Below are 71,818 nucleotides of genomic sequence, written 5' to 3' on the forward strand. Positions count from 1 at the left end.
AACATGGCACTGAGAGCTTGCTCCCTTTTTTATCTTTACAACAGTGAATATCATGTCACTTTCCAGCAGATAATTTAGATTTTTTCACTGCTGATTAATACTTTTGGACTGTGACCTTTTAGTCTGTTTCCTGTTGCAGTTTATCTAGATTTTATTACAAAAATGCATAGCTAATGGCTGTACTAATCAAGTTAAATCAAGCCATGTTTACCTTGGGTTAGCATTGATGTGGACTAGGGATGTTGAAATGTGTTTAACTGTGTAACCACTGAAAATTCACCGGCTACACTGTTACATGTTGGGAGGCCAGATGGCTGCCCAGAGTCGGTGCGTGCAGGGAGCTGGCTTTTCAGCTGCTCCTGCCTGCCCCCCTCCTGCACTGCTGGCTCCCCATGCATACCGGGGGCTGCGTGTAACCATGATGGCTAACCGTTAAGCCCAGGCTCATCGGCTAACCGTGTACACCAGAGGTCACCAACCAGTCGATCGGGATCAGCTCTGATGGGATCCTGACTGGTTTGGCCAAGAGGCTGTCAAGTGCCAGCACTTCAGCTGCCCTTCCCCTACTGCTGCACATCTCCTGCCCTTTGCCTTGGGGCTCCCTTCCCACCATCCCGGGAAGCCTCCTGCTTGCTTGGCAGGGCAGGGCAGGGCAGGGCAGGGCAGGGAGAGGAGGGGTGCTGATGTCAAGGTGCCTTCCCTCCCTCCCTGTATCCTGTTTCCACAGAGCAGAGAGAGGGCACAGCAGGACTTGGGAGGGAGTTTGCTGGCTGCTTTAGGGAATGGTCCAGTACCAGGGAGGAGCCTGCCTTAGGGCCCATTGCACCACCACCCAGGAGCCACCTGAGGTAAACAGTGCCCAACTGGAGTCCACATCCTGAAACCCTGCCCTGTCATGAACCCCCTCTTGCACCCCAAAGCTCTGCCCCAGTCCCAAGCACCCCTGCATCCAAACGCCCTCCCAGGGACTGCACCTAGCACCCCCTCCAGCACCCCAATTGCCTGCCCCCATAGCAGCTCAGAGCCCTTCCAACACTCCAGATCCCTTAATCAAGGCTCAGAGCTTGCACCTGTCAGCCGACGGTCAGGGCAGTGAGTCCCTTATGACCGGCTGAAATTTTTTAAAATTGTGCTTGGTTCTGTTACAGCAACTGAAGGAGTCAGGTTAAAGCTTAAACAGTTACTATTTTATTGTTACAGGGTAAACTTAGTTGTTAAATGCTACTGCTGTGTTACAGATAACACAGCCACTACAAAGGACAGGACAGAAATTACACTAAGTCACTTACAGGTACCATGAAACCCTTTTGGTTCTCTGAGCTCTTATTAAATGCATGGAAAATAGACACCTAGCAGGTATATATTCTCACCCCTGCGTTCCAGACTTGGGGTGGCCAGCGTCTTTCTCTCAATCCCTCGGGAAGAAGTAGGGCGAGGTTGGGCGTCCCACAGACCTCGGGAGACAATCAATACCTGCCAGCAGGTATAGATGATTGGAGCTCAAATGGGGTGGGCTTCTAAACCCCTCTTTATACCCCTTGGGTCATGCAGGCTTCTTCCTGGTCTCAAGTGGCCAATTAGGAAAAATGGCTTTGAATGCCAAGTTTCCCAGGAAGGGTGCAAAGCCTAATTCACACCTGGGAAAATGCAGACAATGGGCACCTCTGGTATGTGATGGGTGAAGATTCCTCTTCTGGGACAGTGCAGGCGTGTCAATTACTGGTACTAGCCATCAGGGCGACGGGAGGCCCTGGGTCGTCGGCTAGCCCATTTACTGTCTGGTTTCTGTTTATGGTAGAGTCAGGGACAGGCAGCACACCTGCGTTCCCAGGGCATCAAAGGCTGACTGCCTTTCTCTTGCTCTCTGGCGGGGGGGCGGAAACCAAGATGGGGTTTGTGTCTGGCTACAGCACCCCAACCCGCTGTTCTGCCTGGTGAAAGTGAGGGGGGATGAGTGGGAGAGGGAGGATGGAGTGAGCAGGGTGGGACCTTGGAGAAGGGGCGGGAAGGAGGCAAGTCAAGGGAATTTGGGTTTGAGGTAGATCTTGGATTGCACTTCAATTCAGAAAGTGATCTCATGCTTAAAAAGATTGGGTACATGTTACACGTTCACATTCCTGATGTGGACCAAGTTACAGGGAGGGATTAATTCAAGATTTGACCCGGATGGATCAAATATGCAGCCACCCAGGATGACTTCTTGTGGGGGAGGAAAGGGCGCTACCCGAAAATAATTTCACATGCAAGACGACAGGAAGGTGCTTTCTTAAATCCAGATCGGGAGAGACCACAGGGTGCTTCACCGCATGGCATGTGTACTGGCTAAAGTAAGCACGGCCAGACTGGGTCAGACCAAAGAACCATCTAGCCCAGTGTCCTGTCTGCTGACAGTGGCCAATGCCAGATGCCCCAGAGGGAATGAACAAAACAGGTGATTCCGCCCAAGATCAAGTGATCCCTCTTGTCACCCATTCCCAGCTCCTAACAAACAGAGGCTAGAGACACCTCGCTAATAGCCATCAATGGACCTATCCTCCATGAATCTATCTAGCTTTTTTTTGAACCCTGTTAGAGTCCTGGTCTTCACAATATCCTCTGGCAAGGAGTTCCACTGGTTGACTGTGCGCTATGTGAAGAAAAACTTCCTTTGGTTTGTTTTAAACCTGCTACCTATTGATTTCATTTGGTTCCCCCTAGTTCTTGTATTATGGGAACCACTGCTCTAATCTGCTACTCCCACATTCTGAAAGACACCTCTCATTCTAAGCAGGGTTGTCATTTTCTGTACTACCAGGGGCAACTTGGACACAGTGTACAGTTCTGAAAGAGAGATGGTGACCTGGTCCTTGTGTGAATATGCACCAGGCTCAGAATGGGCAAGATTTCCCTCACTTGCTTTGTATGCCCTGAGCAGCTGCAAGCCTCCTGATCTGGTATTCTGAGACCCCCGAGCACCCTATGAGGAAACAGTGTCCCCAGGGCTGGGAAGAAACAGGGCTCTCCAAGGAGCAGTTAGTGGCTACACTTCCCAAGAGCCGCTGTTGGCTTATCTCTGGGATCCATAATGCCCAAGTTCAGAGCTGACCTGTGTGTGTGTGTGTGGGAGGGGGTGTAAATAGAAATGGCACATCGCGCTCCTGCACAGCAACCCGACATTCCTGAGCACCAAGCCGGCTGGAAGCGTTGGGGGGTTTGCAGCAGTCGGGGGAGGCCGTTTGAGGGGCTGGGAGCGGCAGCTGGAAATGCCAGTGAGGCTGCAGGCTGGGAACTGTGCGGCGGATGCCGGGGCCACGCGCCGGAGCACCGGGCTGCACTAGCCGCGCTGGAGGAGGGACGGTGCCTGCACGGCCGGGCTGCTGCGCGTGCAGCCCGGGGTGAGCCTCGCCCTGCGCCTGCGCGTGGCAGGCGTCTCTCTCTCTCTCTCTCTCTCCCCCCCCCTCCGCCCGCCCGGCCGCGGTGCATTGTGGGACACAAACAAAGTGCCCGGCCAGGCAGGAGCGCGGAGCTCGAGCGCCTGGGCCCCGCGTGCCCTGCCCCCCCCCCGGACAGGCCGCGCGCGCCGCCCCCCCCGCCGCCATGGCCCCGCGCGGGCCCAGATAGGGGCTCGGCCTCCGCGCGGCCCGGGGCCGGGCCCAGCGACTGCAGGTAACAGAGCCGGGCCCCGCCCCCCGAGAGCCCCCCCCGCCCTGCGCCCCCCCCAGAGCGCCCCCCCGAGAACCCCCCCCCCGCGAGAGCGCCCCCCCCGCCCTGCGCCCCCCCGCGAGAGCGCCCCCCTGAGAGCGACCCCCCGCCCTGCGCCCCCCCCCCCCCGCGAGCGCGCCCCCCCCCCCGCGAGCGACACCCCCCGCGAGAGCGACCCCCCCATAGCCCTGTGCTCCCTAGGGTGCGACCCCCCCCCCAGCGTGCGTGCGATCCCCCTGCGATCCTCCCAGGCTGCGCGTACACACCCCGCGAGAGCAGCCCCCCTGTGCCCAGCCCTGGCATCTCCCCCCCCCCCACAGCTCTGAGGGTGTGACACCCCTCCCCCCCCCCCCCCCCGTGAGTGCAGCCCCCCCGGCACCCTACCCCCAAGAACTCCTCTAATCTCCCAGTTCGGGGCATTAGCCATCCCCAAATAACTTCTGTTCTACTGGCAGTCATCCCCAAGTGCCGCTTGCATCGCGCCCCTGTATAGCAGCCCCCCAAGTGCCACTCCTCCATGCACCCCTGAGAACACCCCTCCCATGTTCCCCCAGGTACTGGCCACCCAGTGGCTCCTTACTTTCCTAAACACTATCCCTCAGCGTCCCTCCTGGATTCTCCCCTCCCCCCCACGCACCCCAGAGCCCCCTTCTCCCCTGGGATTTTACTCCCACAGTCGACCTGATGCCTCCTATCTCTACTCTAGAGGTTATCCTCTTCTCTCTGTCTCCAGACCTTGCCTCCTTCCCATCCTGCCTGGCATTTATTACCCCCAACACACATGCTCTATAGGTGTTCTCCCCCCATCCTTCCTCTTCAGGACACGCAGCCTACTCCCCTCTCCTGAAGCATAGCACTTCTTCTTCCCCATTCATCCACACACACCCTCCCCCCACATCTACCCTTTTCCACAGTGCTTGAGACCTCCCTATTTCCTCTGTTCCAAACCCTGGTCTGGTCTCTTGTTTTCTTCCCCCTTCCCCAGCCTTCCTGTTCCCATCATCCCTTCACCTGGCATCTACCTATCCCTCTCCTCCCGTTGGTTGGTGGGGATTCGTTTCCACCCTTCCCCAAGGGTGACTGCTACTCCCATCCCAGGAGGTTGCTCCTCACAGCCAATAGGGGTTGGTAGCTGTCTCTGGCAACAGCTTTGCATTATTTGCCTGTTATGTGTCATACACACTTGTGGTGCCTCAAAATGACACATTGAGCTTAGGTGATCCCAGCATGGCAGGATGTGCACACTCACAGGATAGTCTGTTAGAGAGAGGCAGAGAGAGCCCAGCACACAGAGCTGGCCCACAGTTTTTGCACCAGCTTATATGTAGGTGCTTAGAAAGTAATATAGTTTAAAAAGTGATACAATTATATCAGTACAGGTATTTATATTGGTATAACTTGTTCTCTCATTCTGATATAAATACTGTCCATAGGGATATAACTGACCACAGTAAGGGGTTACAGCAATTTAACAATCTTCATTTCTATTCCCATATTTTAAATTGGTGGAAAAACTGCATGTAGGTAATCCCTTACTAGACGGATTTCCACTCCCATGCTGATTCTCCCCAAGTGGGAAATGCACAGAGGATACAATAGAGAGAATTTTTGTTTCTTTGGCATGTTGGTGATTTCCCTAATTTGCTTACTGAACTTGACACAGAAGTTCCGGTTTACAAAGAGAGAGAATGTCCCTTGCATGAGTTTTATAGATGCTCTATGAGAATAATCAGTTAATACTCCTCTATACTCTTGTCACACAAGATGAAAATGAAAGAATTTGTGAAAAGAGCTCCATGCATCGTGTGTTGCCACAAGAGGTTGAATCACATACTGTGGCTCGTTTTGAGGGTAATTTTGTGGCATGTGTAATGTGTGCTAAGATAAAGGTCCGGTCAGATGTTTGTTAGATGGGTCAGAAAATTTTTTGACTCACTTTCTACTATGTAGAGCATTTCACACAGCCAAATCCATTTGTGGGAATCTTGGCAATCTTCTGAATCTTCAGTATTGCCAGGGATAAAATATCTGATCCAGTATGACACATCCTGTGAATATTTTGGTTAAGGAGTTTTTTTTCCCTTTGGTATCTTCTTATGAACAGCCTTTGCTGTATGATGTCCCTATTACACAATTAATAATAGACGTTACTGCTGTGTCTGTTCTGTTAATAGATTGTGTAGTTGGTGAAAAAGAGGGCTTTGGGACTATTTCTCCTCATACTGATATTTTTGACATTGTGCTGTCCAGTAGCATCTTTGCTGTGTGTTCTTAGTAAATCAGATTAATTCTGTAACAATCCATGAGTGTTTCATTATATGCTAATTCAGCTGTTGAGAAGTCCTGGTAGTAAATAAAAAATTAAATCTATTAACCCTTTCAAATGAAAAAATAGAAAATGGGAGCAATTATAGTAAAACAGTGGTATACAAGAATTGTATGTAAACCAAAGAATTCAGTCTCGGGGTGCAAAAAGGAAGCGCTGAGAGAACTTGTATTCTGGGCTATAAAGGAAATGGCATGTTTTTAAAGACTGGTTTTGATGAGAGAACTACAGTACTGGAATCAAAGGGGGATGCTTGCAAGTCTCAGATGAGGAAGAACCAGCCTTTTAAGTAATGGTGATGGATTCAATTAATGAGCCTCAATTATAATCCATGACCTTGAATGACCAAAAATAAGCATTTTGTGAGTGTCTGTGGCTTTTTTACAAATTTTAGACCTTTCCTTTTTTCTTTTAAAGCATTGTAGCTTTTAGATTATCTTTGAAACCCATCAGGTGTGTAGCAAACCTTTTTCTGAAAAATGGCTTAGAGTATTTATTCATCACAATATATTGAGACTTATTTTTGTTAGCTTTCCTGCTATGCTAAATGGTGTATAATGTGTTTGTTAGAAATATTTGTGGTATCCCTCATCCTAGTACCTGGACTTGGAGTAAAGCAAAAAAATGTCCCTGCACAAGTAGCTAATTGCTCTACACATCCTCACACATCACAACTTCAAAAGGTCAGGCATGAAAGAAATTGACAATAGACTGATGGGGTGGTGGGATTCCAAACTAATTGTTATCGAACAGCTGTGATGCTTAATACTTTCTGAACATGACCATGAAGTGACATATTTCTGTCTTGTCCATTGCAAGAAGTTATCCTAAATAATGCAGCCTTTGCAGTCAGCCTGACTTGAAGCATTAAAGTTTTCAGAGTTTTTAAAGCGCATACAGATTTTTAAATGAAATGATGTAGTTGAACTGTGCTTTTACAGTCTACATTACTTTAAATGTTAGTGTAATTTGTATTTTAAAGGGACAGCATCTTAAAAATAACTTATTTCTCTGAATTTTTTTTATCAGTATCATGTAAAATTGGGAGGAAGACAGTGAGGTTGGCTTGCTTTCTAATGTCACTTCAGTTCTGTCAAGCATAAGTAATTCGACAATTATATTTGGAAATAACGAAATGTTTTTTTAAAAACATATACTCTTTTGAATATGAATGGAGTTGAAACCTCTGTGCATCAGAGACTTTTTTAAAGGTATTTAGGCTATGCCAAGTGTAGCCTAAATTCCATCAGTCAGGTTTTGCTAAGTGCCTGAATCACTTCTGAAAAATATTTTGGCTCCTAAATCAGTTATAGATTGTGATGCAGAGCACAGCAGTTCTTAAATACATTTAAAAATCTGGGCTTTGTTCCTGACTAAACTCCATGGGAGTCCACTCTTTAACTTCTTATTCCAAAATAATAGAATGTATGTCTACGTAGCAAGCCTTTATTTTGAAATAGTGGTGAGCTGGAGGATTTCTTTACTCCGACTCATGGTAATCATTTCACAAGGAGTAAGGGTGTTCTTCCTTCAACTTCCTGCTGTGTAGACAGCACCAGAAGCAAATTAAGCTGTTTCAACTTAAGCTACACAATTGCCATAGCTGAAGTTGTGTAGCTTAATTTGACATTAGCCCTGCTGTGTATGTTCCGTAAAATTGTTACTCATAATGAGCTCATAGAAAACAAATGCTTAGTGCTGCCAGGTCACAAGAGCATAAAAGTGGACCAGTTTTCAGTCGACCACTGAAAAGATGTACATTACATTACAAAAATGTAAATGGCTTTCATACCAGTAGAGAAAACAGCACAAAATAATTCTGAAGGTTTAACAGCATTCCTTCTTCCAGGTAATCAGAACGGAAGAGAGAGCCTCTTAAACTATATTGTGTTTACAGTCAGATTGTTTGTAATGTGTATTAGAAAGAAAAGTCTGCTTGAGCTAAATCGTGAGTTTTATTTAAATTTAAATAAATCAAATTGTGCAGATGAAAAGTTAAAATACCTATTCCATTGTTCACAGAAGACTGTTTCATTCATTTTATTCCAGAGGAATGAATAAAGGCAAGCTCTCTAAAGCACAAACATCTTACTAAATGGATTTTTTTTTCTCTGATAGCGTATCTGTATTGACAGTGTAATTACTGAGTACAATGTCTTGCATGCAGAAGTGCAACTTCCATTCATTTGTATTAAGAGCAGTTTTAGTGGAAAGTTTGTGGATATTGAAGAAGATTTCAGGCTGCTAAACTTGTCTGATGATGGCACTTATGAAGTAGATGGCATATTATCTAGCATATTATATATCTGGATATTATATATAGAAATAGCTTTACAGGAAGACTTCTTAAAATGACTGGGGCTTTTGCCAGGAGCAAGTCTTTTGGGAAACATTCTTGATAGCATTGAAGTAATGTACCTCAGGGGACTAGAGGGCTCAAAGATGGTAATGGGCTCCATACAGGCTTTTTTTTTCCCCTGCTAGGTATCGGGTTTCAGTCCAGCCCATATTAGTAACGGCAGAGAAGTTGTTGATGGCGTATGACTTTTAAGTGTTTATTATATTTACATAGTAACTTATTCTTTATAGCACTTTGCAAAGGTTTAGAAGAAAATCAGGGTCCTTTCAATGATACAGAATCCAACTTCTAATGTGTAAGTACCGATGTCACAATAAAAGCACACTAATTGGCAAGTTTAGTAGCAATGTCAGAGAAGCCTAGGACTGAATGGCCATGGGGAGACTGACTGTCATCTTATCCATTGAGAGGGTACTTCCAGGCTCAGTCACACAAGGCAGAAGTGTGGCAAACTTGGTGTTGCTTTTTCTTCTACTTTGCCTATGCTGACAAACCAGAGCACTCTTTGCTTTCCAGTGCCAAGGACAGAGTTCCTCCTAGGCATTTTGCTTTGTTCAGGTAACTGGTTCATTAAGTGAAACAAAAAGAAACTCCTACTGAAACAGAACTGTGTTCCAGTCCATGCTGTCTGGTCTGTATATTGAGCAGCTGATTCCTGTTCTCTTGTTTAGGATTTTGCATGTGTGACTTGGCCTCTCTCCTTGAGCCCTAGCACAAATATATTTTGTTTCTTATTACTGCTGATTTCTCTTTAACTTTGGTATTAATATGTCTGTGTGCATTAGTGGGTGAGAAGGATACATTTTAGGGATGTCAACATGTAGTTGACTACGTGATAGACTGATTGGCTTATTGGTTAATCTTGACAGTTAAATGCACTTCCCCCTCCCTTTGCTGCCTCTGTATCAGAGGCAGCAGGTGGGAAGCAGCGGGAGCTAATGCCCAGGAGGAGCTGGGTTTAATCAGGATCCCAACAAGCACTGGATCCACCTGTTTTCCCACTCACATGCCCCCACCTGCATTGTGGCCTCTGATAGAGACAACAGCACGGAGGGTGAGGGAGCAGGCTGGTGCTCATACGAGTGGGAAGCCAGTTTTCTAGCAGGCTCTTTGCATGTTCCACCTTTGCAGACCCTTTGCCCCTTCACCTCCCCCTCCCTTGCTGCATCCTACAGAAGCAGCGAGATGAGGCAGGCAGGAGCCAGTGCTGGGGGAAGCTGGCTTAAAAGCTGGTTTCCCCCCAGCACCAGCTCCATAGTGCTACCTATCCCCGCCTGCACTGCTGCCAATTAGAGGCAGCAGCATGGGGAGGAGCGGAGGGGCTAGGGGAGGCTGCCATGAGGCAGGCTGTGTCCACAGCGGTCCAGGCTCCCCGTGGATGGAGTCTGGTCCGCAGCAGCAGCCACTGTCTGCAGGGGGTCTGAGCTCCATTCTTCTTCAAAGTTCATTTAAAAACCCAATCATGGTAGGTCACACTTTTTCATTCAATATGGTATAACTTTTTCCCAGTAACCTGGTATGGAAGTTACAGAAGGAGAGTTATCAATTGTTATAAAAGAAAATTTGTTTATAAGTGAGCTTTGTATGAAGAAGGTATGTCAAACCAATCCTACCTATCACAATTGTTATTGTATATGTCGTATATCGCTGTAAAATTATGGGATAGATTGTCAGAGTTTTGGGTGACAGGAATGAAGTCAGAGACCGGAATGGGGGAGAATTCCGGTTCTACAGTTCTATAGTTTCAGGATCTTTAAGGAACCCGCTGAAGAAGCGAGGCTCTGTTTTCTTAGAAGTGAAGAAGGAATTGATTTTTCAAAGTGTAACTTCCACCTTTCTCTCATAGAACTTCTATTACCTTGTTTGCAAACCAAGGGGATGTGACGTGTTTTTTTTTTTTTTTTTTTTTGCAAATAGAGGTTTCAGGTTGGATTGATTTGAATAAGTGAGATTCTACTGAATTTGGTAGTTGCATATGATTTGTTTAAGTGGGACAGAACTTTTGTTCTATAAGTAGACATCTTTTAAAATTTAAACATATGCAAGCATTCACAAGGTTTTTTTTTTTTTTAATTTCTCCTCTGAGCTTAAATACTAGTGTTTGTATAAATCGTTGTGAGCAGTACTATAATTGTCTGTTGGCATGTAAATAAGCACATTAAGCCTCCCACTTTGCTTCAGTTTTCCTTTACACAAATAACTTTTTAAATTGGGGTAGAGTTTACTCAGGTACATTTGAATTTTTATACTAGTTATTCTTGTGGCGCTTCTAAAATTAGCTCTTTGAAAGTTTTTATAGCTTCAGTACGTGGTGACTTCCATGTAATAGGTGCCAGAGGTTAATATCATTACTCACAATGGCTTGTTGTACCATAAGAAGTTAAAGTATTTATTTTGTTATTTTATTTTTTGCTTCATTCTATTTGCAAATTGCTATTGCAGGACTCATTTTTAATACCATCTTCAGGTTTCAGATGGTGCTGTGAACAGTGCATTATTTGCTATAAGAGTGTAGTGGAGATAGGGAGAGTGGGTGGGCACAAAGATCAAACTTTGATCCTAATAACTCTGTTGTAATTGTTTCTGATCATGATCTAGGGATTACTTACTATTATTTGTGTTCAGATAATTGACAAGCTTATATGAGAGATAAGTTCTACATCTAGAAAAAATTGGGCAGGTTTGTTTTACATGCCAGTCTTGTGTAGTGCCCTTCAAAAGCACAATTATCAACTTAATGTGGTCCAGACATAAATGCAAGCTTTTAAATCAAACCCAAGCCCAAAGACGAACTGGCTTCACCGATTCATAAATAACAAAGAGTAAATTGTGTATTATTAGGTGATTATAGTAAATGTTTACATGTTTTTAATGGGTGCGGTCCCTTTAAGTGCTTTGAGACCAAGTGAAACAATTCTGTTTTTAATTCATATTCTGGTAGGTCAGCAACTACACTTTGCATGTTACTGTTTTTGTGCAAGAATTGCAGAGCCATGAAACTTTGCTAGTTATTTGATGGAGAGTCAACTGGTTCCCTCACGTAGCAAATTTTTAAATGCTAGTTGCAGTTTATTTTACCGCAGTTACCAAATTCATTATAAAATAAGACTTTTAATCAGTTACTGTTCAGATACTGTTAGGATCTCAAATTACACTACTTCTTTAAAAATTGCTTAGCTACTGTTCTAAATAGCAAAAGTGAGATTGCTGTCCTTATTAGGGGTATGAATGTCTTACCAGTTGCCTGGTGAAGCTTACCAGTTAAGGTTTACTGGTGGGGACTGGAGCAGCTCCCTGCCTGTTGCGGATGCCCTGGCCTGCTGCAGGCAGGGGTGGAAAAGTCTCTGGCTCTGGTGGTCCTGGATGTCCCGCAGGCAGGGGCTGTTCTGACTGGGCTGGAGGTGGGCGGGCTGTCCTAACCAGACTTGAGTGACCTTTCCTCTCACCCTCCCCTTTAATCAGTTAACCATTTAAACAGTATGTTTAACAAGTTAACCAATGAAATGGGATTTTATATCCCTAGTCCTGATTGAGTTTCCCATTGAGTTTGACAGTGAGCTACAGTTACTTATTGTGGGTCCTAAGAGGGGACGAAAAACCAACTTTGGACTTGCATCCCCATCCACAAGCGCCAGAGGGAAGACAATTGTAGATGAAAGTGTGCTGCTTTCAGCATTATGCCTCTCTTCTTGGTTGCAGCAGTTGTGAGCTGTCAATCTTTCTGATGTGGTAGAGGTGCTGCCTATCACTTTTGACATATGTTAAGTGTTCTTGGGTGTTAAGATCAACATTGCAAGACTGCAGATTGTGTTCAGTTCTGCCTATAAGATAGCCTTTGTTGTTCTGCTGTCAGACATACAGAGTACATGATCACACCATCTCATCTAAATTCTCACTCTAAAAACTTCAATGCCTGGGAAGTTGCAGCACTCAAGCATTTGATGTTTGGAAACAGATTTTGCCAGATTACTATAACTGAAAGATTAAAGGCGAAAACATGTATTCAGTTTGTTTACTCAGATTACACAGCTGTCAAATACATTTCTACTGTTCTCCTGTATATCAAAGTGCATTTTCTTTGGCCTCCTTTACACAAGGAGATACTCTGAAACAACAGAATTTAACACATTTATAAACGTGCTTGATGGTTGTGGTCAGGTATTTGGGGAGGTTAGGAAAACGGGTTAAAACATTTTTAAACAACCTATTTTCCTAGTCTAGATATCGCCTTACTGAAAAAGATTATAACAGTTGTTGATAGTGGGTCAAGTAAATTCCCCATGAAAGAAGTGCTGGGTCATAAGACCGCTTACAGGCCATACCCCAGGACCCATTCTTTATTTTGGCAATACAACTTCTGGAAGGCAACATGTTACATCTAAAGGTTGTTTTTCAAGTAGTGCTTGGTAATATTCTGCATCAGTGGTGGGAAGCCTGCGGGCCATATGCAGCCCATTGGGATTCCGTGTATGGTCTGCAAGATATTTTGTTTACTGTTACTCGCAGAGTTGCCAGATTCTACTGATTTCTGTCCGCATAGGTTTTTCCTGCTGGTATTACTTAAGTGACACTCACATAAAGCAAGGGTATATAACATCCAGTGCATGCTGACTACACACAGCATTGAGTGTAGAAGCCAGGCACTCCCTCTTCATGCATAGTGCTGCTATGGTTCAGTTGTTAACCCCACAAATTTTAGGTACGCAAACATAGTTAGCAAGACTACTATGTCCTAGAACAGTGGTCACCAACCAGCAGATTGGGATCTGCTAGTAGATCTTGGAGCCTCTGGCAGGTGATCCTGACTGGTTTGGCCAAGAGGCTATCAAGTGCAAATACTTGAGCTGCCCCTATCGCTGCACACCTTCTGCTCTATGCCTCGGAGATGCCCCTCACCCGGGGACCCTCCTACTTTCTGGGCAGGGGAGGGAGAAGAGGGGTGCTGATGTCAAGATGCCCCCTCCCACTCTGTATCCTATCTCCATAAAGCACAGAGGGGGTGCGAAACAGGACTTGGGATGGAGTTTGCTGACTGCTTTAGAGAGTGGGCCAGGGCAGGAGTGAGGCTGCATTAGCCCCACTGCATCACCAACCAGGAGCCACCTGAGGTAAGCAGTGCCCAGCTGGAGCCCACATCCTGAACTCCTACCCCACTCATGACCCCCGTCCTGCACATTAAGCCCCGAGCACCCCTGCATCCAAACAGTCCCAGAGGCTGCACCTAGAACACCACCTACATCCCAACTGCCTGTTACAAGTGCAGCTTTGCCCCTCTCACACTACGGATCCCTTAATCCAAGAGCCTGCACCCCAATCCTCTGCCCCAGTCTGGTGAAAGTGAATGAGGATGAGGGAGGGTAGAGCAAGCAGGGGTGGGGCCTCAGAAGGGGCAGGGCAAGGGTGTTTATATTTGAGGTAGATCTTGGACTGCACTTCAATTCAAAAAGCGATCTCGTGCTAAAAAAGGTTGGAGACCACTGTCCTAGAAGACAATCTTGTGGCTCATTGAAATGGAGGCCACTCATGTGTCCCGCTCACTAACCTAGGTCGCTCATTTGTTATTCTACACTCTGAAAATGCTGAGCAGATACTTGTGCCAGAATTTCAAGGAAGTTGTTGGTAGATAAATAAGTGCATGATTTACGAAGATATGAAATCAAAAATATAGGAATTTCATGGTAGATTTTTTGCATATAATTAGGAGACAGTAGTAGACTGTTAGACTTGATCAAAAAATTGGGGCTTTTGTATATTTGTCAAAAAAGATTAGTGAGAGCAGTTACATTTTATCTAATGAAGGTTTAAACAAAGTATTCGAATTTCCTCTTGGTTCACCAAGATGTGACAAGTCTACTATTTGTGCCCCAATATTTGAAATGGATTGAGGAAAATGTTGACCCTCTTTTCCACATTCTAAATGTTACACACTACTTAAATGGAAAACATAGAAATTACTGTGATTGGCTCTTATTAATTTGCAAGTGTTACTTTAGTTTTATATTAAACTATATTAACTCACAATTAAAGAAAAAACCTGCAGTATTATGTGTTGGAAATAAGTTTGCAAAGGATATAGAAATCAAAACAGTATTGTGTATCTTGTAAAACAAAGGCAAATGCTGGGTATTCAGTTGTTAGGAAAACATGCATGTCTTACATAAATCAGTAATTTACGACTGGATAATAGTTCCCACAGAATTCACCCATGCTGAAAAATGTGGTAAATAGGGAATTCTGATAGAATTGTATGTACTGCTCAACAGATGTTGCCCAGATGTTTGCATCTTCCAGTCTGGTTCTGCTGGTCAAGCCACATAATAGTATCAGCAAGGTGCAAACTCACCACCACCTGTTGAATCTCCGTGACTGAACTTCAAAGCCTAACATGGATCACTGAAGTGTTATTAGAAATGACCTTGCATAGAAGAGAAATCTGTCTTTAGTTTTTTGGAGGAGTGTTGGGAAGGAGAGAGAGGCGTGGGAGTGTTGCTTTATGATTTATAAAGAATTATTTAAAAAAAGAAACAATCTCCCTCCCACCTCCCCCCACAAAAAAAAACCCCTCTTAGAATATCAGATGGGTCTTTCAGCAAAATAAGGAAGTTAAAGGCCTAGACTACACTACACTTTACTGTAAACTAACTTCACACCTTAAATGTTGCTCCCACTGAGATAAATCACCCACTACACCAATTTAACTCCACCTCTGCAGGAGGTATAGAGCTTAGGTCAACATAATTAAGTTGGCAGTGTCAATGTAGACTTTCCTTTGCTTATATCTACTTGTTGCTGCCTTCCAGAAGCTGTTCCACAGTGTCCCCCGCTGACCATTAAATGGGCAGTTGTTCCTGGTGAGGATGTGCACTGCTGACACACAGAACGTTCATTGTATGGACATGCAAATATGATTCATTTACTTACGCTGACTTAGAGGTTAAGTTAATTTTGATAAGCAAAAGAGCTTTTTTTTCAATAAGCCTCTGAAGGGGTAGATGCATCCAAGTGCCTTTCTCCCAAAATCATTCAGTAGTTCAAATCTGATGTTAACAAATGCCCTCAGCTACAAAGAACAAATAACCCAAAACAGTGTGGCATAGTCCCATTCTCTCTGTGTGTTTCCAGATGAGTTATTTGATAGCAAACTCACTAGCAAATATTTTTGTAAATGTTAGTCTAGAGCTGGGCTACTCAACATGCGGCCCGTTTGTTTGCGGCCCGCTGTGCAGTTTGGGTTTAAGCGCGCCTCAACATGTGGCACAGGGGTGGGATCCTTTGAATCTGACCTCCACTGGGAACATGCTTCAACAGCGAGGTGAGGTGAGCATTGAAAGACTCAAGCGGACACGCTGGCTGTGCAACAGGGTGTCCGCATTTCTGGCCCCAAGGGAGGAGGTGCCAGGAGCATCCAGACTGGCAAATGTGTTGACTAATTCTAGTTAAATAGTTGTCCGTTTACTTGAGTTTTAAAAGTTCTGTTCTAGATCAGCTCTCAGTTGCTCCAGTTTCACTTTTGTTCTATAATCTCGGAAGACTTCCAACATAAACAGGGACATGGTAATGGGCTTTTTTTTTTCAGACCTTCGTGATACATCATAAAGAAGCAAAAAAGGACAAATGTAACTATTTTTCTTTTTAAAATAGCATATAGAACTAGGGATGTGATAGTGTAAACATGTACAAAGTTAACGGATGAGCCTGGGCTCATGGATTAACCTTTATAGTTACATGCACTCCCACCGCCCCCACTGTGTCTGTATCAGTATCGGCGGCAGCAGCACGAGGCAGGGAAAAGCTGGCTCCCTGTGCGCACCGACTCCCAGGGACCCATCTCCCCCACGCATGTAAGGGCACGTGTACACTGCAGGGCAAAGTTGAATTAAGATACATAACTTTAGCTACATCAATTGCGTAGCTGAAGTCAAAATAGCTTAATTTGGTGTTTGGCACTGTCTACGCAGCAGGAAGTCAAAGGAAGAGTGTTCTTCCTTCAACTTTCCTTACTTATGAAATGAGGGTTACAGGTGTTAGAGTAAGAAGTCCTCCATCTTGAAATTATTTCAAAATAATGGCTTGCTGTGCAGACACGCAATTTATTTTGAAATAACATCAGTTATTCTGAAATAATGCTGCTATGTAGATGTATCCTAAATGTGTAACTGCTGAAATTTTCAGCAGTTAAACATATTTTAACATCCCTATTCTTAACTAGAGTTAACTTGAAAATATTCCTTTACATGAATGTTAAACTGTATACTGTATATTGTAGGTCATGTATATTGTGTATGATGAAAATAAATAGGCTTATTAATCTGCATGTTTCTCAAATGAGAACAATACTATTCGCATAGTAAGAATGTTAACTTTAATTTTCCAACTAACTGTGTAACCTTAATATTTTAAATAATATGGCTTTTTGCAATTAATTAAACTGTTACTTGGTGCTGATGAGCTAAGATTTGGAGAAAGTTCGAAGTGGATTGGAAGGTTTGGGATAGTTGTGTGTTAGGTGTAATATTTTATTTATCAGTAAATGTTGGGTTTTTAAAAATACGAATGCTTACACATTAGTGCAAAGTAAATACTGTAAAGCTTTTCTTGGGCTAACTGTTATTTCAAAAAACTTGGTTTTAGATGTGTATAAATTAAATTGACTGCAGTGGAAAAAATTTCTTACTGGCTTCTGGAATTTATCAGACTACTTGCAGTTTTGTGGTTTTTCTGAGCACATGGATTCTTTCTTAATTTTGCCAAAATCCTTGCAGTTACATGTGATGTAATATTTACGTTATATCTGTTGTTTGAAAGAGCAAAAAATTGTACTATAGTTTTGAAATGATTGGGACTAAGGATGTAAGCAACTAGTCGACTACCTGATAGGGGTATGAAGGACTAGTCGACTATCCAATAAGCATTTGCTTATTGGATGGTTGACAAGCTTGTCAACTAGTTGCTTCCCCCCCCCCCCCCGCTCTGAATCAGAAAGAAGCAGAAAAAGGGAGTGGGGGGGGGAAAGAAAGGGATACTTCACAGAGCCTGGGACCAGCTGATCCTGGGTTCCATGTGGTGCTTTCACCTTTAAAGTGTAGCGACAGCCCTAGGGCTGTTTCTATACTTGAAAGGTGGAGACACCCTATCAAATAGTCAATGCAAAAAGTCGATTAGTCAATTACCCGCAATTTAACATCCCTACTATTTGATAAGCAAATGCTTATTCAGAAGTCTAGTAGGAACTCAACTAGTTGTTCCTTCCTCCCCCCACCTTGTTGCCTCTATCAGAGAGAGGCAGCGGGGGGCACTAGCCAGTGCTAGAGGGAGCCGGCTTAAAAGCCAGTTCCCCCAGCACCATCTCCATGGGGGGCAGAGGAAGCAGAGGGCAGTGGGGAAACAGCGTGAGCGGGGATTGAAACAGTCCGGCTCCTGCCAGTCCAACTGCTGCTCTTCTCCCTTTGAAATGTTTCGAAGGAAGAGGCACAGAGGAAAACCTGCGACAGCCACGGGTAGCTCTTGTACATTTCAAAGGGAGAGCAGCAGTGAGAATCCGCTCCAATCCCCAGCTCTTGTACATTTCAAATGGAGAGGCGCAGGAGGATGGCAAGCACCCCCACCTATCGATTAATCAATGGAAATTCCATCAATTGCTCATTAGCTGATTAATTGAAATTTAACATCTCTAATTCGGACTATAGTTTTTCTTATTTTGAAGGCTGAAATTCGTGCTATTAGTACCAGCAAGATTTCTGACGGAGTCTAATGAAAATGAGACAGTTGAACATTTCTGACTCTTCTCCCTTTCATCCTAGGAATTTTTACTTGAGAATAGAGATAACAGCTAGTCTTCATCAGAACAGAGTTTGAACCAAACAGATTTGGCAGCAGTGTTTGGCTGTAATTGCAACCTAGTTTAAAATTGGAGCAATTTAATGAAAGGAGAAGTGACAAAGTTGGCGTACCTAAAATGTGATCTTCCTTGAAACTTGTTTTAGATCTTTCCATAGACTAGAAGCTATAGTTGTATTTAATACCATGTGTTCCCTCTAGTAGTATTCTAGCACAACATGCTTCCAAACACAAATCACTGAAGTGTCCAGTTCACACTTGAAATTGTTCTACACATACTGGAGTTTGTGGTAGGGTTGACTATGACCATGGCCATTCATGTCTGCTCTATTGTGCAACTGTCCATGTGGATGGAGACTGATTTTGTGTTACAACTTACAAGTCAGATTATTCTTCCTTAGGCCCTTTGCACTGCAGGAGTGACCTCTTTGGCCAAGTAGCTAACTTTCATTGTTCAGGGGTCCATGAGGCGAGAAACTAGCTACTTGTTTAAATCTCCTTGACTAGTCACATACATTCCCGTTGTAGACTGATTCCACAGCAACAAACTTCTTTTGGCAACTCATCAGCAAACTGCTTCATGCTTCATCTGTAAATTAGTTACCTACCTACTGTAAAACTATAATACTTGGCATCTAGCGACCCGCAATGCTTCGAGCATGTCAATTATGGGCATTGTAATTATGGCTGTCTTCTGGGCCAAGGCACCAGCAGTGCAGGATTCTTTAAACAGACACCATAAGGCTTACAATGAGATTAAGTCGTCATGCCAAGGTGGAAATTTCCTAAGCTAGAATGAAAGCCATATCAAGGGAATGAAGGTGGCTTACAAGAAGACAAAAAGACCAAAAAAAAAAAAAAGTAAATCCAGAAGTGCTACCAATGTTTTTTCCATTTTCTCATTAAATGAATTACATTATGCAATTCTGCCTTAGTACAAGGCTGGTAAGTTACTTTTATTTATTATACTCCTTTACTTGGCTTGGGGAGGGGGGACACTCTTGAGGTTTTATGGAGGCAGCCATTATTGGCACATAAAACTCCATTTGGGCACAACATTTTCCATCCATCTCTATGGTCATGGGTTCCATCGCAATTGCAATCTGATCTCTTGGCAGGACTCTGACCACCACCTTCCCACCAACCTCCCTACCTATGGCATCTCTGGTGAGGTTCCTGGGGCACAGTTGCTGAACAACGAAAGAATGCCCTACTGTTGTTTGACTGCCTGTTGCCATGGTACAGACCGCAGGCAAAGTGGTGGATAATCAAGGGGGAAAATGAAAAGCTAACTAAACTATGATAGAGGGTTTTATTGCTTAAAAACAATGGAAAGCCTTTTGCTTTCTTACCCCATTGTATCAAAGGAACAGTGTTCTTTCATCTAGCCATCAATAAAGTATGGGTGCTGGTTGTGACATTCCACTCCTAGGCTGGGAACCCATACTGTAATACAAGCTGATTTCCAGAACACAGGAGTTGCAGGTGGCATTTTTACCCCAGTGTGACATCCCACTTCTACAAATAAGCAAACAAGTACAGATTATTCCACGGATGCATTTGGACATTCCAGAGTAGTGCTTGGACAATGCAAGTTATTTTCAAACTAGAGTTCACACTCAGGTTATCTGATTGGCTTGGATCATGTGCTAAAAGGAAATACAGGCAGTCCCCGGGTTACATGAATCCGACTTACATCAGATCCCTACTTACAAACGGGGTGAGGCAACCCCGCACTAGCTGCTTCCCCCCAGCAGACCAGGGAGACGTGGAGTGGCTTTTCTCAGCAGACACCTCAGCTTGAGAATAAAGGACTGAGGGAAGTGAGGTGTGGGAGAATAAAACTGAGCTCTGGAGAAATGTTTGGCTAGAGTTTCCCCTACAATATGTACCAGTTCCGACTTACATACAAATTCAACTTAAGAACAAACCTACAGTCCCTATCTTGTACGTAACCCGGGGACTGCCTGTATAGCAGTATGAAGTGCACTCAGAGCAGTGAGAATATAGGCTAAATTATGTTAGTAATGCAGATATTACAGACCCTCTACCTTAATCTGTTTATGGACGTAAGCAGTATCCACACTTGTGGTACAATATCAGAAACTTTCCCTTTTTTTGCAATATTCCACATTTTTCTTGAGGCCTACAGGAATGACCTGCTTCTCCTTCAACCCCACTCCTTTTCACAGCTGACGTCACCTTTCCAGGCATCCAGCAGATGTCTTCAAATGCCAAAATGGCACTGTAGTATAGCTTCTTGGCTTTTCTCTTGTTGCCTGGAAAACTTGGGGCCTTTCACATTCAGAAATCTGCAACATATTGTGTGTCAGCCTGAACTGTGAGGAAGTGATCCATATTTGTGATTTTCTGCACGTGTGACATTCTTGGACACCTCTCCTCTTTTAAAAAAGTAGATTTTCATTAAGGATCAAATTCCCATATCTTGATAGCCTTTGAGAAACTTAAAGGGAAGGCTATAGCTTATTGTGTTGGTACCCATGTCTCCTGGAGAAATTCTATACTGCAATGTAAAAGTGGAGATGCGTGTTTCCCTTTCCTGTGCTGAAAGGAATTGGTGGTATGTTGCTGTGGACACTGACAGTAGACTTTTGTCTCTTCCTACAGGCCCTCTTAATGCTGCTCATCCCAGGTTTGAATCAAGAAGACCCATGTCCTTACTGGACATGTTTTTCAGTCGTCATGCCAGGAGAACAATTCAAAGCGTGGCAGGCTGCTTGAATTTCAGAGGTGGTCATACCTCTGCTAGTATACTTCTCAGCTGGCGCTTAGAAAAGGGAGACTTCAGGTTGCCGAAAGAGGATGACAAGCAGTTTGACAACTGAATGTGTTTGTCCTCCATTCACATCTGAAAGGATGGGGAATTCCAGAGACACAAGTTTCAGGGAATTTGAGGTGCTTACAAAGAAACCCTCAAGCCATCCTGCTCTCTCGGCCTCAAGCGCTCTGCTTGCATCCTCTCTCTCACCTCCAGGTAATAATGAACTCCAGAATAGAGGACTGTTGATACTTTAAACAGCTGGAGCAAATCTCAACCATAAGCTGTGCATGCCAGTGCTGAGAAGAGGGAGTGAGAATCAGCACCCTGAAGTGATGTACTCCACTATCTCCAAGGAGTTGCAAAGAAGAGTAGCTCCAGGCTTCCTTGTTGGGAATGTGCATTTAAGGTTCCATAGGAAAACCTGTGTAGCTAATTGAGGTATAAAAAAATTCACATTTGGAAGCTAATGTTAGTCTTACCGCAAGCATTGCTTTCTTGGCAATGCCAGGTGCACTGTGTACTGTCTTTTTTCAGTTTCAGATATAGTCTTTTGTTACATTTTGGCAGCTGGTCTACCTTCTCTACTTCCAATAAAGCTATGTTTAAAGGCATGCATTTGTGTTACTTGCACTTCATATAATCCTGTTTCAAGTAATATTTTCACCACCCAAGGGGACAGCCATAACCTCGCTGCCAGGCCTCAGGATCTTCTTCCCCTCTTCCCTCCCAAATTCCTCATCCAGAGACAGCCTAGGCTTGCACTCTCCTTCCCATTTTCCCCTCACCTAGTTGGGAGGCAGCAAGGCTCTGACTGACAGCCCTGGAGTGGCAGTACAGTGCAGAAGTAAGGGTGGCAATGGTATGCTAAGACAAATGCCACTTTTCACATTGCCTTTCTTCTGTGCTACTGCTGGCATGGCAGAGACTTCACAGTTGGATGCCAGCAGATGCTGTGCTCTGCTCTGCCTTCAAAGCTGTATGGCTGTATATGTGCATCCCTGGGAGGAGGAGAGGGCGTAATGACTACAGATAAAAAGGAGAGCCGGATTAAATAAGTTTGGGAATCACTATTGATCTAATGTAATCATTCTGAGCTTGTGGCTCATACTGCTGCTTGAGTGTTCCCTCCATCTGTGAAGAAACAATGCAGCTACTCGCTGAAGTCATCTGAGACCTCTTCTTACTGGGCATTTCTCACATCAGGTAGTTAGCTAGTAATGCTAGACTACCTGCCACCACCTCAACATCTGGCATGTGACTTTGAAAATCCAGGAAAAGGACTTTTGTTTGACAGCTCTCTTCCCCCATGAGAATCCATGCCTGTAAAGAGACGGCCGCTGTGGACGCAGCTTGGAGCTCGGGTCCACCTTTCATTAGCAAGGAAATTACATAATAAGCTTTGTGGCACTGTGGGAATTATGAGAGCCTTTCTCCCCCAAAGGAATCTTATCATTTTCCAGGATAGGTGGTAGGAGCTAAGAAACTGACCCTTCTGTCTGAAGTCTCACATGCAAAACTTTCTTGTAGGCCAGCGTAGTCCTCCATGAGGCACTGCTCGGACGTGTATCTCCAGAAAGCATTGCTGCTAAAGCAGTTAAGTGTACTGCTAGTAAGGCTGCGGGGTATAACAGCAGACCTGTGTGTGTATAGACATGCTGATGTTTTGAATAGAGTCAAACTGACCACTAAGCTTCTTACAATTAAGATAGCAATGGTGTGGACATTGCTTCAGGTAAAGTTTAAAAGGTACCGCTTTGCGAGCTATATAGCGCCTACCCTCCACCCCTAAAACCCCATTTTCTCATTTTTGGTGCTGAACCCTACTGAGTCTTGTAAAGTAATTGCTGTATGGCGTCTCATTATGTAAATCAGCAAGATGATCGGTATTTTAGACCAATAAATGGTAGTTTATTGCATAAATAAATGTTCAATGTTTTTCACAAAGTAAAAACTCTTAATTAGGGATGTTTAATGTTTAACCAGTTAACTGATTAAAGGAGGGGGCAAGCAGGAGGACTGCTCTAGCCCAGTTGGGGCTCCTGCCTGGCTGGAGCACCCCTGCTTATGGTGCACCCAGCCTGGCCCTGCCAAGAGGCTTCTCTGGCCGGGCTGGAGCATCCTCCATCCACAGCAGGCCCTGCGAGGTTGGAGCTGCTCCAGCCCCCACTGGTTCACTGGAACCGGTAAGCCTGACCTGTTAGGACATGGCCTTGCCAAATGTTTTGTTTATGCTTAATTTCTCCCTTCATAGTGGTGTGAAATTCCGTTTTAAATCCAAGTTGTCCTCATAATTTGACTTGGACTTCATAAATTGTTAATGTTCCTCTCAAAACATCTGGTTATTGAACTAGATTAGTGGTGTGACTGGATCTGTAATGTTAGTCAGTGTCTGTGCTGCAGAAGGAGTAATGCTTTTCTTTGTCTGAAGTAGTTTGCAATATGAAGAGTGAAGTTAACAGGAGCAAGACAATGAGAGGGGGGAAATATGGCTCATATTTGGTAATAGAATGAGTAATGACAAATTTACCAGAAGGCTCTGACGGCCACTATTTAAGTATATTTTAAGTAGAGATGTACAAACCTATTAAAATAGTTAACCTGTTAAATGATTGAAATTGTATTGTTTAACCAGTTAACTGCTTCGGCCCCCCACGGACAGGCTGTCTAACCAGTTATTGGGTAAGCAGGCCAATAAGCTTAGTGCTTACTAGGTAACTGGTTAACCTCTTACATCCCTAATTTTAAGATTGCAAATCTGCAACCTGTTCCACGCAGGCAGCCTCCTGCATCCACTTGTACAAAACAGCTTGCAGATTTGTATGTGTGAGAGAGAGAAAGCAATTGTGTTCGCTAGAACGGAGGAGGCTATTACTCCTGTCAGCCAAACAGATATAATTCTGTCACTGATATTTAAATATGGAAAAGCACCTTATTTATTTATGCATCCAGTCTCTTCTGAACTGCATAAAACACACAACACAGAAGAAAATGGGATCTCAGCTTTAATTGGGAGCTTTGTTCATGTAAGGAGTGTATGCTCATGGCCATAAGTAACAAATAATAGTTTGTTTTCCCTTTAACAATTGAATACTTGATTGAACCTGCCTCAGTAACTAGGTCTCCTCATTTACAAACAAATTCTGTCCTCCTCTGCCATCGCAAAGGATTATGCAAGCAGCAGAAATGGTATGGTTCTCTTGCAATAGATGCAAGCAGAAGAAGCACATGGAGCATCGCTGTGCAAGGACTCTTTGCACGTCTCTATATAGGGATCACTGGACCATTGTGAATGGAGGTCATTAGGCCTCAAACAGTCAGTAGTGGCTTGCAGATGTGTCTTCTGTAGCTTAGAGGAGAGGATTCTGTTCCTTCCATGCCGCCAGGAAATTGTAAGCCTTTTAAATTGAGCAGGTTAGACACAGCCTTAATTAAAATTGCTGCCTGGCAGCATTTTAACATTGCAGTGTGGTCATGGCAGGAGTGCTGGGAGAGAGTTCTCCCAGTGCTCTAGATAACCCACCTCCGAGGTGAGTAGCTAACAGCACTGGGAGCCTGTTTATATTGGCGCTTTACAGTGCTGTAACTTGCTGCACTGGGAGATGGGTTTTCACACTGTTGAGTGAGGTTACAGTGCAGTGCCTTGCCAATGTACATTAAGGTGTTTGTCTGGGCTTGAGAAAGCCCTGGCTGGGTTGAGTTAGTTGGGACTGGTCCTGCCTTGGGCAGGGGGCTGGACTTGATGACCTTCTGAGGTCTCTTCCGGTTCTATGATTCTATGATTAGGACCAAAGAAAGGATTTGTCCCTAAAAAAATTGTTGGAAGTGGTGTTCTGTGTCTACATTGTTTTAGCAATAGATATGTAACAGAAGATGTTACGTCCCTTGTGTTTTCTTTACCTTACATGTAAAATCTGTTGTTGTATATTTGATTTAGTAAACTAGAACTGTACTTTGAGGTTTACAATGCATTTTTGTTTTGGAGGAATTTTCAACAACCTCTCATCCTAGACCAAAATCATTCACTGGAAACAGCTTTAGGCATTCACTGCCTATGCTACCAGCAGCGCGGTTTAGCTATGGTCAAAAGCTGTTCTGTTTGCGCTAGCATGAGTTCTGCCTTCTAAATATTCCTACAATGGGCTCTAAAAAGAACATTCACTGAGAAGTTTGTGGGATTCTCCAGATTTGCATCCCAGCCCAAACCAATGCCAGTCTCTTCAGTTTACAGGACCATTTCACAAAAATCCTAAAGACTCAGAACTGAGCAATAGATTAGTTAAATTTGTATTTTTGTTTTTCTTAAGAGATCATATGTTCTATCTCAGAAGTTGAGAAGTGTCTCCGTTACCAAACTCTGATCAGGGTAATTTCTTTAAGCAAATAACTGCAGAGCTGATGTTATTGGCCGAGTTCAGATAATTTGGCTTTCACATTTCATTTGCTTTATTACAAAATATGAATGGTTTAGTGCATTCTCATAGAATAAACCTAATATAATCTCTGATAACAATGACAAAAGATAATGTGTTTTTTCTGTCTTTTAGGACACGTGTGACCATTTGCATGGTAAAAGAGCATCAGCAAACGTGAAAAAATGGGCGTAAAAACCTTTACTCATAATTCCCCTGCCCACAGCCAGGAGATGCTTGGGAAGCTTAACATGCTTCGCAATGATGGACATTTCTGCGACATCACCATTCGCGTACAGGACAAAATCTTCCGGGCACACAAGGTGGTCTTGGCAGCCTGCAGCGACTTCTTCCGCTCCAAACTAGTTGGCCAAGCTGAAGATGACAGCAAGAGTGTATTAGACTTGCATCATGTGACAGTGACTGGCTTTATACCCCTTCTGGAGTATGCCTATACAGCCACACTATCTATCAACACAGAAAATATTATTGATGTCTTGGCTGCAGCCAGCTACATGCAAATGTTCAGTGTTGCCAGTACATGCTCAGAATTCATGAAGTCGAGCATTTTATGGAATACGCCCAGCAGCCAACAAGACAAGGTGCTAGATGCAGGACAAGAAAACAGTGCAAACTGCAATTTTACCTCTCGAGATGGCAGCCTTTCACCGGTTTCTTCGGAATGCAGTGTGGTGGAAAGAGCCATTCCTGTTTGTCGAGAGTCCCGAAGAAAGCGAAAAAGCTATATAGTCATGTCTCCTGAAAGTCCACTTAAGTGTAACACACAGACGAACTCCCCCCAAGTGCTTAATCCTTCAGCTTCCTACACAGAGTCCAGAAATCAGCCAGTAGACTCTTCCTTAGCTTTTCCTTGGACTTTTCCTTTTGGAATTGATCGAAGGCTTCAGTCTGAGAAGGTGAAGCAGGTGGAGAATTCTAGGACTTTAGAGTTGCCTGGTCCATCTGAGGCAACCAGAAGAATTACTGATTATGTGACATGTGAGAGCACAAAGGCCAGTTCACCTCTTGTGATTGAAGAAGATGTGCGTGTCAAAGTGGAAAGGTTAAGTGATGAGGAAGTTCATGAAGAAGTATCGCAGCCTGTTAGCGCATCCCAGAGTTCTCTCAGTGATCAGCAGACAGTCCCAGGAAGTGAACAAGTTCAGGAAGATCTCTTGATTAGCCCACAGTCTTCCTCTATAGGTACAGCCACTTCTGTTATTTTATATAGGTATTCATATGTGCACAAGTGATTTTATTTAAGAAAGTCCGCTTGATTTTTTTAATTAGATCACAAAAGATTGGTGAAACTGTGTTTTGTTATTTCTAACTAACGAATTGTTATGCAGTGATTTTAACAGTTTATTAATAATTTTTAATTGTGCCAAATGGTTTGACCACTGTACCATTTTGGAAAAACTGGTGCTTGCAGCATTGTAAAGAGACTTAAAGGTACCTGAGCCAAAATCAAGCCTTTTATTGGTGTAGGTACAATGATAGTACAGTTAACTTCTGATAATCCGGCACCTTTAGGACTCAGGGGGTGCAGGATTATCAGATATGACGGACTATCGGAAGGGGGGGGGGCTATGAGGGGTCAGGGTGGATTGGGGGGGATGCGCCCCTCGGTGCTGCGGGACCAACCCGGCAGCACCCCAGCTGCTCTGCCCCAGATTTCTCCAAGTCATCCACTGCTGAAACTGACCAGCGGCTGACTCTGGGAAGTCTGGGGCAGAGCAGCTGGGGTGCTGCTGGGTTGGTCTCGCAGCACCGAGGGGCGGCGCTAAAGGACCAACTCGGCAGCACCCCAGCTGCTCTGTCCCCGGCTTCCCCGAAACTGACCAGCGGCTGACTCAGGGAAGCCGGGGGCAGAGCTGCTCTGCCCCCGGCTTCCCCGAGTCAGCTCCTGGTCAGTTTCAGCAGCTGCTGAATTGGGGAAGCCGGGGGCAGAGCAGCTCCAATTGTCTGGCTGCCCGGAGCACTTCTGGGTTCCAGATGGTGCCGGACCATTGAATACCGGACCACTGGAGTTTTAGTGTACAATGTCATGGGATTAGATAGAAGATCCTCTCATGGACTGATAACTGGTTAGAAGATAAGAAACAAAGGGTAGGAATAAATGGTCAGATTTCAGAATAGAGGGGTAACTACTTGGGTGTCTTGCTGGGGATCTGTACGGGAGTTCTGTATTGGGACCAATCCTATTAAATGTATTCATAAATGGTCTGATGAAAGAGGTAAGCAGTGAGATGGCAAAATTTGCCAATGATACTAAACTGCTCAAGATAGTTAAAAACAAAGCAGACTGTGAAGAGATTCAAAAGGATCTCGTAAAACTAGGTGACTGGGCAACAAAACGGCAGATGAATGTTAATGTTGATGAATGCAAAGTAATGTATATTGGAAAATATCATCCCAACTATACATACAAAATGATGGGAACTAAATTGGGTATTACCACTCAAGAGAGATTGTGGAGTCTTTGTGAATAGCTCGCTGAAAACATCCACTCAATTTGCAGCAGCAGTCAAAAAAGCAAAAAGAATATTATGAAAAGGAAAGAGAGTAAAACAGAGAAAATCTTATTGCCTCTATATAAATCCATGATACACCCACATCTTGAGTAGTGCCTGCAGATGAGGTCATCTCATCTAAAAAAAGATACCTTTGGCATTTGAAAAAGTTCAGAAAAGGGTAACAAAAATGATTACGGGGTAGGCTGCAGGGGGGACCAGGAGCCAGCATGTGGCTCAGCTGGGCTGTGGGGGAAGGATTACTGTGGGGGAAGGAGGGCCAGGAAGCCCCATGGAGGGGGGTGAGGCCATTAGCAGAGGGGCCAGAGATGACTTCCCCTGGTCTGGCAAAGTCCCTCGTTCAGGACCAGTCAGGTCCCAAGGGTGCTGGACTAGGAAGGTCTAACCTATACTTGCTCCCATAACACAAGAACTAAAGGTCACCAAATTAAGTGAATAGGTAGCAGGTTTAAAGCAAACAAAAGGAAGTATTTCTTCACACAAAACAAGCCAACCTATGGAACTCCTTGCTAGAGGATGTTGTGAAGATCAGATCATTAAAAAGGGTTCAAAATAGAATTAGCTATCCTTCATGAATTTCAGTTCATCAGTGGCTGTTAGTCAGAATGGATAGGGATGGTGTCTACAGCCTCTGTTTCTCAAAAGTTGCTCATGTGATTACCTGTTCTTTTCTTTCCCTCTGGGGCACCTGACATTGGCTACTGTTGGAAGACAGGATGCTGGTTTAGATGGACGTTTGGTATGACCCAGTATGGCAGCTGTTTTGTGTTTGTTTTGCCAAATGGTGAGACTAAGATTTTTTTTCCCCAAATGACAACTTGTGGTCATTTTTGGGTTTCTCCAGCTATTATCTATTCATAGCTAATATTTAGAGCAGCGATTCTCAACCAGGGGCATGTGTATTCCTGGGAACAAATAGAAGTCTTCCAGCTGTACATCAACTTATCTAGGTATTTGTATAGTTTTACAACAGGCTGCATAAAAAGCACTATTGACTTCAGTATGAACTAAAATTTCAGACAGCTGGTCCCCGAGTTACAAACGGTCAATTTACAACCATTCGCATTTACGACCAAACCTCCTATTAAGCGGTCATAAAGGTGGTCCCCGAGTTACGAACACAACCCATGCTTACGAACAGCACGATCGCAATGTAACTCAATGGGGTCCGACCTACAAACATTTTGAGTTACAGCCAAGTGTTTGGTCCGTAACCCATTCGTAAGTTGGGGACCGGCTGTACAGTCAAAAGAAGAAAGTAAGCAATTTTTTAGTAATAGTGTGCAGTGACACTCTTGTATTTTTTGTGTCTTGATTTTGTAAGCAAGTAGTTTAAGTGAAGTGAAACACAAGTGGTACACAAGGTAAATCAGATTCCTGAAAGGGTAGAATAGTCTGGAAAGGTTGGGAAGCAGTGATTTAGAGGACATTACTATAACAATAGAGTCGTCGTCTTAAACCCTTGTACTCCAAGTGGAGCATAGGTCATTTACAAGTCTCCTCCACTTCAGTGTGTCACACAACTTCTAGCTGACTCCAGGAGTACCCCAGTTGTTGTCCTTCAGTCTCAGTAGATCTTCTCCACATTGTCCGAGATCTTCCTCTTTTGCGTTTTCCTTGTGGGTTCCATGTGAGACCTTGACGGACTATGCTGGATGATGGTTTTCTGAGTGTGTGGCCTAGCCATCCCCACTTTCTTCTCTTGATTTGAGCGTCAAGTGGTTCTTGTCCTGCTCTGTTCCAAAGCTCCTCATTTGTGACAGAGTCTTGCCATTTGATGTGAAGGATGTACCTCAGGCATCTGTTTATGAATGTCTGTAGCTTGTGATTTGAAGACTTTTTAGTATGCCAGGTCCCGCATCCATACAGGAGCACACTCTTCACGTTCGTGTTGAAGATTCTCCATTTTGTCTTCACAGATATTATTTATGACCTCCATATGGAGCGAAGAGTCTTGAATGCAGCTGTTGCTTTCCCTATCCTAACATTGATATCCTTGTCGGTTCCTCCATCTCTGCCCATAATACTCCCCAAGTAGATGAACTGCTCTGCATTTTCCAGATCATTGCCTCCCAGTGTGATGGTGGTGTTGTTGGACTGGTTCATCCTCATTGTCTTGGTCTTCCCCTTGTTAATGCTCAGTCCAGTCACTGAGGCAGTTTTGTCTAGTGTTGCAACCTTTTCTTCCATGCTTTCATGTTGGTGTGAGAGGAGGGTGACATTGTCAGCAAAATCAATGTCCTCTAGTTGTTTGAAAAGTGTCCACTGAATGCCCCGTTGATGGCCATCTGTTGTCCTGCTCATAATTCAATCCACTGTGATCAAGAACAGGAAAAGTAACAATAGGCACCCCGTCGCACTCCTGAGACTATGCTGAAGGATTCTGTCAAGACACCATTGTGAACAACTTGGCATGTTGAGGGTTCGTACGTTGAACGGATCAGGTTAATAATTTTGGATGGGATGCCATGGTGTTGCAGCAGTTTCCACAAAGTATCTCTATCAGCGCATAGAGTAGACTCATACAAATGGCCTTTCAGTAAATTTGCAGTTTGCAATATTTCCAGTTTGGTTGCCAGAATTTTGTAAAGATCAGATATTTGCCATTGTATTTACAAAGGCTATTTATTGAAGGATTATTTCAATAAAATCTGGTTTGAGTGCTGATTGGATGACTTCATTCAGCTAATATCATGCCAAATGCTTTTTTTCAAGTAATAGAATGGTAAATATAGCCTTGCACTTGAACTCTACCTCTGAGTGTTGTCTAGTGGATATAAGGGAGTGGTAGCTGATCTCTGTGACCCTTTCAAGAAGAATACCGTACCACTATAATCCTATTTCAATTGGACGGTTGCTTTGAAGAAGCAGGAACTTTGTCATATTGTTACATTTTTCAACACTGTATATTGTTGGTTTTGTATGGCTCATATGGTAGCATTCTACTTTGATAACATGTATGCCCAATCTAAACTGCTTTATTGGAATTTTACAGGCATAGTTTTTGTGAATCCTCTTTAAGTAGTAGGCACAAACATGTGAGTATACTATCAGAGTCAATACTAATAGTTGCTTTATATTTAATTCGACAAAAATCTTGTGCAGCATTTATAAAAAACAGATTAGGATTTGCATTCCATCATACTAATAATGCTGGTTCACTGAGCTGGTGCAATATGACTCAGTCCTTAACCCGTTATAGCAGTACCTTTGCAAATTCTTGACAAATTTATTTTCTATCAATTGTGAGATGTAATTAAATGAGTATATGGCTATATCAGTGAGAAACATAAACTGTAACATACCAAAAATATAATGAAAGTAAGGGTTATGGAAAGAAAAAAAAATCATATGCACTGAAAAGAGAGTTTTACTCACTATATTTATCATATTCAAGTAGCCCAAAAGAAAACTAACTATGCTGCTTTCTTTTGATCTGGATTCAGATTAATCCGTATAGAAAATGTCAGAGAAAAGGTACATTAGATAACTATTCTAAGCCACTTAAACGTTAGCAGTGTATAAAAACATGTCCACCATAAGGTAATATTTAACCATAGGAGAATGGGAGGGATAGAAATATAAGAGTAGGACCAGCATCAGATTGTAGAGAGAGCGAGAGAGACTGCAGTGCATGTCTGAATGTTCATTTTCTAAGAGAGTCCTAGAATTGAACAGATGCACTGAATGTATGCTGGTGATCAAGCCCTGGTATGTGTGTGACTGATTTTCCTTCTTTTGCCAAAGACAATCTAGCCAGAATCCTTAACTAGGAAATGACATCTACTGAGAAGCAGCTTTGGAAATGCCATCTTACAGGGCTGAAGCTTCACAACATTTTCTAGAAGGTTTAACCATGCTCTCCAGCTTTCGGGAGAGGGACAGAGAACACACATACCACAAAACAGAGGGGTTTGGGTTTGGTGCCATGCTTTTGTGTACTAGGCTAGTGACCATCATTTTGACTAAATGCTCTAAAGTTTAAAATCAAATGTTTGTAAGCTTTGAAAATGGTTTGGTGTAGCATGTTGCACCTTCATGACTGCAGATAAAAAAAATTTGGCCCAAGGTCAACATAGTAGAATCTCATTGTAAGCCACCTCTGCTTTAGCAAGAGAGTGTTTTGCTAGAGTTTAGACCAGTGTTTCCTAAACTTTTTAAGACCGAGAAACACCAAACAATAATTGTTTTTTATGGGGAACACCAAGGATTTTTGTTGAGAGAGGAAAAAAAGAACGAAAGCTTGCCATGGACCCATGACTAGAAGTGAAAGTAACCCCCTCTAAGAACTTTTCCCACCATCCTCCTACCCATAGAGGATGAGTTTGGCCCATTCCAAACCCTCTCTCCTCTGGCGCTGGTCTCTCCCCTGCAGGTGTCTGCCCTTCTGCTTCACCCCCAGAGTCCCCTGTCACCTGCACTTTCCCTCCTGGTGCTTCCTTCTTCCCTCACTGCCCCCGCCCCCTTGTCCTCTTTCTTCCTGATGCCCATACCCTCACCACCCTCTGCCCCAGTTCCTCTCATGCCCCTCTGTGCCTTCACACATGACTTGCTCCATCCCTGCCTTCCTCATGCCCCACCTCCTTTCAACCCTTCTTCCAGCACCTTCCCCTCCCCTTGCTTCCTCTTGCCCCCAATGCCCTTCTCCTCTCCTCTCCCACTACCACCCTGCACCCTCACTGACACTTCCCCTCCCGCCTCCTGCCCTCTTACTCATTGTTTCCTCTTGGCCCCCTGGCATCTGTCTCTCCTCCACCCTGTCCCTTGGTGCCTTCCCCTTTCTTCTCCTGCCCTGTGCCTCCCCTCAGCACAAGCCCCTTCCTCTCCCACCCTCCTTCCTCCTAGTTCTCTCTGAGCCCCTCCCCCACTTTTGCCTTCTAGTTTGCGGGGCTGGAGTCTGTGGTCGGGCCCCAGAAGTCCCTGCAGCTCTGGCCCCAGCTGCTTCCAATGCAGGACTGCTTGCCAGGCCTGGAGCTGGGGCGCCCGCGGTGCTAATTTTAATGCATTCCAGTTCCCGCAGCAGCTTTGGCTCCCATTAGGAGGAGCGCTTGGAGGGGGGGGGAGAAGAAACCCCCCACCCTCCCAGATTTGGCTTGCGGAGCGCAGCAGTGCAAGTGAGTCCATGCACTGCCGCTCCCCCAGCAGAGTGGGAAGGGGCCGGGGGAGAAGAGGCCGTGCACAGAGCACACCAGCAGAGCCCGAATGTACCCCGCTCTGCAGCACTCTGCAGCTGGGCTCTGCCGGGACTCTGGTGGCAGCTCCCAGGAGCAGCTCACCGGCTCCAACTAGCGCCTCTCCCTCTCCAGCAGCTGTGGGTGGAGGAGGCCAAGCTGGCAGTGCACAGCGGAGAAGGGGCCACACGGTGGGGGGAGGAGCTTGCTGGACAGTGGCGCATGCTACATAGGAGCTCAGAGCTCTGGACACTGCGCGCCACTGGCAGCAGCCCTGACTACCTGCGCAAAGCACCATGGGAGCCGCTTACGTGCTGGGTGGAGGCGGGGAATTGCTGCTGTGCTGCACTAGCGCTAGGTGTCTTTAAATCCGGGACTGTCCTGGGGGAAAAAAGGGACATATGATCACTAGATCTCCATGGCATACCTCGGACTGCCTCGCAGCACACCAGTGTGCCGCGAAACACAGTTTAAGAAACGCTGGTTTAGACTAAAGGCAAGTCTACACTATGGGGTAAATCCATGTAAGTTATGCAACTCCAGCTACGTGAACAATGTTGCTGGAGTTGACATACCTAGGTCAACTTATTGCAGTATCTACATTGTGCTGGGTCAACGAGAGAAACTCTTATCAACTTATCTTAAACTTCTCATTCCGGTGGAGTACAAGAGTTGTTGGGCGCATGTTCAGCTGTTGATTTAGTGAGTCTTGACTAGATCCACTAATTTGACCTCCAGTAAACCAATCATCACAGCATCAATCCACCATTAATGCAGACATATCCTAAGAGACAGCTCCCAGCTGCACCAGTCTGTCTGCCTCACCTGCAAACCCCCTGAAATGTTGCCAGTCTTTACCTTGCCTTGCAGTTAATATTCACTGAACTCAAGTTCCCAAGAGATATCTCCCTGCAGAGACGTAAATCCACATCCCTTTGTCTAAAGGCAGGCTTGCCTCCAGAACCTATTTCCAGCACATCATACCTCTATAGGCATTGTCATCTATGTACAGGATGTAGTGATGAGCATACCTCCAATTTTTATGATATTTTATCAATATTTTACCAAAAGAGTTTGGCTAAATGTTTCAACAACAGTATTGTGAGTGTTGCCTTTGCTGTTTGGCATAAAAGACTCTTAAGATTTGTGTTTGAATTTACATTTAGCATTGTTTGCACAGCACTATTATGCCATCATTATAGATTATATTCTTATTTTGCTGCATTCTAAAGAAGTGCACGTGCCTTGTGTTTTTGTGGGGGGTTTTGAGGGTTCACACTATACCAAATGTATGATAAAACACAGTTTTTGTGACAGTGCAGTACTGGTGGGAGCAAGGAGGTATGTTAAAATACAACATTCTCTTCCCTGAACACGTTACCCCTTTAAAATGACATGTTTATCTTAGTGCTCTATAGTGCATTCATAAAAGCTCCTCTGCCTATTTTTCTTATATTGTAAAGAGCTCTCATTCACTACTTGGGCAATGCAAGAATTGCTCATGTGCAGTTTATTGTACGTGGTATCACTTAAACAATTCATAAGAGCACTTTCTAACATTGGAGAGAGACCAGCGGGAGAGTCTTTGTACATATATTATGTCATTATTGTAGTAACACTAGTTATGTTTGAGAGGGTATTTTCATAACACTGATATCACTCCCATCAGAGAGATAAGTACACCAAATGAAAACTCTAGCAGCAAATGGATTTTTTTATACTAGATTTTATTAGTTGGCAATATTGTAAAGGATAAATCAATGTAGAATTCATTTTTTTATTTTTATAGATTGTATTACATCTTATCTTGTGTACCCAGCAATACTCAGCTTATTTTAAATCACACCAAACCACAGTTTTAAATTTGATATTCATAATGTTGTTTTCAGAAACTTATCAGAGGTGAGTCTTTCCTCAGTGACCCCAAAATGTGGGACCATGATATTTGGGATCCATACCTTTTCTTTTCATTGGGAAATATGGGCCTTCCTTGTGACTCCTTCACATCTTAATAGGGTTTTTCATTTTCCATTCTATCACTTTTTCTTTTGGATAAGCATTGTCGTCCTCATCTGTCTCCGTCTCATGGTGTCTCTCTTCTCTGTCCATTTGTATCTCCTGTTTGACAATCTCTTCTGAAACCCCAACGGCGGTGGTGTTTTTGTTTTAAGGTTGTACTTGAGACCATATTGAGAGTGGATCCTTTCCTATTGAAGTGTGTTGGAATTCATCCATTGTCTTTCCTCATTCCCTCTAAATCCTGCTACCTTCCTCAGTGAAACCCCCAGATATCTGTTCCGATATGCAGGCACTACAGAGTCTTTGTTGTACAAAGTTCAGCAAATGCAGGCTATTTTGCAAGATGGGAAGAGAAAGGGTGAATTAAAAATTCACGTGACTCCTCAGCAGCTTACTTGTATATCTGGAATATTGATCTGTCTTCACTAAGGTAGTCCAGATGCCGGTTAACTGATGACCCCGCTAAGGCAAATGCTTACCAGATAACCGGTTAACCCTTTATATCCTAATTTAAGATGTCCATGACCATACTTTTCTGCAGATCAGTTATACTTCTGAGGTTTGCACAAGATCGTGCTGGACACCAACACTGAGTGAAGCATGCTCTTACAATCAATCCAATGACATTTATTTTTGTGTTTGTCTGTAACAATAACTTTGGAGTGTCACATTCAAACAGTTCCAAAACATAGGGAACTTTTTTATATCTTTGGGCAGAACCTTATTAATTTTTGCTGGAATAGAAAAATCAAAAGGGAAAAATGTATTTTTTGGAATTAAATTCCCATGATCTTTGTGGCATGACAGATTTAAGAAGGTCTGCCCAGATGCCCTCCCATTTAGGGATAGCCGAAGAAGATATGTCTTGGAACTAAATTGACACTAAGGCCTGATCAACTTCCTTATCCAATTTGTTAGGGTGATGTCTGGTCAAACGTTGATGCTGTTGTTGAGTTTACTCAGCCCTCACTCAAGCAAAACTGTCATTGAATCCAAAGAGACTTGTCTGAACAATGATCAAATAAAGAAAGTAAGGATTTGCTGAAGTTATACTAGATCTGTTTCCAAACCTCTAGCTAAATTTCCTAAGGCATTTTGTGCCCTAATGAGCCATTATGCAAACTAGCTTCTCTTCTCATCTGCAGCAACAGGTGGTGGGTATACTACTAGTCTCCTTTGGATGGCATTTTTAATCAGCCAAGGGCACCAAGAGCCTGGAATTGGCATTCTTCTATTAAATAGGATTATGTATGGAGGATGCATAAGGCATGGGAAATAAAGATCTAAGCGATCAGCTGGAGTAAATTGGTCAGTGCAGCTTAAAATTTGGACAAATCTTGTGAAACAGTTACGTTTTACCTGAAATTAGCATTTTCTGTCTTAAAAGTGTTAAGGGGGGGGGGGGGAATCGTTTCTTGAGAACATTACTGCATTTTAACACAACTTTTTGTCTTTGAGTTTATCCTCACGCTTTGTTAACATGCTGAATATTTGAGCATATATTAAAATTGCCCCTCTCTCTGCCGAATTCTTGATATAGTAGAGAAGAATCGTGAGGTCTTACTATTGGTTTTGAAGATTCTCTGGCAGTTTTAGTGTGCCTCCAACCAGTAAGAAGTAAGAAGTATCTGCAGGCAATTCTGGAAGAGAAATTTGCATGTAGTTACCCACTTTTTGAGCACTTTTACTTGCATTAAATTGCAAATTGATGTTCCTTTTTTCTTCCCCAGGTTCAATAGATGAAGGGGTCACTGAAGGATTGCCCACACTTCAGAGTACCTCTGGCACTAATGCTCATGCAGATGATGATGATCGGTATGTACCAACATAGTGTGCAAACTGTTCTGTAGTGCTTGAGTGCTATAAATAGCTTGCCTCAGCCCTAAGCAGAGAATGGTTAGCTGCTCGTACATATACTATGTGTTGAACCAAGTACAATCAGTGCCTGAATGATCAAATACTTCAGAAGAGCAGAGATAATGAAAGTGTGTTTGCTTCCTAGTTGCACTGTTTCTTTTTGTGAAATTTCCAACTTAAATTGAAGAGGAAAGTCATTGTTATTCCTGTGTTGTGTATTTGTGTTCCTTTATATTCATACACACACTTCATTGTGAAGCAATTAAGGTTGTTACTTACATTCTATATGAGACAGAAAAGCAAGGAAATGAAAAATGAATCCATATAACAGTACATATCTTCTCCTGCACCCGGAGAAACAGACAGCTACGTTGTGCATACCACAACCGTAACTCTGTTGCCTCAATCTGTCCTCCTTAATATTACAGTCCTGTATTAAAATGCACTGTCTCATGACTATTAGTTGTAGATGTTTAACATAGTTTGCTGTGTTGGGAGCAGGTAGCTTGTTAAAGTAGATGATCAAAGGCTGGCATACCTCAGTATAGATAAGTTATGGGGACGTGGACTGAAGTGTATGGTAGTTATATTGAAAGGAAGGCATATGACTGGACGGAGTATGGGATTTGCGCAGTTGCTTAGCCTTAACTTTTTATTTCCCAATTTTTGTGGGGTTTATGTCTCAGTATGGATGGAGACACACTGTTTCACAGTGAAGCTTTTAGGGTATTAATTTCCTAGTGCTTAAATGTTCGATCAGTGGAATTGTGCAAGAGGTATGAACCCTATCTGGGACTATTCCAGGAGCTATGACACAATTCCGGTGTCTAATAGACAGGACTTCATCACTAGCAGCTGCACTTTTCTAGCACCAAATCAGGGATATAAAAATGTACAAAAATAGTAATAGTATCTCCTATACAGTTAAATATTTTACCTGGGAATGTAGCGCCCCCATGCCCAGGGCCCCAGCTACCAGTCCTGCACCATGGGCTCTGTCATTGCTGGGTCCCAGCAATACATATTTGAGGTCTTGCCCAAATACCATGTTATCAGCCAAACCATAGTAACCTAACTAAAGATTTATTAATAAAAATAAGAAAGTTATTGAAATGGTTAAGGAATCCTGTCTGTCTAAATCAGGATTCAAACTATGACGTTTTTATCTGATGACTTGCAAAAGTCTCTTTGGAATTATCTCAATAGGTAAGATGGAAGGCAGCTTAGATGTAAAGTCTGTTCCAAGGTGTTCCAAATATCAGTTTGGAAGATCTCAGGCACATCACTTGAACTTCCCTGTTTAAAGTTCAGCAAACTAGAGATACAGAAGCTTCAGAGGGGTAGCTGAGTTAGTCTGTAACTGAAAAAACGTAAACTAGAATAGTCTAGCAGCACCTTAGACACTAACATAACATGTAGATGGGATCATGAGCTTTCGTGGGCACAACCCACTTCTTACTTTGAGTTCTCTAGCAGACTGACATGCCTCCTCACAGAAATTGTCACAGCAGGGCTTTTGTCCTAGGAAGAATAGGTAATGAAGATAATTTCTGAACCTTTGCTTTAAAGTTAATCTTCTATTTCCTATGCATGCACAAGTACAAACCAGTTACACTCATTTACATAATACAATTAGACAGTTCTTCATTATACCAGCTGAAGATAATGTAGGTAATATTATGTAGGTATATATTTCCTGCAGAGTCTCATCTTTTTTATTTTAAGATTAACCAATCATAGTCACCTAGATAATGTAAGGCAATTAAGGCATGAAAACGGACTTGTAATCAAATTAGTTTTTAGGTTCTCTTGATAAACTGCTAACAGGATATAGGTAAATACAGACAAAAACACTCTAGCATCTACTCTTGATGTCTGTTAATGAATGGGTTAATGATTGCTCATAGACTTTTAAGGTCTGAAGGGACCATTATGATCATCTACTCTGACCCCCTGCACAGTGCAGGCCACAGAATCTCACCCACTCCTCTCAGAATAATCCTCTCACCTATGTCTCAGAATAATCCTCTCACCTATGTCTCAGATATTGAAGCCTTCAAATACTTGGAAGGCCCCAAGATGCAGAGAATCTCCAGCTGTGATCTGTACCCCATGCTACAGAGGAAGGCAAAAAACCTCCAGGGTCTCTGCCAATCTACCCTGGAGGAAAATTCCTTCCCGACCCCAAATATGGCAATCAGCTAAACCCTGAGCATGTGGGCAAGACTCACCAGCCAGACACCCAGAAAGTTCTCTATAGTAACTCCATTGACCTATTTCCCACTGATAATGAATGGTCAATTAGTTACCAAGATCATGTTCTCAAATCATCCCCTTATCGTAGAACTGGAAGAGACATCAGAAGGGCATCAAGTTCTAGGCAGGACCAATCCCATCTAAATCAACCCGGCCAGGGCTTTGTCAAGCTGGGACTTAAACACCTCTAGGGATGGAGACTCTACTACTTCCCTACGTAACCCATTCCAGTGCTTCACCACCCTCCTAGTGAAATAGTTTTTCCTAATATCCAACCTGGACCTCTCCCACCATAACTTGAGACCATTGCTCCTTGTTCTGTCATCTGTCACTACTGAGAACAGCCTCTCTCCATCCTCTTTGAAACCTCCCTTCAGGAAGTTGAAGGCTGCTATCAAATCTCCCCTCACTCTTCGCTTCTCCAGACTAAACAGACCCAACTCCCTCAGCCTCTCCTCATAAGTCATGTGCTCCATCCCCCTAATCATTTTGGTTGCCCTCTGCTGGACCCTCTCCAATGCGTCCACATCTTTTTTGTAGTGGGGGGCCCAGAACTGGACACAATACTCCAGATGTGGCCTCACCAATGCCGAATAAAGGGGAATAATGACATCTCTGGATCTGCTGGCAGTGCTTCTCTTAATGCAACCTAATATGCCATTAGCCTTCTTAGCTACAAGGGCACACTGTTGACTCATATCCAGCTTCTCATCCACTGTAACCCCAAGGTCCTTTTCTGCAGAACTACTACTTAACTGGTTGGTCCCCAGCTTGTAACTATGCTTGGGATTCTTCCGTCCCAAGTGCAGAACTCTACATTTGTTGAACCTCATCAGATTTCTTGTGGCCCAGTCCTCCAATTTGTCTGTGTCACTCTGGACCCTATCTCTGCCCTTAAGTGTATCTACTTCTCGCCCCAGCTTAGTGTCATCCGCAAACTTGCTGAGGGTGCAATCCATCCCCTCATCCAGATCATTAATAAAGATATTGAACAAAACCGGTCCTAGAACCGAACCTTGGGGCACTCCACTAGAAACCGACTGCCATCCTGACATCGAGCTGTTGATCACTACCCTCTGGGCCTGGCCTTCTAGCCATCTTTCTATCCATTTTACCGTCCATTTATCCAATCCACATTCCCTTAACTTGCTGGCAAGAATATTGTGGGAGACCGTATCAAAAGCCTTGCTAAAGTCAAGGTATATAACATCCACTGACTTCCCCATGTCCACCGAGCCAGTTACCTCATCATAGAAGCTAATCAGATTGGTCAGGCACGACTTGCCCTTTGTGAATCCATGCTGACTATTCCTAATCACTTTCCTCTCATCCAAGTGCCTCAAAATGGATTCCTTAAGGATCCCTTCCATGATTTTTCCAGGAACCGAGGTAAGACTGACTGGCCTATAGTTCCCTGGATCATCCTTCTTCCCTTTTTTGAAGATGGGCACTACATTTGCCTTTTTCCAATCATCCGAGATTTCTCCCGATCTCCACGACTTTTCAAAGATAATAGCCAAAGGCTCCTCAGTGACATTTGCCAACTCCCTCAGTACCCTCGGGTGCACTAAGTCCGGACCCATGGATTTATGTACGTTTAGCTTTTCTAAATCGTTCCTAACCTGTTCTTTACCCACCACGGGCTGTCCATCTTCATCCCATCTTGTGTCAGCGCAGAAGTCCAGGAGCCGACCTTGTCCGTGAATACAGAGGCAAAGAAAGCATTGAGTACTTCAGCTTTCCCCACATCATCTGTCACTAGGTTACCTCCTTCTCCATTAGGGGCCGCACAACCTCTCTGATCACCTTCTTCTTGTTAACATGCCTGTAGAAACCTTTCTTGTTATCCTTCACATCCTTAGCCAGTCACAATTCCATTTGCGCTTTCGCCTTCCTGATAATCCCCCGGCATTCTCGAGCTATACCTTTAAACTCTTCCCTGGTCATTTGTCCAAGTTTCCACTTTTTGCAAGCTTCCTTTTTGTGCTTAAGTTCACCAAGGGTTTCCCCGGTAAGCCAATCCGGTCTCCTACCATGTTTGCCTCTCTTGCTACGCGTCGGGATGGTTTCTTTCTGTGCCTTCAATAAGGCTTCTTTAAAATACTGCCAGCACTCCTAGACTCCTTTCCCCTTCATGTTAGCATCCCATGGAATTCTGCCCATCAGATCTCTGAGGGAGTCAAAATCTGCTTTTCTGAAGTCCAAGGTGTGTATTTTACTACTCTCTTTTCTTCCCTTGGTCAGGATCCTGAAATCTACCATCTCATGATGATTGCTTCCCAGGTTGTCACCCAACTCTACTTCCCCTATTAGTTCCTCCCTGTTTGTGAGCAGAAGGTCAAGCTGCGCACGGCCCCTGGTCGGATCCTTCAGCACTTGTGTCAAGAAGTTATCCCCAACCGTCTCCAAAAACTTCCTGGATTGCCTGTGTACTGCCGTATTGGTTTCCCAACAGATGTCAGGGTGATTAAAGTCCCCCATGAGAACCAGGGCCTGCGATCTGGCAGCTTCGCTCAGTTGTCCAAAGAAAACCTCATCTACCTCATCCACCTGATTTGGTGGCCTATAGCAGACACCAGCCACAACATTGCTGCTGTTTGCTCCTTTAAACTTAACCCATAGACTCTCAACAGGTTTTTCTCCCTCTTTATACTGGAGTTCAGAGCAATCGTAGTGCTCTCTTACATATAGAATCATAGAATAATAGGACTGGAAGGGACCTCAAGAGGTCATCGAGTCCAGCCCCCTGCCCTCAAGGCAGGACCAAGCTCTGTCTACACCATCCCTGACAGATGTCTATCTAACCTGTTCTTAAATATCTCCAGAGAGGGAGATTCCACCACCTCCCTTGGCAATTTATTCCAATATTTGACTACCCTGACAGTTAGGAATTTTTTCCTAATGTCCAATCTAAACCTCCCCTGCTGCACTTTAAGCCCATTACTCCTTGTCCTGTCCTCAGAAACCAAGAGGAACAAATTTTCTCCTTCCTCCTTGTGACACCCTTTTAGATATTTGAAAACCGCTATCATGTCCCCCCTTAATCTTCATTTTTCCAAACTAAACAAGCCCAGTTCATGAAGCCTGGCTTCATAGGTCATGTTCTCTAGACCTTTAATCACTCTTGTCGCTCTTCTCTGTACCCTTTCCAATTTCTCCACATCTTTCTTGAAATGTGGCGCCCAGAACTGGACACAGTACTCCAGCTGAGGCCTAACTAGTGCAGAGTAGAGCGGCAGAACGACTTCACGAGTTTTGCTTACAACACACCTGTTGATACAACCTAGAATCATATTTGCTTTTTTTGCAACAGCATCACACTGTTGACTCATATTCAACTTGTGGTCCACTATGACCCCTAGATCCCTTTCCGCCATGCTCCTTCCTAGACAGTCGCTTCCCATCTTGTATGTATGGAACTGATTGTTCCTTCCTAAGTGGAGCACTTTGCATTTCTCTTTATTAAACCTCATCCTGTTTACCACTGACCATTTCTCTAACTTGCTAAGGTCATTTTGAATTATGTCCCTATCCTCCAAAGAAGTTGCAACCCCATCCAGTTTGGTATCATCTGCAAACTTAATAAGCGTACTCTCTATCCCAATATCTACATCATTGATGAAGATATTGAACAGTACGGGTCCCAAAACAGACCCTTGCGGAACTCCACTTGTTATCCCTTTCCAGCAGGATTTAGAACCGTTAACAACAACTCTCTGACTACGGTTATCCAGCTAATTATGCACCCACCTTATCGTGGCCCTATCTAAGTTATATTTGCCTAGTTTATCAATAAGAATATCATGCGAGACCGTATCAAATGCCTTACTAAAGTCTAGGTATATGACCTCCACTGCTTCTCCCTTATCCTAAGCTCAACTCTTCCTCCTTTTCTCTCCTGCCTGTTTTTCCTGAACAGTCTATACCCTTCCATGACAGCGCTCCAGTCATGCGAGTCATCCCACCCAGTCTCTGTTATCCCAATTAAGTCATACTTCTTGGACTGGGTCAGGGCCTCCAGTTCTTCCTGTTTGTTGCTAGTCTAGTAGATCTTTGAAATTCACATATAAGTGAACTATCCTGATACAATCATAATGCCTCTTGTTAAGTTTTGGCCTTGCAGGGGTGGGCTGATCTGCTTGTGTCACAAAGGATAAGAGGGAAGGTCTTCTTTCTGATGAGTAACTGATTAGAAGTGGGCAATAATTTTTGATTGGGGGCCACTCCAAGATTTTGGTAAGTGGTCAAGGTTTCCAGCCAATAGGAGCTGAGAGATTTTGCTGGGGATGAGGGCAGCATGCAAAGCTTCATCCCCTCCCCATAGCACAGAGCCACAGGGAGCAGCCAGCCAGTTTGAGCGGCACTGCTCCATGCCACAGGGGTTGGCAGGCTGAATTAAAAGGTATGACAGGTTGAACCCAGCCTGTGGTCCATATCTTGCCCACTCCTGGATTAGAAGATAGGAAACAAAGAGAAGGAATAAATGGTAACTTTTCACAATAGAGATTGGCAACTAGCTGGGTCACCCAAGTTGCTTTACAAAGATCTCTGTATTCATCATATTCATACATGATCTGGAGAGGAGGGGTAAACAGTGAGCTTTCAAAATTTGTAGGTAGTACAGAATTATTGAATATAGTCCAGAACTGGCTGCAAAGACTTACAAAAGGGATCGCACAGCACTGGGTAACTGAGCAACAAAATGGTAAAAACAATGAGGAGTCCTAGAACACCCTAAAGATTAGATTTTAAAAGAATTATTTGGGCATAAGCTTTTGTAGTCTGGAACCCACTTTGTCAGATGCAAAGTAGTGTCCATTAGAAAACATATAATCCCTATCATTCATATATATATATATATATATATATATATATATATATATATATATATATATATATATATAAAACATAAGATTTTTATTTAGCTTTTAACATTAAAGAATTCTTGGAGTCATTGTGACTAGTGTTCTGAAAACATCCTTTCGGTGTACAGTGGCAGTCAAAACAGTGTAAAATATTAGGAACCATTAGGGGAAAGTAAGACAGAAAAATCATGATGCCTCTATATAATCCATGGTACACCCACACCTAGAATACTGTTTGCAGTTCTGGTTTTCTTATATAAAAAAAGATAATTGGAGCTAGAAAAGGCGTACAGAGAGGCAACTGAAATGACTGGGAGTTGAACAGCTTACATGTGAGGAGATTTTAAAGATTTGGTTCATCTAAGAAAAGAAGTGAGGGAGGGGGAAGGGGGTTATGATAGTCTATAAAATCATAAATGCTGTGGAGAAAATGAATAGGGAACTTGTGTTTATTCTTTCATGTAAAACAAGAACCAGGATCACTCAAAGAAACTAATAGGCAAAAGGTTTGAAACTAAATTAAGGAAATAGTACTTCACACTACATACACAGTCAGTCTGTAGAATTCACTGCCAGGGGAAGAAGCAGTGAAAACAAAATGTATAACTAGGTTCAGAAGAGAATTAGGTAAGTTCATGGAGGATGGGTCCATCAATGATTCTAAACGTCTGACTACCAAAAATCTGATTGGATGACAAGATCGATCATTCAGTAATTATTCTGTTCTGTTTCATTCATCTTATAAGTTATCTGGCGCTTACCTCTGTCAGCATGGCCAGTCTCATGTTTGTGTTTAGGTGACAGGCAGGGCTATCTGGTCCCATCCACAGTGAAGAAAACACCACACCAGAGTACCAAATTACAATGCTGTAGTCCCCTTGGATAGTTTGCAGTTAGAAAATAGGTGAGGGTATTTAGTCAGGTAATTAATTTCTTTGAAAGCTAAAATGTTTCCTTCAGCTGCTACCTCAGTGACCTTAAAATTATTACCAAGTTGAGGAAACTTTTAAACATACCAGTATGTATCCTCTCACACACCAGACTGGATCCCACAAACATCCAGTATGAACAAATAAAATGTACTTTCATGCTGCCTGCTGGGCAAGCTTGAAATTGTAAATCATGTTACTGATTAATTAGTGAACCTGACTTGCGCTGAAAATGAAAACTGTCCTGCCTCAGTTTCCTTTAAATGTCACTAACTACAAAAATAAAAAATTGGATTTGCTCACCCATCTTACTAAATTCTTGTTCCATTTGCCAGTTGTACTTTATTGTATACTTTGGAAAGAATGCACATACTCCATATATACACACATTCTCTGAAAAATGAAGCGCATCGTACTAGCGTTCAGTGACAGTGTCCAAGGAAATGGAGGTCAGAGCCTAGTGTCCTTCTTTGCTTCGGGTCCGGTATTCTTTGGACAAGCCACCTCAATATTTTGTTGCTAGCCTGCTTGTAAATTAGGTGGGTTTTTTTTTTCCAGGTTGGACAATGTTCAATATCCCTACCAACTCTACATTGCCCCTTCTACCAGCAGCACAGAGCGACCCAGCCCAAATGGCCCAGATAGACCTTTTCAGTGTCCAACCTGTGGGGTTCGATTCACCCGTATTCAGAACTTAAAACAGCATATGCTTATCCACTCAGGTAAGAAAAGTTCATTGTTTCCATGAAGAAATGGGTCATGGACCTGAATGCCTGCTGATTGTACACCGTGTTTTAGTGCTAGAACTATGGTTTTGAATGAACTCTGTATGCAAATTGACTTTTTTGCTCCAATCTTTTTCAGGGAGGGGAAGAATTTCCTAAAATTTGGGATTAACCACTACGTGTACACCTGTTTTCCTTACATACAGTCTAGCTATGTTGGTGAAAACTTAAACTTTGTATGGATGAAGACGTAGTGTAACCCAGCGGACTCACCAAGTGTGCCTCCTGCTGGCCATCCAGGAATTAGCGCCTTCAGCCCTGGAGCGCCCCCTTTTGGCCGGTGTCTTACCCACAGTTACTACATTCTCCACCTCTAGGTACTGCCCTACCACAGTGCCCTTATTCCGTAGTCCTCCCAATCTCCTTATGCCCACCTTGCTCAGTGACCCACTGCCAGTCTTCATCTAGTCCCTGCCACAGGGGCAAACTGCCGTCTGAAATGGCCACTCATCATTGGCAAAGCAGTGTGGACCTGCTGCTTCTGCCTATCCTGGCTGCCTCCCCAGAGCCCTAGTACCCTGAGGCCTTGCTTCAGGTCCTTCAGCCTGGGGGCTTGCCTGGCCAGAGCTCCCCAGCCCTGCTCTAAATCAGGAAGCTACTAGCTTCCCTAGCAGCAAGGTCCCTCCTGCTCCCCAGTCCTCTCTCATGGAGCCCTTATTTATACAGCCCACAGCTGGGCCCTGATCGGAAGCTATCTGCTGTAGCTGCTTGCTGCGTGGCTCCAGTATCTTTAGTGTTTGAGTTATGGAGGGGAGGGGGTTTAAAGGATTTACAGGCAAGCTCGCTTAATGCAGGGGACACCTCATTAAGAGCAACATTCATGACTTGTCATATCACTGTCTGGCCATTCACAAAGATGTTTCTCAAAGCCACTCTGATTTGCAGTGTCCCGTGTTGTGCTCTCCTGGCTGCTCATAATTAGTGGCTGGGTGCTCTGTCTTGACAACCTATCCTGGCGTAATATTTTCCCCTCTTACTTTCAGAGATACTATGGAGCCCACAGTAGGCTTTCGCTGGGGTCTAACCTGGTCAGTAAACTGCAGAACTGTCCCTTTAAACATCTAAAAGCACATTCTACCGCCATTCTGTGCTTGTTCAGCCTGTAGTTAATTTGTTCCTTATTGCAGTCCAGGCTGCCTGTGTATGGCTGCATGAGCCACGGGAGCATGGGATAGGCTGGATCTCCAAAGGTCACTATTAGCATTTCAATGTCTCTGATGGTAATTTTCTGGTCTGGGAAGAGAGTTCCATCTTGCAGCTTTCTGAAGAAACCTAAAGATATGCATGTCATGCACCTTTTCTGACCATCCCACGTTGATGTTGGTAAAATAGCCCTTGTGATCCACCAGGGCCTGCAACACCATCAAGAAGTACCCCTTGTGGTTTGTCCTCTTTGGCAAGGTGGTTGAATGCCAAAATAGGGATGTGCATGTCACCTTTGCCCTACCGCAGTTAAGGAACCTCTCTGCAGCAAAGCCATCCACTATGTTCTGCACGTTTCCCTGAGTCATTGCCCTTGACAGCAGACGAGTATTGATCACCTTGACTACCTGGATCACAGCAGCCCCCACTGTAGATGGGCTAAATCCAAATGACTCCCAGCTGACCGGTTGCTGTCTGGCACGGCAAGCTTCCATAGAGCTATTGCCACTCAAACTGTCAGAGCGGGTCTCATTGAGGGATGCTAAAATTCACTTACATAGGTTACCGTGTAGCCACTGAAACTCTCGTCCGCAACGTGCTGCAGAACGCACAGCAGAGCCTCCCTAGGAGCGGGGCTGCCAGCGCCTGCCGGCCTGGCTCCCAGGGAGGAGGCTTTGCTGTCGCAGAGAAGCTGCCTCCCAAGGGAAGCTTCGTCCCTGGGAGCCAGGCAGCCACCCTCTGCCGCAGGGAAGTCTCCTCCCTGGAAGTGAAGCAGGTTTTGCAGCCACTGCTGATTGTCCTATAGCGCTATAATTAGGCAGTCCCACTAGTCTGTGCTTGTCTCATGGCACCAGAACCGGCATTCCACTGTGTCAAGAGGGTTGACTGCTGCCAAAGTCTGCAATTGCTTCACTCAAGTGCTTCACACAAGCGTCTGTTTATGGCTTCCTCACATTCTTCATCACTCCGGCGGGCCCTGGCTAGGCTCTGGATGTGCTGCTCAAGATGTTTGCTATGACTGCCACAACACTTTGCTGCCAAACAGAGTCCATGCCTGCCCTGCTGTGGTGTCTGCACAGATAACTAGGGGGGAAAGGGCGTGGAAAGATGGTTTGTCATTGCTTTCAAGCGGGAGGGGTAGGAGATGAATGTATTATGGGACACTGACGACATGTATCCAGCACCATCTGCTGCATTGCTTTTGTCCCTCAGGCACTCGGAGCATAGCCCATACTGCAAAGGGGGTGCAGGAACTGCCACCTCCAGTGCATCGCTGTCAAAGTCGACGGCAGTCACCCTACTGGGGATGCACAATGTCAGACTCTTGGGCATAGAGGGGATGTTCACTTTCGACTTTACAAAATCGGGTTCTAAAAATTGACTAATAAATTTGACCTAATCTTGTAGTGTACATATAGCCTCTGTATCTTGGCCTTGGTATGCAACCCACAGAAGCCTTAGCACGGGTTTAAATTATTTAATGAAGAAGAACTCTAGAAGGATCCATTTTGACCAAGGATCTGATCATTATAAATCTTCCTTGTCATCCGAGAGAAAACAGATTTATGCTAATCATTTCTGCCATTTCAAAGATGGCTACTGTGGCTGGTCACAGCTGCTGTTCTCCTGTTCAACAGGAATTGCCAAACGTGACCTCCAGTCGCACAAAATAAATATTTTCCCGTCTTTTTCCCCACAGGCATTAAACCATTTCAGTGTGACCGTTGTGGGAAAAAGTTCACCCGAGCTTACTCGCTAAAGATGCATCGCCTGAAGCACGAAGGTAAACGCTGTTTCCGGTGCCAGATATGTAGTGCCACTTTCACTTCCTTCGGGGAATATAAACACCACATGCGGGTTTCCCGGCATATTATCCGCAAGCCTCGGATTTACGAGTGCAAAACATGTGGCGCCATGTTCACCAACTCTGGAAATTTAATCGTTCACCTGAGGAGTCTGAACCATGAAGCGTCAGAGCTAGCAAACTACTTCCAGAGCAGGTGAGGTGCACAACAAAAATCTAACAGGGGAAACTTGCTTTTTCTAAATCATCTCTTCCTACTTTCAGGGCAGCCTGCTCTTCCTCTCATCAGGTTGCCAGCTAATTGCAGTCACGTTCATTCTTGTACTACTATCTGTAATCTCTGATCTGCTTTTTAGAGTGTATAAACTGTATAATAAGGTGTTAAAGAATCCAGTAATATGCAAAGACTGCTTCTTTATGACTAGCTTACTTTCTTTTTCTGTTAGTATGTAAAAGCAGGTTAATAGTGCTAAAAATAACATTATATGCCACTGCCTGTGGGTTTTTATACATTGTGATGGCTATATCTGAAAGTCTGTTTAGGTGGGGGATAGGCTTATGACCTGTTTTTAAAAATTACCTTTCACTGAGGGAAAGATTTTATTATGAGACTGCAGTAATCAAGGTGATCACATCTTCTTCATCATTTTTAGGTTTATTTACTGGTAAATGATCAAATATTAAGATTTCCAACCTGTTAAACACACAGGCCCATTGCACATTTCCTGTTAATCAGGTAGCTAAGAATTGTCTTAAACAAAAACATTTCACTAAAAGCTCTTCGTTCTACGTATGAATCTTAAGGAGACAAAGTAGCACAATAATATTACAACACTGGTAACAGGGTAAATTGTTACAAACAAGAGCTTTTTAGAGAAAAGAATAACAAATAAAAGTGAATGGGGGGGGGGGATACTTTAGAGAAGACAACTCTTATTAAATATTGAATCTACGGAGAACAAGTTGCATTTTAAAAAATAAAACAAGTTCCTTCACTCACGATAATGCATATGTGCACATGTAAGTAGGCTGTTTGTTTTTAAAAGGATGAAGTAAACCTGTTGTAAGTTTATTTTAGCATCATAGCAACTAAAATTCCCCAGCAATGTTCTGTTAGGTGGTTTTAGATGACATTTGTCTGCCTTATGAAAGGTTTCAACATTTTGTTTGGGGGTTAGTTCAGCATCACTGGAATAGAGAATTCCAAAAGAACATATAAATCAGGAAATGGTTGCTTGTCAGCTGGTTTTCCCCAAAAATATAGTTTAAAAGTACAAAGTTCAGTACCTTTTGCTGTGTGCAGTTCTTTGAGGGCACCACTTGTGCCAGAGGTAGCACAAATACACCAAGAGATGATGTGGTTGTTGTGCTAAGCATGCTGCTTTGTTGCTGAATACATGAAAACACACTCCTTTTATCAGTTTACTGTGCCATATTTGGTTTTGAAAGTACAGATAAAGTGCACCCTCCTCTACAGAAAGAAGAGCCGTTGAATCTCGTATAGTTATTCTAGGAAACTGCACCCTTTTGAATGGGCTACATGGGAAGACCAAAGAGTGCATGTACTGGTTTTAGTTATGAATCTATCTGGTGCTGAATATTTGCCAAAAAGCTGACTTTATCATGCTCGAAGAGAGTAAATCAAGAAATACTGGTAGAGTTTGAGAGCGCTTTCCTCTGAGCATGTTCAGTCCCTGTTTCTGAGAGTAAGCTATTTAGTTATTGTGACAAGAGCCAAGACTGGGTGGCTCATGAGGAAATAAAATTCAGTCTCCTCCTCAGTACAGTGAAACCTGTCAAGAACGACCACTCGTGAGCAAAAGTGGTCTCCTGTAAGGAATGGTTTCACTTTAAAAGATTTCACATGAACTAGTGGTGGTGTTATGTGGCCTCTGCAAGACATCACTCGTGACAGGTGGTTTCTCTTCAGAAGTGGTCTCTAAGGCAGGTTTTACTGTCATAAGGTATGTGTCCTCGTCACAAAAAGCATCCCAGTTGGCATCTTTCTTAGTAGTGTAGCGGAGAGGCCAAGGAGGAGTTGAAAGTGAATTAGCGTGTCATCTCAAATAACCCTATGTCATTACTGAAGCCCCTTGATGGGGTCATGTGGGGTAAGGCTTTTGTTACTGCTTCCTGAGGTCCATCAGCTCTGTGGATAGAAAGCTGTCAGTCAGACTTCTTTACCTTGACTTGTTGGAGCAGTGGGTGTCATCTTAAGGTGTGTGCACAAGGTCCTGCATTAGTACACTTTGTTGTTATACTTTTGTCACCAGGTCTCAGCCCTGTGTCTTTTGCTTCCTTTATCCTTTTTAATTCCCTTTGACTTTGAACCACTCCCCTCTGAGAGGAATCTTGTGTGTGAATTTCTGGTAGATCCTGTACCCCCTTCAGAGGTTGAATGGATCTAAATTTACCTGCACTAAATTCAGTTTGTACTTTTAAAAAAAAGTTTCAGCACTCCTTTTTTTTTGACATGCAGGCATTCCACACCAGGAGGTCATAACATCAACTCCCATAAGAACAGCCATACTGGGTTAGACCAGTGGTTCATCTAGCCCAGTGTCCTTTCTGCTGACAGTGGCAAATGCCAGGTGCCCAGAGGAAGGGAACACAACAGGGAATTCTCACGTGATCCTTCCCGTCTCCCACTTCCAAAGAAACAGAGGCTAGGGACACCATTCCTATCCATTCTTGCTAATAGCCATTGATGGACCTAACCTCCGTGAATCTCTCTAGCTCTTTTGAACCCTGAAAAGTCCTAGCCTTCACTCCTCAAAGAACTCAAACCCAGATATGAAGTGACCCCTGAAAGAATACAGGATGCATAAACCATGAAAAAATGATATCCCAGGTATAGCTTTTCCAGGCATGTAAATAAATAGTGAGTTGTAATAGCGAGTGAAGTGTATTATTGTGAAGATTGTAGCTCTGTGTTGTGAAAGTAGTTTCTTTATTGCCTGTGAAGTGCAATAATTAACATAGATGTATCTGATATTCTTTGAAAAGTTAACATTCTCTTCTGTTCTTTGCCCCTCTTCTAGTGATTTCCTAGTCCCGGACTACTTAAACCAGGAGCAGGAAGAGACCCTTGGGCAATATGAGCTAGGAGAGCATGGGTTTGAAAGCAACTCCTCTGTCCACATGCCTGTTATTTCACAGGTCTCTTCGACTCAGAATTGCGAAAGCACTTTCCCCTTGGGGTCTCTGGGTGGGTTGGCAGAGAAGGAGGATGACATGCCGGAGCAGCCAAAGACTAATGCCAGTGCCGAGGCAACCAGTGATGACCCCCCGAAATCAGAGCTGTCCTCTATTACTATTGAATAATTCATGGTTTGGTTTCATTTTTGTTCTTTGGAAAGTGCCTGTGTTTGGTCCTGTACATTTTAATTTAATTTTTTAAAACAAAAGGAGGGAGATTTTCCCTTTTTACTTTGTAAGCTACACTTTAAACAGAAAACTGCAACAGATGTTACATTATTTTTCATGACTGACTCATGAATTCTGTGAAAATGTTTTCAGACTGAATGCACAATACGGTCCTGTCAGAGCATCATGGAAGCTATAATGCACTTCTAAAGAAGAAGCAATCGACTGAAATCACTTTAACTTCCTTCTTCCAGAATTAGAACAGCTCATTAAATTTCTAGTGCTTCTGGAGAGCCGCTGGTAAAGGGAGAGAATCAGAAGACAATTTTAAAATCACCAGTATAAGGATGCATGCTTGCAAGCAATTAATGAGCAGAGTTTTGACTAACTTTGAATAGATGCTTTAGTCCTCTGCTTAAAGTATGGCATGTCCTATCTTTGTCGTTGCTGTTTTCCAAACTGCTTATTATAACCCTTTTCTTGGAAATGGTAAGCATTTCTGAAAGCTAACAGTGCTGCCTTTTAAAAAATGTTTCTTTACAGCAATTTCTGAATCCCTGTTGACAAACTGAGTGACACCAGGCCAGGTCCTCTCATTTCTGATATTCCACTCCTTTTAGAAACTGCTAGTTTCAAATAAGCTATCATGATTTGCTTATATGGAGCAAGGCAGACAGTCAAGGAAAGTATAAATCCGTGCAAGCCTGACTAATCTGTCATCACAGCATCTCTCTGTAAAGGAAACCACCTTGAAAAAAAGAAAATGTGTCCCAGACTAAAATTCTAAAACTTTGGCCAGACTGCTTGCAGTCCTAGTCACTTTCCCCTGTCACACATATCACTAACCTCTAATAGCTGGCTAGAGGGAGTTTACAGAAGGGAAAAAATGAGTTATTTTATGCGTGATTGCACACTTTTTTGCTTATACATATGCACGTATGCTTTCTGGGGTTGTTATTATTAGTCTGTTTTGGACAAATCAAGCAATTTATTGTTTTTAGAGTCCAAGTTTCTATCCCAACAGGGGGTTGTTTATAAAAACGCTATGTAACAATGATAAATTGTTCTTGTTCCAACACATTTTAAACCTTTGCCAAGTTAGTTTATTAAAGGTCCTTACTCCAGCTAAGTACACAGCTCAAGCAAGCAATAAAGTGAAAGATTTTCAATGTAATTTTTTTTCAGATTTAGAAAAGACTGCAAATTTTAGGTATGGGATTTTCAGAGCAGTGATTCTCATTTTGTTGCAGGTAGTTTGGGCTATAATAATGCTTAAACTAGGGGCTGTCTAAATTCTTTGGCTGCTGCTGAAATTAACTCTGATACACAAACGGCTGTGTCCTGCAACCTGCTGAGAGCTTATGTATTACCTGCGGGTAGTATTCTTAGGTCATGTATCAGATGCCCTTCATTTTAGTTCTGCTTAGAAAACGTATACCTTCTAGATGGGTCATTCTGACGCACACATTTCATTGAAAGAGGAAAATAGAGACATTGGGGAGGTAAGGAGCTCAGACAGTGTGATTAGTGAGTGGGCAATGACTTCAGCAATTCTAATGTTACTGTAGAACTATGAAATATATGCTGATGTAGCTAATCATTGTAAAGCTTGTGGCACATTGGTAATATTTTAAAAGGCTTCAGTGGTAACATGCTTACACGTTTCTAATGCTTCTTTAAACAAGATTTCCTTACCCTGTGCTTATTTAAAAAATTAATAAGATTCCCAGTTTTTTTCAAATTATTGAAACAAGTTTTTTGGTGGGTTTTTTTCTCAGATCTGCAGGAAATTTCTCAACTACAGTTCATCTTATATGTCTCTCTTTTTTATAAAGGGCTTGGAGTAGAACTAATTTTTATTCAAGGCACTGTTCTATGAGTCCAGTATCCATTGGAGGGACTGGATCAGATGACTGGTCCTCTTCCACTTCTGATTTCTGTCCTTAAAATCCAGTGACCGGACAATGTCTGTTAAATAATCCTCTTGCCACCACCCCTCCCAGTAGTTCAGAAAAAAGTAGGATCTGGTACTAAACTAATTCATGATCCTCTTTATCTATTACAAAAGCATGAGTCTTCCTTGTACATGACTGTTTTTAATCAGTCGTAAGTTAAAAAGCCCTTAGGTAGACACACAAACTCAGACTTTACAGCTGTCCCACTGAGAATAATGTGTAATGAATTAACACATCACATACGGATGGCCTTATTCCTTCTGCCAAAAAAAAGGTGGTTTTCAACCTGGACAAAATATGTTCTAACACATTATTTAGTGGTCATGAGAGGTGCAGATGCAGAACACACATACCTAGAATAACTGGATTTTAGAAGATTTGAAATTGTCAGAAAGTTAGCTGCTATCTGAAATGCTGTGGAGAACACATTAAAACTTGGTAGCTATAAGGTCTGTATTGTAGCTCTGATCTGTTCTTTGGTTGGTATTTGTAATTGTTTCCTCTTAACATATGTATCCCTTCTCCGTAGAGTTGAGTCCAAATGAAATGCACATCTTGTTTCATTTCTCTTGTCCCTATCCCTTTCTCCCTATCTTTCTGGAAGTGCTCAGTTCTTGGGAATACTAATGTCCCTCCCAGAAGAAATTTAAAACAGTCTAAAATTTTACATCAAGCCCTGTTGCTAGATATGTAGGAGATAAATGTCTAAATAAACTGAAAGCAGCATGCCTTAGACTACACTGGGGATTAAACCTGAAACAACCTCTTTTAAAGATATCGGAGGAGTTGGATTCTGGGATTGCTTTTTCTAAAATAGATACTAGGAATTGTTATATTTTTGCTAAATTGTAAGTTTGTTTTGAATTTTTCACATAGAGGGGATTCAGTTTAGTGAGGCAGTAGCACCCCGTGCAGCAACTGTTAATTCACAAGTGTTCTCCAGGTGGTTTGAACGTGTTTTCCTTTTGCATAACCTTCTAGTGCACAGAGGGGCAATCTGAAGATTTAAGCGGAAAATCCTCCCTTGCCACCACGGAACGTGGATGGTTCTGCCATATGGGAGTGAGCGGGACTCAGGGATGTGGGTCTGCCTTCTGTACAGATGGAATGGTACATTGCTTCAAAGTGGAGGGGAGAGAGCCACCTCTGGCTCCACACGGGGTGAGGGTCAGCAAGGCTCTTCCCAGCCGCACAGGGAGATAGAGGAAGAATAGTTGCTTCAGCTGTGCGCTGGTCAATGTGGCCAAGTAAAAATTTCCTTTTGATGCATGCCCACACTGCTCCTATTGATGTCAACGGGGACACGTTCACCTTGAGGAGAGTAAGCTTTCAGTACAACTTCAGTGGCAGTTTTCTGCTGCAGTTTTATTATCACAGGTTCAAATAGTTGTCCCTGTTGGTTTGTCTTTCTCACTGCAGTTTGAGTTCAGTTGTCAGGCTAGCAAGCACTGTGGTCAAGTCTCTCATACTGAGAGTTTAGTTGACTAGATCTTTGAAAATGGTTCTGGTTTTCACGAGGCTGAAAGGTGTGAACTTAAACTTTTTAAAAAAGTAATAGCTGCCAATGCAGTAAAATATATTTTGTAAAACTATGGTCCCTAGATCCCTTATGGGATAAAATGGTATTGTTTTTAAGATACGACTTTACGTTTTTCTATGTGGGCTTCAGTCACTTCTTGGTTGCTGGTTTCCCCCTCCAGTCCAAAGACTTTAGAGCATGAGAATTTTGCCAACCTCTTTTCAGGGCATCTGCTATAGCATTTTATATTCAATTTGGAGGGGGAGGGACTTTGTGCATAGTGCATGGATTGGCTGGCATAGGTAATAAACAAATGAAGGGAGCAACTTCTGTTCCTAGTTAAATGTGGGCAGAAGTACGTACTGTCACACCATCAAAAATGGGGGCGGACTGGACCTCAGCCACATCAGAGGTTACCATCAGAACATAGTTGGTGCAAAATATTCAGAGGGAATAAACCGTAAAATGTGAACTTAAAAAAAAAAAAAAAAAAACCCAACAGGTTGTTAAAGCTCTGGGGTTTTCTTAACTCTCCGGGTGCTAAACACTCACTCAGTATCCTACAGGGCTTGCCCACAGATCTGGTTGCACTTAAAAAAAAAAAATCCGTTTCTGGGGCTGACAGCCCATGTGGAAACCAGTCTTCCTGACAGCTGATCAAGTCCCCAAAGGAGACTTTGACCATTTTGTTTCGCTGATGCATGCTTTTGAGATGAACTATAGTCCTGCCTGCAGGCAAGTCCTCGGTGGCTTCCTTGCCCCTCTGTTTCAGTGCCTTGACTCTGAGCACTGGCCAGTGATGGAACCCTTGAGTGAGAGAGGGTAAAGCTGAAGGAAAAAATGTGAATTGAATTATCATTGGGCTTCTTTGTGTGTTTTAGTAACAGTGCAACCCTTTTAACTGTGCCAGTCTCCAGTCACCAGCCATATATCCAGTCGTCATCTCATACACAGTACAGCTTCTCTTGTTGACGCTGGTCACAGCTAGATTACTTGGCATGTTTATTGACTTACCAGAAATGTTTTTTTGGTTTTGTTTTTAATGTAAACGATGTTTAAATACACTTCACATTTTATATAATACTATCTGGCTATTAGTATTTTTCAGGAACCATAGTTCTTGGTGGCTATATATATTTTTGTGACTTTTTTGTAAACTAAGTGCCGTTTTAACGTTACAATCATTTTTAGAGTTCTTGTAATCAATGTGAATATCATGTTTTTTCAAATCTGTTCTGAGCCTGTAGTGTTTGCTTTGTGATCATGTGTAATGTATATATTCTGTATAGTTACATTGTACTGAAATACTAGCTTGTTTGATAATAAGAAAAGTATGTATTGGATACTTTTTTGCTAGCCTGATTGTTTAATCTTTAAAAAAAGTTTTAAAATACACACAAAAAAATCTCCAAATTGGTCCCCTTCTAGATCAAAATTAAAGGGGGGAGGAGGAAAAACTAGTTTTGAGTGTCTTTGGATAGAAACACGAAGCTAAGATTTTTTTCATTAAAATATTAATGTTTTATGGAGTATACATTTGCTTTGTGTCGTTACTTTACCATAGCAAAGTACACCTTAGTGTACAGACGACAGACTAAATTCAGCTCTGCTGTAAGCTGGTGTAACTTAGTGGAATTTCAGCCTTTAATATTCTATTAGTGTTGACTTTGGGCTGTAGTAGTTCAATAGGGTGTGAAAAATGGAAAAGCCAGTGAGATTCCAGAGTACAAGGTGAGCATCCAAGGGGAGAGGTTAGGACCAGTTGGGTTTTCAGGATTTCATGCTCTTACTTTCCCTTTTGAAAACTTTGCCTTGTGACTGGTGCATGTTGTTGGAATCATAATTTGCTTTGTTTGAGGAACATCAAGGTTCTGGTAAAAAAATATTTTGGACAGATTTATAATTTAAGATGGAGGCCTTGACACTCCTCTGGTCACACTGCCCTGAAAACAGGAACCTTAGAACATCACTGAGAAGATATTCGGGCCAAAATTGGAAAGCAGCAGTGATTCTGAATGAACTGTCACGAATGGAAAGCCAGCATTCCAATATATGAGCCTCAGCGTGAACATCTACTGAGATGAGGCAGGACCAATGTAGTGTGTTCCCCTTATTGATCTGAGGACTCAGAGGGGTCACTTGCATGTGCAGGCAAGGGGACTTTGAGTTTGATGTGCAAATTTTTCAATTGCCTGTGCAATTGTACTCTCTGAGAGTGTCTCTAGACTACAGTGTGAGTCCAGAGTTAGTAAAACTCAAGGTAGCAGATCCTGGGTTTGCTAACCTAGGAGTTGAGAACATAAGAGTGGCCAGACTGGGTCAGACCAAAGGCCCATCCAGCCCGGTACCCTGTCTGGTGACAGTGGCCAATGCCAGGTGCCCCAGAGGAAGTGAACAGAAACGGAATCATCACGTGATCTTTCTCCTTTCATCCATTTCCAGCTCCTGACAGGCTAGGGACGCCATTCCTACCCATTGTGGCTCCACTTATTTGTAACCTCAGGATAAGAACAGTGTTCCCTCTAAGCCTCCAATGGAACCTAGGACTTACCCCTGGCTTGCCTGGAGCTGGTTCCCGAGGCTCAGGATTCCTCAGCATTGGGAAGCCCATGCTGGCATCCTGCCCCCACCACCATCCCACTGCGGTCCTGGAGTGCACAAAATCTGCCAGCCTGGGCCCCCGAGGCTCCGGTGTGCGAGGGGAATGTGAGGAGTGTCTCTGCAGTGAGGGTTTGGGTGGGTTTTGTTCCTTTCTCGTGCGTGGCCCCTGACTGATTTTTCTGTGCGTCAGTGGCCACCAGCCCAAGAAAAGGTTCTCCACCCCTGCTGTGAGTCTTGCACTTGTGCGGCTGTTCAGGAGAAATGTAAAAGCAGCCCAGCTGATTAGCAGAGCACCCTGCTAGGTTTTGTGTTTCTGTTGGTGCACATTGGCACCTGCCTCTGTGCATATAAATAGAAAACACAAGCAGACTTTCCCAACGTTGCCCAGGTCCTTCAGGGCAGGGCCTTGGGGATGGGGGAGGGAGGGAGACACAAGTCTGAGTGCCAGGGGTGTGTTCTCTCCCCCCAGCATCCCCTGTGACCACCCGGGGTCTGTTCTCTTCCCTCCTCCCTTCCCCCAGGCTGTCCAGGTCCGGTTCGCTTCCCATCCCCCCGCTGATGCTGGGAGAGGGGTAAAGGTTTGGGGCAAGGGCTACTTGCCAGCCCTTCTGGCCACTCCCAGCTGGTATGGCTGTCCCCCAGTGGCCACACTGATGTCATCCCTCTGAAAGCAGCCCCTCCCTTTGCATGTCATGGGAAACAGTCCCTTTCCCGGGGCTTCCGCTTCTGCTGGCACAACCGAACCCTGTCCTTGCTTTAAGTTAGGGGAGGAAGCTGCACACCCAATTTGGTGGCCCTCGCCCTTACCATTTCGGAGGAGTTCTTGAACAAATGGATTCACAGACAGAAAAGTTCCTTTCTTCAGCCAGGCTCCTATGAAGGAGCCAGTGTAGAATCAGTGGGCACAGACTGGCTTATACCAAGGTTGGATACAATTTCCAGTGCTTGAGTCAGTATTAATGACTCAAGCCTGGAGCTATAGTGCCTTCTTCTTGGAGATAGGATGGCTACATCCAGGGGCTGATGGCTGAGATTCTGCTGCCGTGAATGGTAGACACAGAATACAGTGGAAGTCTGGGCAGATGTAATTCCTCAGAGGGGAAAAACCTCCCAGCTGAGAACAAATGTCATCTGAAACAGAGCATGGATGGTGGAGGAGGCGGCAGGTCTTGTTTCATCGTCAAATCGCTGCTAATTTTCTGAAAAAATTCTGATGAAAATGACACAATATAGAAACACCTTTTTCTCACGGAGTGATCCCATCTTCTACGTGTAACTTGTCACATTTTGGCATAAAATGATCTTTAGAAGCTTGATCCTGCACACAATGAAATCTATAGGTAACGCTGCTACTGGCTTCAAGTTCATTGAAGCATTAAACCATCTGCTTCAATCTGTTCTTGTTCAGCGAGGCACTCTTGTGCTTGTAGGCCTTGCTGAATTGGAGCTTCCACCGACGCTAGTGGCTTCCTTCATTTCCTTTCCGCTGAGCGATCTACTTGAACTCCAGTGTTGAAATGGATTTGTGGAAGCTACGTTAGATGTTGGACTGTAAATCCCGGAAGAAGGGGCGATAAGATAGACCAACATAACGTGGCAGTGTTCAATAGAAGCAGAATAGAAAGCTATCAAAATTACATGGTAAGAAGGAAAAGCCTGGCTATTCACATAGCTGAAGTTGATGTTCTTAGACCAACCTACCATGGTGTTGTCTATGCACTAAGGTTGGTGGCTTCCGCTCTCCTGTCAACTCCTTACTCGTCTCATCATGGTGAAGTACTAGAGTCAACAGGAGAGTGCTTGGAGGTCGATGTATCGTGTCTAAGCAGACGCGATGAATCGGCCACCAGTGGATCGATCGTTACAGCATCAATCCACTGTGTAGTGGGGACAAGCCCAAAAACTGCAGCAAGAGACCAGCAATGGCAAAGGCTCTATGCTCTGCATGTAACAGAGGTGTGGGAAAGAGGGATGGACACTACACCGTTCATGTCTATTTATACACAACCAGACACGTGAACTGTGTAGAATAAAATCCTTCAGAAAGAAGGGTCTGAAGTGCTACAGAATAGACAACAGAACTTTAGAGAGGGGGGAAAATCCTCTCCAAGTTCAGACTTCATCTTTCCCACAATTCTTTGTTAAGCCTTTCTGTAACATCAGCGCTATAGCGATCCGTTTCAGGGCTGCCGTGACAATCCCGATAAACACTGTTATGTAACCTCGTAGATGATGGAGCTGAAATTAATAGATTTCAAGGAAAAGACAAACAACAAGAGAAGCCCGTCAGGGAGCTTATGTTTAAAATAAATACAAGCCTTTCAGGCTGGCCTTTTTCCAAAGTTAATACAAGTCCTGTATATGAGAGCTGCTTGAGGAACGGTCAGCTAAAAGGAGCTGCCCTTAAAAACACCATTTATGTTAAAGGGAGAACCGTGCTCTCAGAGCCGTGACACGTTTGTGTTTGAAGGGGGGGGTGTTATTTAATAGTTTGATGCTATGTCAATTTTGTTTACTTGGTTAAAAATACTTAAAAAAATTCTTTAACATGAGAGCCAAGTGTAAATCAGCCAGGTCCATTGCCTACAATGGAGCTATGCCTACTCAGGATATGGCCTCTATGTGTAACATTCCCCCACTGTTTGCCTTTTGCCATCTGGCAAACGTTCCCAGGTTTCTGAGTGGCACTCAAGTCAGCCTGGCTGGATTTGGGCTAACGAGGGGTTTAACTGCGGTGTTAGAGGTTCCTACTTGGGCTGCAACCCTGCGCTAGGAGCTGGAGAGGAGTCTTAACCCAATGTGCAACTGTGCATGTTAATTGCAGTGTAGACGTACCATAGGGAACCAAGACTGAATTGAGTTTGCTTTCCTCTCTCCAGAGGGGTTTCATTAGCTCAGTCACCAGTAACACGTTCTATTGTGTGTGACTTACTGAGTCAATCAGTCCGAATCCCTCTCCAATCCCGCCTCCGTTAACCTCTTCCCCCACCTTGCGTAACCCTTTATGCCCTGTGATGCGTGCACAGACACCCTTCAAGAGAAAGCAGGGTAAACCGATTGAACTTAGTGTATCTGTGCATTGTAAATGCTCTTATTCGATTTTAATCTGCTCAGTTGTGTTTGGTTTTCCGCTATTTACTATTTGAGAAGACCCTGCTTGGTAATAGCTCTGAGACGAGTCCTGAGGCATTTAAACCTGGGGATTTGGACTCATGAGGCCTGTGTTCTCTGCCACCCATTTGCGTTGTGACTTGAGTTAAGTCGCTTCGTCCGCCCACCCGCCCATGCCAGGGTTTCCCTGGGTAACGAAGCCTTGCCGCGGTTTGCAAAGCTCTTTGATGTGATGTAAATGTAACGACCTCACTAACGGGTTTTCAGGGTGAAACACTCCCCTCTGCATTTCCTAAAACCCACTTGAGCCCTGTTTTGAGGATGGAAGGGAGCACAGGGGTCGTGCTGGCCTGCTGCTGTCAACTTGTTAATGTACCAACTACAACATTTCCTCACTAGCGTGCTCTAGGCACCGGGACACTGCAGTGGTTGGTTCAGCATCACGTTTAAATGAATGGCTTGATCATGGCACTGAGACTGTCCCTACAAGTCTGGCCTTAACAGGGGAGACAACTTGCCATCTCTAGCCAGTCAAGTGCCTGACTTAAGCAAAGAGATTTAAAGTATCCTGATGTAATTTCTTACACAGTTCACAGGGGATCAGTGCTCTTTGACTGAGATCACCTGCCCAGGGTGTGCATGTAGGTAAGTCACTCCACCTATCTATGCCTCAGTTTCCCCATCCATCTTCAACTTGTCTACTTGGTACCTTGAAGAGCTTGCAGTCTGTCTCATACGTGTATGTACAGCACCATGCACGACTGCCCACAAGGGCACCATGCACGACTGCCCATAACCTCCTCTGGACAATCTAGGCGCCACTCTCATGCTAATGCTGCCTTGGCTAATTTTTAGCTCTTCTTTTGCTTACTGGACTGAGAGCTTACCAGGGGTCAGGAGTCCCTGCAATTTTCTCCCAGCAGAAATTTTCTTTCAAAGCCCTTCATAAGCGATGTCCCTCTGGCATGGCTGTAAGTAGCCATAAAATGGGTGGTGGCTGCTGGGTGGTGGAAATGCGTAATGAAGGGCCTATCCAGTAGAGAATAGAACCCTATATACACCCTCTGAATTGGGCGCTGCTGAAAGATGAACGCAGCCCAGGGGACTGACTTTCCTGCACAGAACAGGTAACGGCAGGGCCTGCAGCAGTGCAGCTTTCTCCCAGTGCCTGGCCGCTGTGCCCCAGCTCTGCACTGACGTGACTGAGAGTGGGCGCGTAGCCTGCTGGCACTGGCCAATCCATCCTTGAGCCCTCCTGAGAACTCCAGCGGCCGTCTCTCTAGTGCCAGTTGCCATGGTGATTGCTCCTGCAGATGTAGTCATCGGTCCCCTGAGATCCACCCAACCCCACACGCCGTGTGCCCAGGGCGGCGGTAGCTGCCCGAGGAGGCGCAGTGTGTGCCCTCGGGATCCCACGCAGGCATTCTGGGGATTGCATCCAGCAATCAAATTCCATGTTTTAAGAGCAGCGTTGCTTTGGAATTAGTTGCCAAAACCTGCATCTTAAACACACAGCACGGTTTTTTCCCTTCCTATAAACTGAGACACCCTGACAGATGATTCTGAAGTGTTCTTTCAAAACTTGGCATGTTGATCGATATTGTAGATGCCAAGTGACTGCCCAGGGCAAATTGGTCTGACACACGTAGAGTCTGGAAAAAACAGGCGCATGGAATCGGGGAGGCTGGCAGACTCCGAGCAGCACTGCCGATGTTTTCGAGCAGTGGCCCTGTGCACACGTGAGGCGCCATGGAGTTGGCTCTAACAGGTACAGACACGCCCCAGGCGGTAAGTGCGCCCGTGCAGCACGTTATCGGATACAGTGGAATGGGCTGTGCCGTGGGATGGGGCAGACGTAATTGCAGAGAGAACCGTTTGGGTCAGGTTTTCAGAAACTCAGTGTCGGTTTATTTCCCCCGTGGTCCATATGGAGCCTTGAAAGTCCTTTCTGATGTTCCTGCTTGTAATGCCCTTTTCTTCCTCAAATAAGCTAAGTGGACTAGTCCACCCACCGCCAGACTGAGATCTATAATGTAAGGGGCCCTCAGTTTCCAGCGCCTGCGTGTTCTCTCCGATATCCCAGGCTCCCCAGTTGGGCAAAAGCAGATTGAACTGCTTGCAGCCTGCTGGATTTTTCCGCTCCAATCTAGTGGTTGAGTTTACAGCGATCTGGACCCAATCCTGGCTCAAGCACCCTTCGACTTCCTTAGCTAAGACAGCGGCAGGTGTTTGCAGGTGCCCCCCGAGTTCAAGCCCCTGGTCTGTTGGGAAGCTGACAGTTCAGGGGCAGGAGCCCGTCTATGGATTCAATATCCCCCTGTGCCAGCGCTTGCTGGGGTTTGGTTTCGCCGGGTTGCGTTGCGAGGGGACGATGGTGATGTTCTTGCTTTGTTTCGGTTTGTCCTATCAAGTGCTTCCGCACAGCGGAGCCAGCCTGTCGTTCTCCACGTACAGTCGCTCGGCATGGACAGGTTGGTTCCCTGCTACAACAGCAGGGCAGGCAAAGCCACAAGGAAATCAGACCAAAGAGGGTTTTTTTCCACTTTTAATAACAGTTTACTATTCTGTGAGTGCATATAAAGCACATATCCCGTTCCTCCAGCCAAGGAGCTGGATAGTCCATCAGCAAGAACTACTATAGGTCCAGAGAGAGACTGATTTATACAAGCGAGAATACACGTGCCAAGACCTGGCAGCAACTTGCTCTTTTTTTTTAAAACAACTTGGCAAACCCTTTTCTTCTCCCTCATCCAAACTTTTGCCTTTTATAGTCTTTGAATAATGCTTTTTTATTTCTGAAAAAAGTATATAGTGCCATTTTCATCAGCCATTTCTCTTCCTTCTCTGAACTGTATGTGCCTAGCTGCACACAAGGCAGTTGCTGATTGAACCTACACTTGAATAAACAGTCGTATGTACTCTACCATGCACGCAAAGACTCAACACGATTCGTGCATTCTTTCTTGCATGGGTGGAGACGTGTCCATATACACAACATGCCCCCCTCAAGAACTTGTCACGCATTACACATGCAACAACTTTCAGCCATGTGCATGCTCACATGTGTGAGCATACACATACATACTTGCTGTACTCACACATGCATACAGGCATATTAACTCATCCACACGTGTGCATGGCCTCCTGGAGATTAGTACATACTCCCATCCCTGCATGCTGGAACATGTACAGCCTCAGCCATGCTCTCATCCACATTTGAACTTTCTTGCCCATTTGGATGTCTACTTGTGCATTTCTCTCACATGCAGGGACACATTCAGATAGGGACAGGGACATACACTCATACCCCTACACACGTTCTCAGACTTGCATTCTTAGACGCGCTGTCTCATGCAAGCGTGTAGATTTATGATTTGTTGTGAGTGGAAAACAGCTGGGTCAAGTTAATCAAATGCAGCAGAAGATTTAAGGCAGAATATTGAAAACCAGTGTCTGGTAGCTGGGTGAAATTCCTAAAAGCACGATGGTTTCATGGCTGGGTGCCAGTGCAAGAAGAGGTGGGTCTAGCCATGAGAAACGTCTGTTTCAGCCCAGGAGAGTTCAGATGTCAGGGGGCAAAGTGCATGTTGTTTGGCCCCAGGCACCCAGGCGTCATTTTGAAGTGCTTGCGTCTGAGGCAGCACTGGGTTGCGTAGATGGGAACTGCAGCAAAGGGGATTAGAGTTAAACCCCTACTCATGCCATAGTTGATCAAAGCACTTCTTCCCTGTCATGCCTTTTTCTGCCTGTCCCTTGCCGACCTTGGCCGGTGCCCAAGATGTGACACACACGGACTTCCTGTGTTACTGACCCAAGCGGCTGCGTCTCCTACGTAGTGCACCTGAATGCCAGATGCCACGGGGCTGGATGGGTCGAGGGGATGGTACTTTTCATCCTGAGGTTGCTGGTTCCCAGGCTGAGCAGACTAGGAATCCCTGTGACCAGTTGCTGGTTGTTTTGTAGCATGCATGGAACGAGTTGGTGGATTCTCAGCCCAGTTGCTGGACATCCACATTGTGAGAATCCTCCCTCCAGCTGTGTCTAACTCCCCTTTCCGCTGCAGAAAGCCCCATGGAACTGAATGGCCACAGAGCCTTGGACTCTCATCACGCCCCTAGTTTGGGGCCCTCTGGTTCAGGGTAAGAGCGTGCTGGCTGGGGCAGAGTGCAGCGGGTGCCTGCGTTACAGCCACGATACCTGCCTGGTGGCTCACGGGAGTGTCTGACCCCACAGCGCTTCTCCCAAGTGCCGTAACCACCGCAAGGGGCTGGAGAAAATTAACTCCAGAGGAAATCATTCCATCTCGGGACCCTGCTGGCGACGACACATGCAATTTATGATGCCACCAGAAGCTGAGGCTGGAATTATTTCAGTGCGACTCCCACAGCTGCTGTTTGGCAGCACCCTGGCGGTGTGGGAAATGGCTGAATGGGATCAATACGGAGCCGAGATGCCCTATATGTGTCCATGAGTCTGAGTGCTGCGACTCACGTTCACTTAGCACAGATTGGAGCCACTCCTCTCCCAGCATGTCCCTCTCCTGTCTACAGATGGGATGTGCCACTCTGCCCTGATTTCTCTGGATCCCAGACAAGACCCGCACCTTCTCGTCTCTCATGCCCTGACTGACTTTGGGTAAAACAGGTAGCACATGTCTTCATATGGGACGCATCACTAAGAAAAAAAGGAAGGTTTAGAAGAAGGGCTCTGGGGTAGGGCATCTCAAGACCAGGGATGAAATTGTCCTTGGTCAAGTCACTTAATCTACCCTGTGCCTCAGTTGGCTGTAGCATTTCCCTGCCAATCAGAAGTGAAATTGGGATAAAATCCATTGATGATTGTGGGCTGCTCAGACTCTCTGGTGATGGAAGCCCACCGGTAAGTACCTGAGTAGATTTGGAAGTGGGTTGTGTTCCCCTCTGCTGATTGGCCCCTGGGTTCTACCCCTGACTCTGCCACTGACTTCCTGTGTGATAGTGAGCAAGTGGTATGACCTCACTGGGCCTTGAGGCCCCATCTTATTACATAACCACCTTTGTTGAGGCACTGAGCAACCCTCAGAAGAAAGGCACCGTGAAAATGCTAAGTACTCTGTGCACTAGGTGGGGAGCTCTTCAGTAGGCCTGCTTGTTAAAGAGCCCATAAGGAAAGCATCCTGTTTCTGACGGGAGCTGGTTTGTCCGAGCAGCCGCCGTCTGTTTCCTTGTAGGTAGAGGAGCTTTGGCAGGTGTAGAGCATGTGGGGACCGCACAGCCCGCAGAGACAAGCCAGCTGCTCCTTCCAGAGGCTTCACCCCCCTTTCCTGTATGCTGAGCTTCAGGACAGGAACCTCTTCAGCTGCGTGACGCACTCAGCTGTTCTCGGAGCTGGGGGGCCGGCCTGGTGTGACGTCAGCCAGCAATGGCAGCTGCACCAAAGTTTCCTTTTTTTATGGGAAATGCTTGGAGGGACTTGGGAGAGGAGCCACGGTTCCTTGTTCGTGTGTTTTGCCTGCTGCTGGGCCAGAGAGCAAGAGTTGAAGGAGGCCAAGAGGAGAGCTGGGAGTGAGAACACACAACACGCCTGTGCTGACCTGGCAGCACACCACAGAACCCTGGCTTGGCGCTTTGACCCGCTTCAGACCCCCTTTCGGTGCTGCCTGCCGGAGCCTCACGAGACACAGGACACGGTGCCTCGCTTCCCCGCGCCGAGGTGCCGATGGAAAGCCAGCTTGGAGCCCTGCACGGGGGCAGTTTGTTTCCTGACGACCGTTCCTGTTTCGTTCTCTCCTGGACCTGGCCGGGGCTGGAACACAAGGAAGAGCCACATGCAAAGTTCCAATTCGGAGCTGGGCCCGAACAGGTGACACAGCTTGTGAGTCTGAGGTTTCACATCAGCCCTCACCTCTGATCTGGACATTTCAAGGCCCTTTGGTGGCCGAGACAGACCCGGCTTCAGGAGCCAAGGGCCTTGCTTTGAGTCAGCGTGGGTTAAGCCACGCACAGTACCGGGCCGTGATACTGGGGTAAGCCCCCCAGAGAGGAGCGGCTCTGGGGTCCCTCCCTCCCCTGCGCTCGCCTCATGAGGAACAAAGTGCAGCTGCCAGATTTCCCCCTGAAACGCTGAGTTCCCCTCCCCTCCCCGCACCAACCAAACCAAGCTGGGTTGAAACGAGCCATTTTCCTCGTCAGCGCTGCTTGTTTTGTTCCTCATTGTGAGTCAATGGTTTTTCCAGTCCCTCCCCCACAGTAAACAAGTGCAGGCTGAGCGTGGCCCAAAGGAAAATGTGATTCCCTGCCACATGCCTCCCCAGCACCAATAATAACCATATGGCCGCTCCCAGGCCCCTCTTTCCAAGTAGCAGAAGCATGAGCAGGGATTAGCACTGACATGTACATCACAGGGGCTTAACCCGGTGCTGCCTGCGCCCGACACATCATCCCGCCCTGCCACGGTCCCAGAGCCTTGAGCCGTGGCCTGGTAACGCTCGCCAGCTGAGCCGGTTGGCCCGTGGGTGCTTCAGTGGGAGAGCCAGAGAGAGGAGCCGTGGGCGGGGAGGCGGCTTTATCGCATGCCAGGGCGGGGAGGGGACAATCATTTTTTGCCAGGGGCCAATTCAGACATTTGTGAAGTGGCCCAGGGCCACACCGGACGGTGCCGGGCCTCCAGCAGAAGGGACGGGAACGGGGTGGGGGAGCACCTTTGCCCTCCCCAGGTTCCCCTTGGGCACCCTTGCCCCCGTGGTGGGAGGAGACTTTGTGCGCTCCCTCTGCCCCCAGACCCATCGGGGTGGGGGAGCGCACACAGTCTCCTCCCACCCTGCCAGAAGCACATAGTGCGTGCGCCTGACAGGGCGGAGGAAAATTCATGCGCTTCCCCTTGCCCTCAGGCCCTGGCTGGCATGGGGGCAGGGGAGGGGTAGGGCCTCCAGGCCAGATCAACCCACCTGGCAGGCCCGATCCAGCCCGCAGAGGCCCTTTTGCCCACCCCTGTGCAGGTCTCCGTGTCTGCAGCGGGGACTGTTCTGGCTGAGCATGGCTACAGGGGACGTGTAGCACTCACGTCTCCCACCAAGCCGAGAGCAGTGGGTTTCATGGACCACTGTGGGGGGAGGGGAGGTCTGCAGACCCTCATCTCCATTCAGAAAATGTGCAGAATGAGAGAAGTAGACACCACTGATGGGCAGGGACAAGCAGCGCTCCAGCCCCTCCCGGCAGGAAGCCAAAAGGCAAAGTCTGTCAGTCCATCGCTGTCTGCTCCCAGGCTACCTCCTGCAACCCCAAGAGGGCAGGGGCGAGGCCCAGGAAGCTGTAGTCCTGAGGGGCCTTTCAGTGGCCATGACACCCGCCTCCTTCGTAGCTCGGGATGATACAGCAGGTTGAAAACTCGGTTTCTCCTTCTCAGTTCAGAACAGTCCGACAATGGTTTGGCTGTTGTTGGGGGGCCTGGCGTGGAAGCTGCCATCCCCCTGCGGGAGCACAGCCCCCACGCCTCCCGCCGGCCGCCTGAGTGCCCCCCGCAGGTCAAACCTCACTCAACGTGGATGCTCATGGCACGCTGGACCTCCACGTCCACGGGCTGTGAGATGGTCGCATGCCCATCGCCCCTCCCCCATTCCTTAACCATTGCGGGCTGATTGCACGGAGAGCAGGCCCCTTCCTCCTCTGGGCACTGCCCGCTACCTCCGCTGTGTCCTGGAGTCTCTGCTCATTGGGCTGTGGAGGAGATGGGCCCTCAGGAGATCTCCACACTCCTCCCTGGAAGAGAGGCACCGCCTTCCATCCTGGCGCCGTCTAGTCCCGGCGCTCTAACTTCTTCCCCACCCCATTCTGGAAGAGAGCAGGCAGCCAGTCACCATGTCGTCAGTGCTCCGACGGTGGGGATGGCAGTCGTACCGTGGCCCTGTCGCTAGTGGTCGGAGGGGAAAAGAGCAGAGGAATTCCCCCCGCCCAGCGTGTGCCCTTCCGTTCCCCCGCGGACAGGCCAGGCGAGCCAACGCTGCGCAGGGCAGGGTATCACTGGACCAGGTGTTTTAACAGAGAGGCTGTTCAGTTTGCAGATGAGCAATTGAGAGCGAGGACGGACGGACTGACGTGCCCGTGTCTGCTGCCTTCCCCCCCGCCCTCGCCATGCGTAGATACACAGCTGGCCCTCTCTTGCTGAGCACCTCACACTCTTCAGCAGTGCACCTGTGTCTTCCGCCAGGGCTGCTACCCCCAGCTGAGAGATTGGAACCAAGAGCTAGAGCAGCTAAGTGACTTGCCCAAGGTCGCTGAGAAGGTTTGTGGTGGAGCAGGGCATTGACTCCAGCTCTCCGAAGTCCGGGGCTGGTGCCCTAGCACTGGACTGGCCATCTTCCCTCCCAGCCCTGTGCTCTGCTTGCCTCATGTTTGATTGCTACATGGGTGGCATCGCTTTTCAGTGGCATCCCACTGCATCTGTGAAGTGCGCGAAGGTTCGACCTCTGGGCGTGTGATTGGCGGGCCGTTCTCCCTCGCTTTGGCGTTAACGAGGCAACAAACAGGAAGATCCTTTTCTTTAGCGCTGAATTCTTTGTGGGGTGGTGTTGATTCAAAAGCCAAGTGAATGCAGAGCTAGTGGCGCTGGACTCAGACCTCAGCCCGACAGCAGTGGCCTGTCTGGGTTGTAGAACCCTTCTTCCCTCCGTAGATGAAAGCCCTGCAGAAGGGTTTTGTTTTTCAGACAGACGGCAAGCCAAGTTGGTGACTTCATCCCAAGGCAGGCTGTGTCAAGCTGGTTCTATTCAAGCACGCAGGAAATCAACCTTGGAGCTCATTCAGAAAAGCAAAGGGGCGGGAGCCGGAGTCTTAATCTGAACTCCAGGCAAGCAGGAAAGATGCCTTCTGTCATCATGGTGCTCCGGGGGATGGTTCCTCACCCTTTGAAGGATTAGCTGGCAAAGTTTCAAATAACACTTCTTAATCCCCAGCTATTCCAAAGAGCAATTTGATCTCGGGTCCTTCTGGAGCAGCGAGAGGGGTGTGTACTGCCTCACGTTGATAAGGGATCAGGTGGCAACCACAGGCCCAGGCAGATTTTTCCCAAGCTGCTGTAAATCCAGAGCATTTTTTTCTGGTTATAACAATTATTACCTAATTAAAACAGATGCTTTCTGGGCTTTAATGGGGCTTAGTGACGGGGGGGAGAGAGCGACCATGCTGTGGGCAGAGGCGAGCGATGGGGAGGCTAGCTGGCAGCTGTAGAAACGAGATGGAGTGATTTAATTTCCAGCAAAGTTGTTCTGTGCGAGCTGTGTCGACGTTCTTCACTGACGTATGGCGGGAGTGTGGTCTGTACCCTCGCAGGCTGAAGAGGCGGGATGGTTCAGAGGATAGAGCTCCTGAGGCATCAGGAGATCTTCATTCTGTTCCTGACTTGGTTGCAGACATTTTCCATGACCCGTGCTTCGCTCCTCGGCTGTGAAACAGGGTTACTGTTCCTTCCTCACAAGGGTGCTTGGATGCTTAGCAAGTGGGGCGGATACGTATGTGGAAAGCTTTATGGTGGGGAAGCACTGGGCTGGGTTCAATAGGCAGAGGGTGGAATCTCCATCCCTAGAGGTGTTTCAGTCCCGCTTGACCAAGCCCTGGCTGGGATGATTGAGCTGGGGTTGGTCCTGCTTTGGGCAGGGGGCTGGACTCAACGACTCCTGAGGTCTCTTCCAGCCCTGGGAGTCTGATTGTTCTGCAATTGAAGGTCACAGAAAGCGACGTGGTGTCGCAGGACAATGAGTCGGGGGCCGACTCAGATTTGTTCCCAGCGGGCAGGTGTCTAGATGACAAGTCACAGAAGCAGTCTTGGCTGACGGGCCAAGCACAAACTTGCCTCTCCCTGCGTGTAGGTGCAGGATGAAGAACACCGGCGGTACAAGCAATAGGAGAACGGCAGAAGCCGCATGGCATAGTCATGGAAGGGCCTTCGCTGGAGGTTTTCCAAAGGAGGCTGCTTGGATGGTTTAGGTACAATGAATCCTTCATCTCCCCAGGGGCCTACACTAGATGACCCTTGTGGTCCCCTCCAACACTATGGTTCTAGGGTGTATTGCCCAGCTAACGCTCACTTGCCAATACACAGAGCCCAGCTGACCCAGGGATCTGTTTAAATAGGCTGTTTCTCACCATCCCAGTGTGATGAAGTGGGAGTTGTAGGGATTTTATTCACCTTGTTATGCTGCATGGGAGTTCTATTGGTCTAAAATGACCCTGTGTGCGTACCTCAGTTTCCCCGGGCACTGTGCTAATGGTGACAGGCATTTTGGGTGTGCCAGCCTCCCTCGTGTACACAATGGCCGATGTCTTTTACCCAGGAAGCAGGACAAAGGCCGGAGGAGGAGCCTGGCTGGGGGTTGGGACCAGCAGCTGGGAGTGGCTCAGTCTCGGCTGGCTTGGAGAGAAGGGGGAGTCCCAGGGCCTGACTCTGGGCCCCCTCCCCAAGATGGATTGCACTGGCAGCTTGTGGCTTCTGTGCTGACAAGTCTGATCTACGCTGCGGCCCCGTCGCCTGCTAACC

The 71,818-nt window shown here is 45.2% G+C and overlaps 1 protein-coding gene across 3 annotated transcripts; it reads left to right on the top strand.

The window, feature by feature from the left end:
- Nucleotides 1-3,462: 3,462 nt before the first annotated feature.
- Nucleotides 3,463-57,129, top strand: ZBTB44 (zinc finger and BTB domain containing 44). Of its 3 annotated transcripts, none has more exons than XM_075909636.2 (7): nt 3,463-3,645; nt 20,832-21,423; nt 25,530-26,597; nt 36,849-36,933; nt 45,584-45,747; nt 48,653-48,953; nt 51,799-57,129. In XM_075909636.2, the coding sequence occupies exons 3-7, from the start codon at nt 25,580-25,582 to the stop codon at nt 52,079-52,081; spliced, it is 1,851 nt and encodes a 616-aa protein (XP_075765751.1). In that variant the 5' UTR covers nt 3,463-3,645; nt 20,832-21,423; nt 25,530-25,579; the 3' UTR covers nt 52,082-57,129. The 3 variants fall into 3 exon arrangements, with proteins under 3 accessions (XP_075765751.1, XP_075765750.1, XP_075765752.1); XM_075909635.2 differs by having other exon boundaries at nt 20,832-21,198; XM_075909637.2 differs by lacking the exon at nt 20,832-21,423.
- The last annotated feature ends 14,689 nt before the right edge of the window (nt 57,130-71,818 follow it).

The sequence above is a fragment of the Pelodiscus sinensis genome, chromosome 25 (genome assembly GCF_052426305.1).
Source record: "Pelodiscus sinensis isolate ZL-2025 chromosome 25, ASM5242630v1, whole genome shotgun sequence".
NCBI lineage: Eukaryota > Metazoa > Chordata > Testudines > Trionychidae > Pelodiscus > Pelodiscus sinensis.

Bases quoted from the DNA above. Each gene is read 5' to 3' on its own strand.
- ZBTB44 (XM_075909636.2), top strand. From the start codon at position 25,580: ATGGGCGTAAAAACCTTTACTCATAATTCCCCTGCCCACAGCCAGGAG. The intron at 36,934-45,583 runs GTATGTACCAAC...TTTTTTTTCCAG, and splicing joins CATGCAGATGATGATGATCG to GTTGGACAATGTTCAATATC. The intron at 48,954-51,798 runs GTGAGGTGCACA...CCCCTCTTCTAG, and splicing joins GCAAACTACTTCCAGAGCAG to TGATTTCCTAGTCCCGGACT.